The sequence below is a fragment of the Aotus nancymaae genome, unplaced genomic scaffold (genome assembly GCF_030222135.1).
Source record: "Aotus nancymaae isolate 86718 unplaced genomic scaffold, 86718_ANA_hifiasm-v0.15.2.pri h1tg000008l, whole genome shotgun sequence".
Taxonomy (NCBI): domain Eukaryota; kingdom Metazoa; phylum Chordata; class Mammalia; order Primates; family Aotidae; genus Aotus; species Aotus nancymaae.
Window position 1 is genome coordinate 33803400 of NW_026988419.1, and position 72089 is coordinate 33875488.

At 38.6% G+C, this 72089-nt stretch overlaps 1 protein-coding gene across 1 annotated transcript; it reads left to right on the top strand.

Moving 5' to 3' along the window:
- The first annotated feature begins 4430 nt into the window (after nucleotides 1–4430).
- FTCDNL1 (formiminotransferase cyclodeaminase N-terminal like) lies at nucleotides 4431–39640 on the top strand. The gene is given in 5 exon segments (XM_064372831.1): nucleotides 4431–4544; nucleotides 7190–7286; nucleotides 33313–33340; nucleotides 33342–33478; nucleotides 39621–39640. Coding segments are annotated over 5 exon segments (396 nt in total).
- Nucleotides 39641–72089: the final 32449 nt, after the last annotated feature.

Consider the following 72089-nt stretch of genomic DNA (forward strand, 5'->3'; position numbering starts at 1 on the left):
AAGTTCTCCCTGTTTGCAAAAATGAAAACAAAGGGTAAAAAAAGGTGTCCTCTGTCTAACAGGAAACCAATGGGAGTATTAGGGAGTAGCAGTTGTCATAGATAGAACTGACCCCTGGGAGTTTTAGTTGATCTCTATTCCAGGGCTTGTATCTTTCTGGACAGGAACCATAATGAGCAAAAGAACTAATGCCCACAAGTTGAATTTAGCAGAAGAATCAAGGAGTCAGAATAATACATTAATTGAAAAAGTAGGAAGACTCCCTCCAAATCATGCTAAGTTAAATAAAAATGAGAGACTTGAGATGCACATACAAATGTGACATAAGCTCTTTTATGTAATGAAATGGACAGGATTACATGTGGTACACCTAAACTAACCGATGGTAACTTTCCATTCTTGAAGAGAACAAAATAATACTTTCAATCTTATCGCTAAACTTCTCATGGGACAGGTTGGTATGTGTCTCCTTGTATTTTTAAAAAATGCACGCTTACTATCCTCAGGCAGAGGCAGACGCTGCCCCGTCACAAAGAACACTGAGGCCCTGTTTTCTTTCCATTTGTGTTTGAAGTGAGTAGAATGGAGAAAGGGATGCTTTCAGAAATGTTATCTTACTTAATGCCCCCATAGCCTATAGCTCGGTAAGAATAGTGTCCTGGGAAGGGGAGAGAGGATTAGGAGCCGGGGAAAAAGCTTTCCTTCTGGCAGTTGCTACAGCTAGAACCATGAAGCCCCCAGGATTCACACTGTTTTCTCTGGAGGGATATGATAAGACTCGATGTAATGTTATTACGCTGTCTTATTTAGCAAGTAGTATCATCATCCAATTGTTTGGAAAGGTGAAATACAGGAGCTTCCTATCTTTGCCCTACCATAGAAGGAACATTTGGACACCACAATATATATATATATATATATATATATATTTTTTTTTTTTTGGAAAACGGAAGCTATAGCTAGAGGCCAAAAAGGGAAGATGAAGAAAGGAATATCGATCTGGTTAAAAAGCTCTCAAAATTATCTAACGAATGCTGACATCAGATAGGTATTGTTCTTTAGGTAATAACATGGGTATGTATCTACTTTATGCATTTCTATGCAGATTTAGTAGAAAAAATACCTAAATATATATTTAATTCCATAGGATCCCAATGCATTTTGAGGATTTAAACAGATAAGCCAACCTCAAAGGGACTGATTCTTGCAACTAAAACACAGACACCTCTGGGGTGAAATGTGGCAACAGTTTGACAGGCATAGCAGTAGCTTAGGCCAGAAAGGATTTATCCAATTAAAATTATGGGATGAATTTTGGCTGGCAGAATGTAATTACCAGCCTTGGAATGGATCCAGGATCCTGAGGTTAACACCCCTCCTCTTGCCAACAACCCTCCTACCTGCCAACACTCCGAGATGGAGAAGGCTGGATCTGACATAATCGCACATAATACTGTTGTGACATCTAAGTACAATGATGATGATGTGAGAAGCATCGTGAACCTGATTTTTTTTAACACTCATTATGTTACTTATTTTTATGCCACATTAGGCTAGAAACCAAATGTCCACATAAATGTTAATTTCCTCAAATCTGTGTTTAAAAATTATAATTAGAAAATAAAAAATAGATTTAAAAATTAATTTATTCCGTCAAAGTAGTTATTTAGTGATTATTTCACTACAGGAACAAAATTGGATCAAAATGGTGACATTTAATCCTTGCTACACACACACAAAAAAAAAAAACAAAAAAAACAGGTCCTGATTTTTTGGAAGCGAAATGTGTTCTCAAGGTTGACTGGCCTAGAAAAAAAGGAAATGCAGAAGCCTTGTTCATATTCGTTGTAACTTTGACTAAATGGGTATGTGCAAAGACTGCTTTTGTCCCGGGGTGGGTCCCGTTCACAGTCACGGGGGCACTAATCCTCCAGGAGGGGATTTACCAGAAGGGTTTGTGTGAGTGCATGTGTCCCTTCCAAGGAAACCAGAGAAGAGCCCCCTGCTGGTGCATGATCAATAGGCAAAGATCTGATAATTAGATTCCAATGCCCTTTTAAAGTCATTAATGGACCAGAGAATTGAGGAGGGTTTGGTGACACAGAAGAGCAGATGAAAAAAGCAACACTGAGAAGAATCTGAAGCGTTCAGGGACGCCAGGCACGTGGTGCCGGGTTAGGGAGGGAGAGGCAAAGCCAGCCCGGGTGGTGCGCGGCTGGGTGGGGCGCGACCCGGGCGCCCGGGAGGCGGAGCCAACGGCGGAGGCTGCGCGCGGGATACGCGCGGCGACTCGGGCTACGCGCGGGATACGCGCGGCGACTCGGGCTAGATGGCTGAGCTGCCTCACCGCCCTTCGGCGCGCGCTAGTCGGCTGCCCTTCCAAACCGCGGAGTGGCAGGCGTGGCCGCTGATTCGAGAGCCTGGCAGGGGCGCGCAGCCACCGGCTTCGCCTCACTCCCAGGCGCAACAACCTTGCGCCCTCGCCGCCATTGCGTCCCGCGAGACCTGTGTGGAGGCCAGGAGTCACTTCGCTTTCCCCTTCAGCCCACGTGGCCCTGGGACACTCCACCCAGGAACCCAAGCGGGACTGCGCTGGGAGTCCCAGCAGCGGGGTTCTCGTCCCTGCACGCGTTGCCGCAGCCTGGCGAGCCTCCTTGTGGGGTGCGTGCGCCGGGGGCAGGTGAACTGCTGTACTTTGCACTTGCTGGTCTAGGTCACCGGGGATGGGGAAGAGCGGGGGCGGGGGGCGGCAGGGTGTTTGATCTGTCACCGGAGGTCATCCAATGGTAATTGAAGGGATGGGCTGGGAGGACTAGGATCTCCCTGTCCCACCAAACACAGAGTGTTTTGGGGGCTTGCGTTTGGGTCACTTTCTGAGTCTGGTACTGCCGCTCATTTCAGTTTCGCTGTGAAGGAGAATTTTTCTAACACCATCTTTGTGTGATTTAGCTGTCCACAGGGAATCAAAATGTGGAATGAGAGGATGAAACTAATCCTTTCTTTTGCACTGTTAGGGGTTGCCATAAACACCATTTGTTAAAAAGCATAATTATGTTGGGAAAGTGCCTGATGAGACAATTAAGCTGCATAAACACACTGAAAACAAATGAAAACCAGAAGACGCCCACACCCCTTGTGTAAAGCAATTTTTTGTTTACATAGAAACGAGAGGTCTGGGTTGCTTTATTACAACAATGTTATTAATACCTAGAAAAACCTAATGATAGAATTTTTATGAATTTTCAGTGATGAGATGATGGTCATATTATGAAAACCTGCCTGCAAACCTGAGGTAGCTAGGAAGCCTGAACTCTCTCTAGGTTAAGATGATTAGGCCAATGAACGGTCCTAGTGAATAAGCCAGCAGATTTATTCCGGGAGAGCACCATTATTTGCACCAGAGCACTTTAGCTTAAACTCTGAAGTTTATAAAGTGTGTCTCAGAGTTAGACCACTGTGGTTGGTATCCCTCACACAGGGAACATTACCTGTCAGAAAACGACCTTCATCAAATGTTTGTTAAATGAATTCATGAGGGCCTCATTCATTTTTAGTTATGATATTTAAAAGAGACCAACATTATATGGTCCTGAACTTGAAGAGGGGAATTTTTTTTTTATTATTTTAAGATGTTTTAATTCCTTTAGATCATGAATATCATTTGAAGTATGGAAAAATCAGTCAAAAATGCCATTCTAGTGTATTAAAAAGAATCAAAGCAAGCTCTAAAACCTGTATAATCTATTTTCAACAAAAATTACATTTCTGGAATTATCAGAATATGTGTCATTTTTCAATTCAAGTTACTGAATTCTGTAAAAAGACTTTAAACTGATTTAGAAACTTTGTTGAAACAAGGAGGAATAATTGACATGTAAAACACCCAAATGGCTTCCTTATTTGTTTGTATAATGTCCATGGCTGGCCTGTAGATACTTTTTTTTTTTTGCCACAAGAATTGCTTTTATAAGCAATTAAAGAATAGTAAAGAATCTTCCTCGTTTCCTTTTTCTGCATTTTTCCAGAGAGTCTAGTTTAACAACAAAAAAAAATCATACCTATTTATAAAATAGTACAGACCTTGAAAACAGGGATAGGTCTAAGGAAGACCATGCTTGAAATGGGATAACATACTTTAATGAAAAACTTCCACTTACATGATAGAATTCAGGCTGAGGACCCTGCCAGGTATTTTCCAATGTCGTTACAATGTTCATATGTTCATATGTACATGACCATGTACACATGGTTTCTTATTTGAGTCAATCTGGGGATTTTATGCTTTAGAATTTTTCTAAGAATGAAATAGTAAAGTGCTTATATTATGACTGCCTAGTTTCTAAAAAGTTATGATTTTTTATAGTTAAAACATGAAACTATGAATCAACTCTGGAGATACATAATTATTTTTCTCCTATTCCAGAAAAATCATGTCTTCCTCCAGAGTGGGGCTTCGTTTGCCTGCCTGTTTACTAAACATTTCAGAAGCCAGAAGAAAATACATTGTTGAGAACACAGCAAAAGTAACTCTTCTTGACAAAAATGTTAGGAAAACCAGACAACTGAAGCTGAATGATGTAGTGTTTTACTGTGCACACCTCATCTACAGAACACTTTTCTTTCTTTCTTCCTGAATTTTCCTCCTTGTTCTTGAGCTGTTACAGCTCTGCACAACTCCAGGATCCTGAGATAGCTCAGCTACTCAGATGTGCACATGTGCTCTTTTCCAAATGTCTGCATACGTTCAGCAGCGCAGCTCTACACATTTGTATGAGTCTCTGAGATACGCGTTGTTCAGGTTATTGACAGGCTCCTGGGGAGGATGTATTTACATAAAAGTATAATGTTTCCCTCATGGGTTGTTTATTTGATCATTAATAGAAAGAGCATAATCGTACCTTATACTTTTTATTGAGCAGGTTAAATGAAAAATAAACTTGCCAAATACCAACTACTTTTCAAAGCATTCCTGCCACCAAAGCCCATGCAATCATTATAGTATTATTATTTCTACTCTCTTTTCTCTGTATAAAGACTGTTAGGCAAGTGCATTTAAATGATGTGCATAGATCACTCAGCAATTTGATGACAGAAGACTGGAACTCCTTATTCCCTTGGCCAGTATTACTATGAAAGATACTACTCTTTTTCATCCTTCTTAAAATATTCCTGTGATGACATATGGTTAGATATTATTTGTCTTTACTTTCACACACACACCAACACACACAACAGTGTATACAGTCATTTAAATAGAATGCTTGTTATTATATTAGTAACTTTTTGGCAACAGGTGAAACCAGCCCTAAAGCATTTCAGACATTAAATTTTAATTTCCGATTATCATGTCTAATGTGGTTACCGCTTTTCATAAGAAAGACATGTTTTCCCCTAATCCATCTCAACTATGAGCGCATTTAAGTTACTGTCTTGCAACTTTGCTGAAACTAGGAATGTCTATGAAAATTCCTGATAATTGCTGATAAGAAAACTCCTTTGGAGTTGGTATGCAGCTGTGATTTTGCATGCTTTTTGTGGAAGAAGCCAGCTTGGGCTCTTCATTGTCAAACAGTACATCTAATGGGATTGGGTTGCCTGTCTCTGTGATTAAGTGAATGTGCAGAGACATTTATGGAAGATACACACTGATGGATGCCTGGGTCTCAACTCACAGTTTTTATCAGCTTATTAGTGGCAGCAGCTCAAATGGAATTATAGCTATTATACTCCATTACAAATACCAAACAATTTACTTCTGCTGAGATTCACACTGACAGCTCCTCTTGCCAGCAGTAATTTTTTTTCTATATGCATGCTTAAGAAATTGCAGGAGAGAGTGTTTTATTCTTTCAGCATTTGATTCAATTGAATCATATGAAACTGAGAATAAAAGCTTTTCAGGAGAAGATTTAAGATGAAAAAAATTAAATCATATCTCTTTTCTTCCAGGTGTTAGAGTATGTTGAAAAACTACATAAAATAGGAGGTTGAGTGATCTTGTTCTTACTTCATCTTTTATGGTTTTCAAAATGCAAGGAAGGTAGCACTAGTTAAGAAAATGAACCTGTTTCTTTTTTTAACAAATATTTTAAAAGCATTTATTTTTAAATGAGTGGAATAAAGCTATATAAACTGTGTAGTTTTTTCTAATTAGGGAATGTGAGCACATTTAAATGGCCTAGAAAGGTCTTAGGTAAAGGAATCTGAGTTATAAATTTTAGACCTACACCAGGGCAGGACTCTATAGATGCTTGTTTGACCATGAGTGAGTGACATATGTTTATCTTCTCACATTATTAAAATTAATAGTGCAGGGCCTTTGTAAGCTCTGTAGTTCCTGGGTGTAACTTGTTTTTCCTTTCCTCTGAAAAGATTAATTGTTGAGCTGCCAGGGGTCAGGGAAACAAGGTATAATAGCATAACCAAAGGTTTAATTACCGCCTGAAAACTTTTGTCCTTCACTTTGAATTTGCTTTTGTAGGCATAAGAGGGGCTTTTAAGGAGCCTGGACCATGCTTGTAAACTTCAAAAATAACTCTGGGGTTATGTATGGCTGCCATACAAGGGAATGGCAGCTTTCTCCTCCAGGTTACACATATTCAAGAGAGTCACAAACCACCAAAAGCTGGAAGTTGTTAACATCCGAAGGCTGTTGGTGGCCTCCGAAAAGGAGATGGTGGACTCAGAACAGTTTCTAATGGACAGGTGCATTCATCTCAAAAACCTCTGCTCTGGGCACTAATTGGTCTATTTTGGTTTTACCAGATGTCAGATCTTGACCCAAACAGTTTAGTTTCTGGATTTTGGAAGGAAATATTGACAAGGCCTAGGTGATGAGATTGATAAGGAACAGGATTTAAAGCAATATGATTTGGCCATTGAAGAAAGGGGCTACTGTCTTAGACTGAGTTAAGGGAATTCTGGCAAATTCAGTAGTAAGTCCAAGAGAGGATCTCTTATAGATATCAAAAGCTTGTGTCTGAGCTGAGCCATCTGGTTATACAATAAGATGCTGTAAGAGAAGTGGACATTGCTACTCATGAATTTCATGTTTATTCAATGTCACTTCCAAAAGTCACATCCCAGAATTTTTCCACTAAGCTAAATTTAATTACATCAGAAGAAATAAAGTATTAAGGTTTTATCACAGAAAAAACATTCTTACACTTCTGTCTTGTTTCCTTTACAGGGAAGAAACATCCTTTAAGTGTCAGTGCTCAATATATTTTCTGATCAAGACTACAATAGATCAGTCATTACAATAGCAGCTTCTGTTGATAAGTTGGGTAAGATTTCAGTTTCTTTCTTTACATATATGTCTTTTTTTGGTGAAGGGTAGGCTTCAGGTAGACCTGAACATTATCTGTAATCATTGATTTCCTGTGTAAATCTGAATACTCCTCTCCATTAATAAAGAGTCTACCACAAAACTACATTTAATCATTTTCTGAACATGTACATCTCAAACATTCTCCATTTCCTCTTTGTTACGGTAAACCTTGTGGTCCAAGATTTAATAATTTTTTTTTTTTTTTTTTCTGAAGATGATCACATATGCTTTGTGGTTAAGAAAAGACATCTTCAGGTTTTAGCCTGGAAGTAATAGTGTTGAAGTCAGCTTTCATTTCACCGCGAAGCTGGCATGGAATGAAACTTGCTAAGCAGTGCATTCTGGGTTGGGAGTTTGAGATCTGGGATTGGGCCGTGAATGGACATGAAATGGACTCCATGTCTCATAGGGACATTGTAAGGGTTAGTAGGACAACTTAAATTTGAAGAAGCACAATTGTTTAAGTGAAAACCTGTGTTATCTTAACATTGCTTAGTAAAGGTTTCAATTAATTTCAAATAAACTTGTTTTCCACTTGGCAGATTGTCCTCGTTCAAAAGGTATGTTTACTTGCATAAGAGAGGGAAGAGCTTACTGATAACTTACAGCAAGCAGAGGACAGATTATCTGTCTGGCTAATTTTTTGTATTTTTTTCAGTAGAAATAGGGATTTGCCATGTTGGCTAGGCTGGACTGGAACTCCTGACCTCAAGTGATTTGCCTGCCTCGGCCTCCCAAAGTACTGGGATTATAGTAGAGAGCCACTGCACCCAGCCTGGACAGATTATCTTGAATGTTAATCTTAATACAGGGTTAAAAATCTACTTTTTCCTCTATTGCTAAAACGGTCATATCGTATTACTAATGAAAACTCAGAGTAATATCTAAAACTCTTAGTATCTGTAATATACATTTAGCTATAATAATTCAATGAAAAATATAATTAGTGGATAAGACCGAAACTAAAATAAGTATTTATGCTTTAAAATATTTATGTGGAAAAACAAATGATGTGGCTGGGCACAGTGGCTCACACCTATAGTCTCAGTGCTTTGGGAGGCCAAGGTGGGAGGATTCCTTGACACCAGGAGTTTGAGACCAGCCTGGGCAACGTAGCAAGACCCAGTCTCTAAAAAGAAAACATAAAAAAATTATGTCTGTGTATCTATTTTAATATAATTACTCCTAAGGCATTCTGAAAATAAGGAATTTGATTCCATTAATTGGAGAAAATTGAAAAAATTTAACAAGTTGTAAAAAAATAATTAAATAGTATAAGACCAACAAATCTTATATAATTCTCCCACTTTGGGGAGGAAAAACCTGGAAGAAATATGTTTTATGAGTGTTGGGAGGTGGGGTGAGGGGAAAGATTGAATTTTATATTTTTCATTATTTTGGACAAAAAAGAAATCTATACAGTTTACAAAAGAAATGCATCTAGTGGAGCAACAAAATCATAGCTTTTTCTTTAGATGCAGTTGAAAGCTTAATGATTGTTTTTCACAATTTTGCATTTTTAGGCACTTCTGTTCTGGCTGCCTGCCTAGAGGCCTTCCAGGCTATAGATAGGGAATTTCAAGAAGGAATCCATCCTTGCCTGGGAGCAGTGGACCTGATTCCAGTTTACCTTCTCTCTGGTGTCACAGTGGAAGAGTGTGGAGTGGTGGCCAGAAGTAAGAGAAAGTTTGGGGTTATATGTTCTTCCTTACTGGAAACACACAAACCGAAATAGCTTGTGAAAATCCAATCACTCCTCAACCCCCTGGGAGAAATTGATTGTGAAAACTGTATCAGTTTTCACTGTATCAGTTTTCAACCCAAAAAGCGTTCTTGGGTTGCTGTGGCCCACTCTGTGTTTGTGACTCCTCCACTTCCTACTCCATGACATTATGGAATACTAAATGCTGTGGGATATGGCAAAAAAGAAAAATCAATAATTTTATCCCTTACAAATTCGCGATAGATCATGAGGAAACAATAGTAGTCTCTAGTAAGTCCTTTAGACTCTTCAGGGCAGAACGGTGGTATGTTTTGCCTATCTGTGTCGTATTTTCTTGAGCAAGGGTAATGATGAGGTTGAAAAACCACTTATATGTTAATTTTTACCCTTTTTCCTCTGACATTTTTTTTTCTTTTTTCCCTGTGTACAACTCTCTGTAAGATTTTCTTTAGAGCTCAACTGTCACTTGCATGATTTCAGCCCCAGGGGTAAGGTTTGTTTGGAAAATTTGAGCTATATCACTTGAGGTGTTGTTGAATTAGGCAAATTGGGGGAAAAGAAAGACCTTTTGCCTGGACTGTCTAACTGTACCATGGTTAATTACAAGATACAGAGGCTTATAATCTTCGGGGAAAAATCTGCCTTAGGATAATTGCATTCTTTTCCGTATGACCTCAGAAATCCTTCTATTATGTTGCCTCATTTTTAATTAATGGTGAATTGTCTAACATTTGGGATGTAGATTTGGACTTTAGCTGAGCTACATCGAGCACCAGATAGGAAATGAGACTTGCCTCCAAAGGACTACCTCACTACTTACACTGCATTTTAATATGACCTGACAGTTGAAAGATTATTTCCGAGGGAATCTTGGCCCCAGACTTGCTTGACGTTATCCAAGAAAGAGTTAAAATTCAGCAAGGGGGGAAAATATGTTCCACACAAAAATGAAGAGTTTAGAATTGTCCAGACCAGAATAATGATTCTAATTGTCTTCAAAACAATTATGGACAATTACATTAAATCTCAAATTAGCTAGTACATGAAGTTCTTCATTACATCAGGACTGGTCCACCCCAGATGTTCGTCTTGCATAGGAGACAGTTGAGAATCAGTGAGTCTGGACACAGGATTCCTCCCTTCCCTTGCTCTTTGCTTCATTGGCAGCTACTGTACCTCATGATTTAAACATGGACATTTCTAATTAAATGAGAGCTCAGCTGCATTCTTGAACTAATTTATAACATTTGATTTGAAATGTAGTAACTTCAATCTTCATCTGATTAGAAACAGTCCTATACTGTACATGGTTACTATTTTGATGCTCCAACATGCAGTTTTTATTTTTACATTCCCTTTTCTACACAGCTGTTCATCTAATATCATCCAAATTTTTTAAAATTTTTTTCTTTTCTTTTTTTTTTTTGTAACAGCATGCTCAGGCATTATTATGAAGCAGAAATATTCACATTCTAGGATCCCGCTGTTCTCAGAACAGTGAAAGGATGTTTTTTCCTAAAATAAGGCTTTCCCAGGGAAGCCAACTTTAAGATAATAATCAGCTAACTTTCTCTGGACAAAGGGCAATGAATAGCATCCCAGTGACATAAAAGAGTTCATACCAATATGCGTAATTTATGTATACTTTGTATGCAAAAATGCTGAATAATATATTTCAGAACTTTTTAAATATCAGCTGTAAGTTTGCTTATAGCTTCAGGAAGAGGTTCTTAAGGTGGGTCCAAAGTTGGTATTCAGGGAATTTATAAATAACTGTCAACAGTTTTTGCAAGTTTTTATGCGTGCGCATTGTGTATATGTACATAGAGACATACACTCACGTAATTTTGCGTATCATTTTAGTTTGAGGACTTTTAGAATAAAGGGAACAGTGATGCAGAGGCCCAGAGGTAAGGGCAGCTTGAACTTGAGCACCTGCAAAGGATTTCAGTATGGCTGCATGGAACTTAAAGGTGGGGTGGAATGGGAAAGGTGTTCCTGGGAGTGTTATGAAATGAGGCTCAAGAGGTAATCAGAGGCCATTATTATTAAGTTTTAATTTTTTAAAATTTTTAAATTGTTTGAGATGGAGTCTTGCTCTGTCACCCAGGCAGGAGTGCAGTGGTGCGATCTCAGCTAACTGCAACCTCCACCTCCTAGCCTCAAGTGATTCTCATGCCTTAGCCTCTCAAGTAACTGGGCCTACAGGTGTGCACTACTATAATCGCCTAATTTTTTTTTTGTATTAGAAATGGGGTTTCACCATGTTGGTCAGGCTGGTCTAAAACTCCTGACCTCAAGCAATCTGCCAGCCTCAGCCTCCCAAAGTGCTGGGATTACAGGCATAAGCCAGTGCACTTGGCTATATTATTAAGTTTTAGATGTCAGGTTGAAAGTTTCAAATCTTATGCTAAAAGCAGTGGTAACCAGTGTTTTAAGCAAGAAATTTCTATGATAGGCTTTCAGTTTTAGAAAGATCACTATGCCTGCATGGTAGAAAATGGACAGGAAGCAGGCTGACCAGTTTGGAAAGATGATAGTGGCCTAAGAGAATAGAGAATGGACAGATTCCATGGGATCTTACAGGTGAGGGACAGAGCAGTGGTGTGATAGTGTCATAACTTAAAATGACAGAAGAAAGGGGATATGGGGAAAAGAGCATGAATACATTTTTTTACATGCTGTCATTTGACAGTTAGTTATACACAGAGCTCAGGTAAGATGTAGATCTAATCTATATTTATTTAAAACTTATAGGTTTTCCTCCAACATTTTGGATGTTGGTTTTTGTTGTTGTTTTTGTTTATTTGTTTGTTTTGGGACAGAGTCTTGCTATGTCACCCAGGCTGGAGTGTACTGCACGGTCTCAGCTCACTGCAACCCTCACCTCTCAGGTTCAAGTGATTCTCCTGCCTCAACCTCCCCAGTAGCTGGAGTTACAGATGTGAGCCACCATGCCCAGCTGGTTTTCATTTTCTGTAAAAACTCACAATCGATTTATTAGGCTACATCTCATTTTTATCAGTATTAGGTCTCTACATTTTTTTTTTTTGAGACAGTGTCTCGCAGTGTTGCTCAGGCTGGAGTGCAGTGGCATGATCTTGGCTCACTGCAACCTCTGTCTCTCTGGTTCAAGCAATCCTCCCACCTCAGCCTCCCGAATAGCTGCGACCACAGGTGTATGCTACCACACTTGGCTGATTTTTGTATTTTTTTGTAGAGACAAGGTCTTGTCATGTTGCCCAGGTAGGTCTTGAATTCTTGGGTTCAAATGATCCTCCTGCTTCAGCCTCTCAAGTGCTGGGATTACAGGCATGAGCCACTGCACCCAGCTAGGTCTCTAAAATCTTTCCTTTCCTTGTTCTCTCTCTCTTTTTTTCTTCCTTCCTTCTCTCCCTTTCTTTATTTTTGTTTTTATCAAAATGATAGAGGCATGTAGCTAAAAATCACGTACTGTACAGGGTTTATTAAAAAAATTCTAAGTACCTGTCTAACCCCCTTTACCTTCCACCATACACACACTTCAATTTCCTTCTCCTCAGAGCCAGCCAAGTACTTTCCACTGTTTTACTTTATTATTTAGGATTTAACTCTAGATATCAAAATATCACACTTACACTGGTACGTCATGGTATTTCAGTTTTAGGCATTATCTATCGACTTCTCACTGCAGAAGATGAAAATTTAGCTTCCCCTTACCCCATCTCTCATCTCTAACACACACACATACATACACACACACACACACACACACTCTCACACTTCCAATCTTCTATCCTCTCAATATATTTATATCAAAATTTGGGTCAATATATTTATATCAAAATTTGGGTCAATATATTTATATCAAAATTTGGGTCAATAGTTAGTGGTTACCTTATTATAACTATGTAAACCTTGTTCACAATGAATCATTTAGAACATCATTATTATTTTACCTTTTCTGCATAACTTTCTTTTTACTGGAGTTGGTCATTATCTTTTTGATAATTTGTTTGCTTAGTGTTTTATATAGTTACCACTGGTTTAGCTCTGAATTCTCTGTCAATAGTTACATCTCTCCATGCATTCTGATAGAACACTTCATTCATTCATTGAGGATTCTATCAATTCTGTATTCTTAAAGAAGTATCTTCTAGAATTCTCTGACCTGTTCTAGTTAGGACCAGCTGCCCTCAGTGTGTTGAGGATAACTGCCTTCGTAGGATCTCCCTTGGCCATCGTCATGACTTTCATCTTTCTCCATGTTGGATGCCCTGGTCCTCAACCTGAATCCCATGTCTTCTCTTTCTTTTTTTTTGCTTTCTTGGTTTATGGCGTTGTTTGGGTGGAACACATCCTTTCTAGCTTTCTGAAAAAAAAAGGAGTACATTGTTGACCCTTTGTGTGTCAGAAAGTGCCATTATTCTACCTTCACACTGAATTGTTAGTTTAGCTTGCTATAGAATTCCAGCTTAGAAATAACTTTTCTTTAAGATTTTGTGTCATTGAGTTCTTATTTCCACATTGCTATTGAGACTTCTAAAATCATTATGACTCCTTATCTTCTGTAGGTGACCTTTCATTTCTCTCTGGAGGCTTGTGAGGTCTTTGCTTGGTTCCCAGTGTTCTGAAATTTCTTTGAAGTGCCTTTGAATGGGTCTGTTTTTATCCATTATGCTGGATAATTGGTGAGTCCTTTTATTCCTTGAAACTGTTGTCTATCAGTCCTGGGCAGTTCTTTTGGATTATTCCATTGATGATTTCTTCCATTTCCTCACTTCTTTCTAAAAGCCCCATTATTTGGAGATAGAATTCTTTTACTGGTCCTTTACATTTACTTTCTTTCTTATTTTCCATTACTCTATTTTTATAATGCTTTCTAGCAAATTTCTTCTATTTCTATCCCAGCCTTCCGTAAGTTTTTTATGGCTTCTCTATTAATTTCCAAGTGCTTTTATTTACTCTGTAAATGTTCCTTTTATTTTATGTTTCAAGAGAAGATCCTGATTTTATTTCATGAATGTATCATCAATGGATCATTTCAGTTTTTTCTTCCTGAATAGTCTCCTCTTACCTTGCCCACTTCACCCTGTTGCTTTTGCCTGTTTTTTTTTTTGTTTGTTTGTTTGTTTTAAGGCTTTCCTTAGATATCTGATGATGCCTGGTTGACTGCCTCTTCTGTGTGGATGCTAGAAGACTGAATGGACACTCTGAGTATGCAGGTGGGGTTTGTTAGCTGTAGGCTGACATGGCTGGGTCATTTCTTTGGGGAAATCATACTTCGGTATTTTTTTGGTCTTTCCTCAAGTTCCCCAAAGAAGGATCTTCCAGTGTCTAGCCTGGAATGGAGACACCACTACCAGTGTTTTAGAAGCTGAGTTGCAGAAAAGGGCTGAAAAAAATCTCAACATTTAGTTTGTCAATATAAATGTTCTTTTAATTCCTCTCTTTTCATCACTTACCCTGCCCTCAGCTGTGTCGATATTCCCCAACCCAGGCACCTTGTATTTTACCTCTTGCATATTCTGCTAGGGTGCGGCAGGCAGGTGCCTGTCTGTGTAGAGGAGGGATGGGCTCTGACCACTGCTGAAGCTGACTTCCCACCTGTCTTCTGGTTTTGATCTTCCCCTTTACTTTCCCTTCCAAAGTGGGGCTGCCGGTTCTGCCCACTGTCAGGCTCTCATGGGATGCCTGAGGCACTTCTCTGCTGCTCTACTTGCTGCCTTGGGTCTGTCGAATAACCTCCCCCTCACACATTTTCTCTGCAGCTTCCAGTGCGACATCCTCCTCTTTATTTCTGTTTGAGTTAATGCTTGGGAAAAAAATATTTCTTTATCATTTTTTTCCTTGAGGTTTTTGGAAGAAATGAAAGTAAACATATGGATCCACATTCTCATGTTTTCCTAGAAGTCCTTACTTCTCTTATTCTTGGTGATTTTAAATCATCTTGGATCTTTCAAGAATAATGCATTCACTCACTTGGAATCACTGGTAAATTTTCAGGAGCATCCTTCTTTTGTCTGACTGCTACTCAGTATTGAAGATATTTAGTTTGATTTTCTGGACTTCTGTCAAGTTTCTATAGACAATTTCTCTGCAAGATACTGTGGACCCTAATGCTTCTTGTGTGTGTTCCACGCCTTCCTTACTCCGTGTCTTCATGTGCTGGACCCAGTGTCTCTGTAACATGACCCTGTTGTCTGTTTAAACACTGTTGCCTGTTTACACTTTCACAAAAAGGATTGAGTGATGATAGAGGGGAGGGGTCAGGGCAGAAGGTTCTTAGGCAAATCCTCTCAATGCCTTGACAGTGAAAATAGGCTTACCTAACACGTAGGCTCATAATATTCAGCTTTAAGAGTCTAGACCATAGTTCATGAATTTCATAAATGATATGGAAACTTGCTTTTTGTTTCATGTCATTGATCAAATGAAGGTTTGTACAATGCCATATCAACTAAGGTCGTTATTTAGAGAGTTGTAAAGATAGATGCTAGCCACGTAACTTACATGAATAAAGAAATAGCTCTGGCATGATTTATATTGATTTTTTTGAGTTAAAAAAATATATAAAACATTAAGGACTTTGATCAGAATTATCAGCCTTGTAGATGTTTTTTTCAATTATTCTTATGACTTGGAGGATGTGTGCCATGACACATTCACACAGCGTCAACACTCGCACGGTAGTCTTGAGACCCTTTGATTACCTTATTACAGATTGTCAAAACATGGGCTGATCTGGCAAATCAGGAACAACTTTTCACTTTAAGAATTTCTACTCTGATTCTCCAGTTGCTATGGAGATTGTCTCATAAAACAGTGTTGGATTTGGTTGAAATCAGTCAGTTTAGATGCTGGGTTCTGATATAGTTCTCACCACCATCAACACTACCCTCATTGCCATAGAATAAAAACAATAGTCAATTTTACAAGTGTGTGTAAACATATGTAGGGCATAGCATTTAGTTGGAGAATTATAGGAATACTGCTACCATAGAAAAATCTGAGAAAACAAGGGATTGTGCTTTGGGAAGGTACTTAAAATAGTAAGATTGATTTCCAGTGACTTTAGTACATTTTAACTATGAGAGAGAGTTACCAGGTTGCTCATAAATGCATATTGGCACAGGCTGAATAAATGCAAGAGGATTCTACCAACCACTGTAAAGCAGAGGTAACTAATGAGGAAGGAAAGGCCAAATGGGAGAACTGGGATAAACTAACTTAATTTTCCATGACCAGCAGTTATGGATGAACCCAGCCATACTTGAAACTCTTTCTCTCACTGTGGCTCTGCTACAGCCTACAATTCAAGTGAGCAAGTAAGTTAACCCCATTGACAACACTTGACCCATGGAGGACCAGAGCTGGTAGATAAATGCTTGCCTCTTTTGCTCCTGAGATGGACAGTTCTGAGGCCCATCTCAGCAGGATTGAGTCCCAGTTGCTCACAGGTTGATAACACATCCTGGTGTTGACTTTTTCTCCTTCCCTGTCTCTCTCTTTCTTCCCTCCCTCCCTCCCTCCTTCCTTCCTTCTTTCCTTCCTTCCTTCCTTCCTTCCTTCCTCCCTCTCTCCCTCTCGCTCTCTCTTTCTTTCTTTATTTGACGAAGTCTCACTCTGTCACCCAGGCTAGAGAACAGTGGTGCAATCTCAGCTCACTGCAACCTCTGCCTCCCAAGTTCAAGCAATTCTCCTGCCTCAGCCTTCTGAGTAGCTGGGAATACAGGCATGCGCCACCATGGCCGGCTAATTTTTTGTATTTTTAGTAGAGACGGGGTCTTTCTTTCTTTTTTTCTAAAACAAGGTCTTACTTTATCGCCCAGGCTGAGTGCAGTGGCACAATTGTGGCTCATTGTAGCCTTGACCTTCTAGCCTCAAGTGATCCTGCCACCTCAGCCTCCCAAATAGCTGGGACTACAGGTGTGTACCACCATGCCTGGCTAATTTTTGTATTTTTTATAGGATGGGATCTCTCTGTGTTGCCCAAGCTGATATCAAACTCCTGGACCCAAGGGATCTGCCCAACAGGACTGGCACCCTGTCTCACTCTTGATATAAAAGCAATAGGGTTTATTGAAATATTGACAAATGGTTGGGAGTGGTGGCTCATGCCTAAATCCCAGCACTTTGAGAGGTTAAGGCGGGACAATTACTTGAACCCAGGAGTTCAGGACCAGCCTGGGCAACATAGGGAGACCTCATCTCTACAAAAAATAAAAATAAAAAACATTAGCTGGGTGTGGTAGTGTGGGCCTGTAGTCTAGTTACTTGGCAGGCTGAGATGAGAGGATCCCTTGAGCCCAGGTTGAAGCTGCAGTGAGCTTCACTGTGCCACTTGTACTCCAGCCTGGGCAACAAAGTGAGATCCTATCTCAAACACAAAACAAACAAACAAACAAAAAAGAAATATCGACAAGAATAAATGTCTTATAAGAATCTCCTTATTGGAAAAAATAGGTGAGTACATGAAAGCCATCCTCCCTGACTGTACACTTCTTGCAATTGTTTCCTAATCTAGAAGCCACAGGTGAGATTTACAGTTAAAAATTGGGAGACCCCCCTCCCCAACCAACCACTTCACGTAGGTAAAAGGTCTCTTAGGACACTCAGTATTAAATCAGGAGTCATTGTGGGAGACATCAAATATTCACTCCTTACTAACAAAGGGAGCCCTGGGGGGGCCTCAAAGTTGAGGCCTTTTAGGTTTTCTGATTTTCAGTAGATATCTGTAACACCCAGAGATTGATGTTTTATATGATTGCTGATGGTGTTTTAGAGACTGCGGATCTAGTAGGGGTTTATAGCAGATAACTACATACTAGGCCCTGGTATTTTTAAGCCCAGGCCCCATAACCTTGGAGATGTTTTTCCTGAATCCCTTTTTCTTTTGTCTTTCCTTCCTGGATTTTATAGTGGCTTCCGGTGTCAAGGCCACTAGGATTAGAAAACTCTGAAGAAATGCTATAATGTTAGTGACGTTGATGGGCTTGTAGATTAAGTGCATAAACCCAAGTCTCTCCACACCCTCATGCACCCACCAACCCATCTACCTGTTCTCTGTTGGAAGAGTAAGAGTGTGCTTCTCAGGAGACTCAGAGCCTGCAATAACAATGACAGCAGTGTATGGTCGTAGTATTATGATATTACAGTAATTATAGCATCACTAATTAGTTATCATTTATTATATGACTATTAAAATTACATAGATTAATTTATCCTCCAATTTTAATTACCTAAAAATAGGTAGTAAGATAGTATTTCGAGATGTTAATTGTTGTGCTTTTCTTTCCCCCATAGCCTGTGTGGGACTATCTGAGTTACCTACCTTGAGGGGATTATAGCATTGTTATAGTGAGAATGTGGAAGTAACAGTGCTCATGTTTTATTTGTTTGTTTATTTATTTATTTACTTATTTATTTTAGAGACAAGAACTTGCTCTGTTGCTCAGGCTGGAGTGCAGTGGTGTGATCCTAGCTCACTGCAGCCTTGATCTCCTGGGCTCAAGCAATTCTTCTGCTTCAGACTCCTGAATAGCTCCCTTGTGGGCAAATGGCGAGATGTAGTGCCAGCTTTGAGACCACTGAGAGATTATTGTGCATTGTCTGTGGCCAGCAGCCAGGGAGAGCCTTGAGAGCTGAACACATGCAAGGAAAGCAAAGCAACTCATGCAAAGCAATTGTTTGCCTTTTTGAGGAGTACCGAATAGGTGGAAGAGCCAAGTTAACTCTTTGTTGCTGTGGGGAGTAGGCTTAATGCTGAAGGCTATTTATACATTGGCTGATATGTTATCCAGCAAAAGAATTCCTGGCCATGACTTTGCCATGACCCATCTGAACTACTCTTTGGGGAACCTTTAGTGTCTCCATAGCCTCTCTGAAAGAGAGTCAGAGATCCTTTACATGCGGGGAGCAGTATATGGAAGCAAAAGGCCAATACCAATTCTACCCACTCAGTATGTGTATGTGTGAATCTGCCTGTCAGTCTCTAATCAGCACGAACTAACCAATAACATTACATCCCACTGTGGTTAGACAGGGAAGCAAGATGTGAAGTGGGCGGGATAAGAATTTGAAACTGGACACACTGGCTCATGCCTGTAATCCCAGCACTTTGGGAGGTCAAGGCAGGTGGATTGCTTGAGTTCAGGAATTCCAGACCAGCTTGGGCAACATTTCATCTTTGCGAAAAAATTTTTTAAAATCACCCAGATGTGGTGGTATGTACCTCTAATCTCAGCTACTTGGGAGGCTAAGGTGGGAGGATCACTTGAGCCTGGTAGGTGAGGCTGCAGTGACTTGTGATGGTGCCACTGGACTCCAGTCTGGGAAACAGAGCAAGACCCTGTCTGAAAAAAAAAAAAAAAAGAGAATTTGGGAGCTGAACAATCTGAATTCAAATCCTACATCTGCTACTTGCTTGCCAACCAGCTTGAGAAAATTTTTTAGTCTCTTCTTTTTCAGTCTCTAAGAGTTTTTGTATCTGTAAAATGGGAGAATAATATCATCCTATGAGGATGGTTATGATAACTGATGACTATGTGTAAAGCCCCAGGTCGTCTGCCTCCCAACAGCTATCATTATTTTTAGTGATTCTCCATTGCCTTGTGGAGGGAGTGCTGAGCAGTTGGAGCCCAGGAGAGTCCCTTTCACCATAAAGAGAGTGGATTCCCCTTTTCTGTTTTATGTATAAAGATTCCAAATAAGATACCTTCTGAGCAAAGGGATGGCACAGCAAGATGTTAGAAAATCACTTGAGCAAGAGATGTCTGAAGTGCTTTTAGCTCTGGAATTTAAGTTCTATAGCAAACAGCTTCTCCTTTATCAGTTCTTCATTTGCAAAATGATATTCAGTTATCTATTTCAGAGAAATATCATGAAAACAAATGGAGAGGGGTTTGTGAACATCCAAACAGTCTTGGAGTGCCTGTTGTGTTTCCATTTCCTATGGTAAACGCTATTATGACTTTCAGAGAAGTATAATAAAGTACCTTCCCCCACAAAACTAAGGCCATGAAATCTGTATATAAAGCCATTAGAGAGTACCATAGGACACAATAAAATGAGTTACAGAGTACAGTATAAGTTAAATAGGCCACTCAGGACAGAATAATTCTTTAAATGATTAATATCACATCTGCACAAAGTGGTAAATATATCAGCATATGCCCTACAAAGGAATAATAAGCTTCTTTATACATATCTCTATGAAACTATATGTTGTATGCAAGGAAATAACAACCTTCTTGGATTACTGGTTATGAAATACATAAGTAAAATATCCCCCAAACTCCTGATATACTATATACTTTCATGAATACCTATATCTGTATCTCCATGAAACTGCGTGGTATTTTAAGAGTTTGAGGGCACATTATTTTTCTGTTTGTAATGAGGAGAGTAGATAGGTTCAATTTTTTCACTCATAGCTGGAATACAGACCTGGACACATTAAGAAACTCACTTGTAGTTTTTTCTATCAAGATGGTAACAGAACTAAGAATCCTCACAACTATTTATTTATTAGACCTTGACTGGTTTTTTTTTTTTTTTGAGATGGAGTTTTGCTCTTGTTTCCCAGGCTGGAGTGCAATGGTGCAATCTCAGCTCAATGCAACCTTTGCCTCCTGGGTTCAAGCAATTCTCCTGCCTCAGCCTCCTCAGTAGCTGGGATTACAAGTGCCTGCCACCATGCTCAGCTAATTTTTGTATTTATGGTAGAGATGGGGTTTCACCACATTGGCCAGGCTGGTCTCAAACTCCTGACCTCAGGTGATCCATCTGCCTCAGCCTCCAAAAGTGCTGGGATGACAGGTGTGAGCCACCATACCTGGCCAACCTTGCCTGATTTTTAAAAATTAATTCTCTCTTTCAAAATTTTGAATACTACAGTTAAGATTAAAATTCCTTGTTCAACACCCTCCTATGAGTGAGAACATGTGGTGTTTGGTTTTGTGTTCTTGTGTCAGTTTGCTGAGAATGATGGTTTCCAGGTTCATCCATGTCCCTACAAAGGACGCGAACTCCTCATTTTTAATGGCTGCATAATATTCCATGGTGTATATGTGCCAGGGGAGCACTATACACGGGGGTCTGTTGGGGGGGAGGGGGGACAGCGGGGGGGTGGGGAGTTGGGGAGGGATAGCATGGGGAGAAATGCCAGATATGGGTGAGGGGGAGGGAGGCAGCAAATCACACTGCCATGAATGCACCTATGCAACAACTTTGCATGTTTTTCACATGTACCCCAAAACCTAAAATGCAATAAAAAAAAAAAAAAAAGATTAAAATTCACCTCTGATCACTGCTGTCATTCCTGGTTCTCTGAATGTTTCTCTGCCAAGTTATGGTAAGAGTATAGCATGCTCCAAATCCAGAATTTTCTACATGCTTTACTTATATACATGTATATACCAATAAATCCAATATAATTTTGCTTGTATATGTTTGTATTAGAAATGCTCTTATACTATAATTTTTTCATTCAGCAAGATAGGTTAGAAATATATCCATGGTATTACATTCTATTTCATTCAGTTCTATTTCATTCTAACTGCTTTGTAATTATCATAGTATGAGTGTAACACATTTTGTCCATTCTCCTGTTTGTGGCTGTTCAGATTGTTTCCTGTTTTTCCTAATGCAAATAACGCAATGATGAACATTCCTGGATAGTCTCTCTTGTGCACAAATGCAAGGCTTTCCTAGAGCAAATACAAAGGAATGGAATTGTTAGGTTAAAATATTTAAAAATGTCTTTTTCACATTAATTTTACATGCAAATCAATTAAGTGCTTTTCTTGACCTCTTTTCCATAATAGATAAATTTTTTCTTTGCATTTTATTTTTTACTGTCATGCCAATAATAAACTGACAGTCAGAGATGTAAGTGAATTTACTTTTTCTTAGCAAGGCCTGTTTATTTGGAAGCATAGATGTTGTTATCAGCCTATCGTGGTTTGTAAGTTTGTCCTTTTGAAGTGAAACATGATGGAATAAACAGTAGCATCCAGTGATATGCAGTAGAGTTTTGTTTCTTCCCTTAAATTGTTTTCTGCTACCTCAAGAAAAAAAACAGGCAACAGAACGTGTCAGTCGAAATGCAATTTAGGAATTGCACTTGATCTCATTTTTCAGCCTGATGTTTCTGCTCTTTCATCATAAAGATCAGCTGCATTTTATTTTTTTTCAGTCCCTTAGAATAACATCCAGTTCTAGTCAGCATGTTTAATGTGCTTCTCAATGATGTTCTAGCACAATAAATTTTTGTATCTCGTGCATGTGTACATATGGTAAAAATTTCTTCAAGTTCTAGCCATGTGGGGGAGGAATATTGCGGTCGCTTTGTTAATGCAGTGTTTGTGTTGGAGCGGTTAGGGCCCCGCGCTTTAACTCTCAGCACTGGGCGTAATGAGACGGCTTTGATGGTGGTGTAAGAGTCTAGTGGGATGGTCACAGCTTCACACTTCAAAGCCGAGCATATGGGATGAATACTGGTTAGCTTTGTACTCTTTGGGGATGGTTAGGAGACAATTCTTAACAGCTCTGTTTAATGAAGACATTGGAAAAGAAATGTTCTATCTTTAAAATAATTTTGAATTGCAAAGAGAGAAATTTCCACCACCCCCCTTTCATAGACTAAACTAAGAATAATTTTTCCTAGTCTGCACTTAATTAGAGGCAGTGCTGCATCGCACTGCTATACTGTATTTTCAAATGCCACTCTTTTTATACATACTGTAGCAAGATTAATCGGCCAGTTTTAGTTTATGTGCATGAGTTTAGGCAAAAACTTTTAGGGCTATCTGTTTTATCATCTGAAATTTTTATGACTTCTGGTACAGAATTTTACCACCTTCTCATTAAAAAATATGTAAGTAAAAATCAACTAAATAAAAAAAACTTGGCTGTATTAAGAGCTATACTAAAACTAGAGGATGGTTGTAAGATTTTAAGTCTAGCACACAGTTTAATTTTTAGATTTTGTGCTTTTTTTTTTTTCCTACTTGATTTGAGTCTCAGGTGATAGGGGTTGGAAAATGCTCTTTTGACTGGTTTGTGCTCAGGGAAAGATTTGATATTCTTTTGAGTATCATTTGGATCCAGGTTTAAGAATAACAATGAACCATGCATTTATGTAGTAGGTTACAGAAAAGATAATTTAACTTTTCCTAGAGGAAAGGGAATGACAGGCTTGAGGTCTTTTTTCTAAGTTGGGCATTTTGGCTGGCATCAAAAATATAACAAAATGAATGAATTACATTTCTTGAGCTGCTGAAATGCAGTTCTGTTTAACAATTCAATTTCAAGTCCATTTATATCAGTAGTCCTAAATTGCTCCTGAAAGAAAGAAAAGCAGAAGGGAACAGAATGATATTAAATACCACTGTAGACAGGTACATTTAATTAAGCAGATTCTTAAGTTCTGTCTTCATGTACTACTTTTACTGTTGTATATTCTTAATAAAATACTACATTTCAGCCACAATTATGTCTGTTATAGGCTTAGAAAAGATATTTGTGTTACGAATATGAAGCTTAAACTTCTCATTGCACTGAGAAACATTTAATTGTGTCGATTCTCCTGCAAATGGAAATCTAACCAAACTCACAGAAGTCTCGAAAGTTATGCCTGAAAAGAAAGTGCTAGATATTCATCTATAGAAATGACTAAAAATTATTTTTTAGCAAATAAGGTCAGCCAAACGTGAAGGTTAAAATATATATATTTCAAAAAGCATTTCAGTATTTCTTTAAATCAGCCTTTTAAGACTATGACCAGAGAAAATGGAAAGGGCAGAAACACTGACAACAGTGGTGGGAAAAGCTTCTTAAAATGAAAAAAAATCTAAAACAATTGGTCTTTTAATAAAGAGTGATTTTTGGAAGCTGCAGTTTTGTTTTGCCTCTTTCAAAACTGCATTATACTCTTTCTGAACAGGTGATTCAGATATATGCCTTGTCTAACAAAGCTGATCAGCGTGGATATCCCACAGGTATATGTGGTTTTGACTGCTGTGGATATGACCACTATTCTAAGGACAGAACATAAAACGTTAACACAACTGTGGAAAATTGGTCCCATGGTTTCTCACTAGGAATACAGTATGTTCTCCCTTGTGTTGAACTCTGTTCTCATTTTGTTAGCAGAGTGACTCTTTACTCCCATTTGTAAGTTTAGAATGGACACTGATATTCCAGGTTTGCAGCACCAACGTCAGCAAAGTGCTTAGGAAGCAGAGTCAGTTCATTCAATTTAATAAACCTTTATTGAGTAACTAAAAGGCACTGCCTTTTGGGATTTTGAAACCCAGAATGGAAAACAAAGCAAAAGCTCAAGATTAACTATTTAATACAAGTCTATTAGATTTGATGCTATCAATAAAAGCAAACACAAGCTGTAGAATATTCTAACACAAGAAGGGGAGAAATGAATTCCGGGGGAGGGAGGGCACAAATATGAAGCTGGTGTTAATTCAGGAGTTTGGGTTTCTTGGGACTCATTCACAAAGCTACAAGTCCCCGCTTTGGAAATGTTTGGTTCCACTGTAGAGGGAAGTGGAACAAGCAGCTAAGAGAGCTACAGTGAGCAGTGGCTTTACAGCAAATCTGCACAAAACTATTGCTTTAAATGATAATATCACTTACTTGAAAACCGGTGAGACATTTTCCACAGACTTGAGCTTGAAGTATTCAGAATTATCATCTTCTTTAAGAGGGTCTATTGGATTTGCTTGATGTGGACATTTGAAGTTACAGAGGATGATTTTTATGCACATTAATTGAGAAAACCAAAATACAAAATTAAAACTAGCTCTTTTGAATATACAATTTATATCACAAATAAATTAGCTTGGTAGTAAGTAATTCTCTGACTAAATATCAGACTTTTCTTTGAAACACAGGCTAAGTTTGTTTTCCAACAAAACTACAAATACCTACTTACTATAGGCCCTTGGGCTGCAGTCATTAGAAACAAATGTTGTTTCCTTGAGTATGAAGAAGGTGTTGTACTATCTTTATTACTAAATATTATTTTGGCCTTGGTTGTGTCTTCATTGTAATGAGAATAATATTTCGTTTTCTTGCTTCATTAGAGAACAAAAATTAACCTTGATTTCTTCCATGATGAATTTATGTAGCTAACATAATGGTAGAGGAGTTGTTAAAATATAGGGGCATTTCTAGTAAATAGGAACATGCCAGTCTAGGAGAGTATTCAGAACTCAGAATTCAAAATAGTGGCTTAGTCTTGCAAAAGGGAAAGAAGCTAGTATTTATTGAGTTATACTCTGTACCAGGCACTGAGCTACATGGTTTTCTTAATTTATCCAATCTCTATCCATCCTATGGGGTAGTTTCTTTATTCTTTTTTTTTTTGCCTTTGCTTTCTGTTATTTTTTCCCTGCTTGCATCTCCTTTGTTTTCTTTTGTTTTTACTAAATACTTTTAAGGCAAATTCCAAAGATCATGTCACTTCACCCCTTCATAATTAACATACATCTTTAAGCAATTCGAATATTTTCTTACACAACTATAATGCCATTATCACACCCAACAAAATGATAATTTGATGATACCATCTAACACCCAGTATATAATCCAGGCAAATATCTCTTTAGAGGGGCCTGTTTGAATCTAGATTTAACATGGCTCACACATCATACTGATTGTTGTATCTCTGAGTCTCTATTGATCTCGACCAGTCTCCCTGTCCCCCACAATCCCCAGTTTTTTCCCTGCCATTTACTTGTTGCAGAATCTGGGTCAGTTATCCTATAGAATTTCCACATTCTGGACCTGTTTGCTTCCTTATGGTGTCATTTAATTTGTATCTTTATTGCTCACATTTCCTGTAAACTCTGTTAGCTCTAGAGGTCTGATTAGTTTGAAGTTTAATTTTTTGGCAGGAATTCTTCAAAGGTGGGCTGTGTGCTTCTCACTGCATCACACCAGGAGGCTCACTTCTGGTGATGCAAACACCAACTGCCTTTGTCTGACATTGTGAAGTTCCTAACTGACTTTTCGGAAGCATTTCATCCATTCAGAATCTTTGCCTAAATTAATCATATTTTTAGGTGTTGCAAAATTGTGATTTTCTAATTCTGTCATCACTTACACATTTATTAGTTGGATTTTTTTCTATTAAATTTTTTTTCTCATCAGTTTGGACTATCTGGCTACCCTCAAATACTGTTCATGCAGGAAGGGCAGGATAAATGCTTATTATTATTATCTTTTTTTGAGACAGAGTCTTGCTCTGTCACCCAGGCTGGACTGTAGTGGCACAATGTCGGCTCACTGCAACCTCCACCTCCCGCGTTCAAATGATTCTCCTGCCACAGCCTCCCAAGTAGCTGGGATTATAGGTGTGTGCCACCATGCCCAGGTAATTTTTGTATTTTTAGTAGAAAGGGGGTTTCACCATGTTGACCAGGCTGGTCTTGAACTCCTGACCTCAAGTGATCCACCTGCCTCAGCCTCCCAAAGTGCTGGTATTACAGGCATGAGCCACCGTGCCCAACCTATTCTTTTTTTTTTTTTTTTTTTGACTGAAAAGTTTCTAGATAAGAAATTGGTGATTTAGAGAAAGGTTTTTTTATTTTATTTTATTTTCCATTTTACAGATAGAGAGGTTGAGACTCAGAGATGTAAAGTAAATTGTTCAAGATCCCAAATATCTATTAAGGAGCAGAAATGCTATTCAGTCCCATGCTTTCTGGCCTTAAAGGCATACGTTGTTTCCACTAAATTAAAATGCACCCCTGCCCTTGAATCTCCAATTGCAGACAGCTGGGGGTTGCTACCACAAATATCTCTTAATGCTTTGCTCTTTAGGAACCAGATTAAAGACTCTCCTTTATAGGCATTCTGCCTATATAAACTTAGGCAATTCTCCAGAACTGTAGCTCCAAAGGGAGATGCTGGCCTGGGTAGGCAAAGAGCTAGGCAAGGCCAGGAAACATGTCATAGTGTTTAGTAGGACAGGCTTTTGGGCATCACAGTTTGTGCTTTTAGGCTACTGTAGCAGCCAAAGTGTGAGTTACACTAAGTTATGGCTGGAGCACATACATGTGACCAGAACAATTTGGAGAGCTGTCAGAATTTAGTTCTAACCTTTCCTAAGTATCCTCCCATTTCTCATGCTGCCTTCTCAACCATTGTAGATTTGAAGGGAGAATTTAACTCACTGCCTGTGTTAGTCCGTTTTGCATTGCTGTGAATGAACACTTGAGACCAGGTAATCTATAAAGAAAAGAGGTTTATTTGGCTCACGGTTCTGCAAGCTGTACAAGCATGACACCAGCATCTATGAGACTTCTGGTAAAGCTACAGGAAGCTTTTACATAGCAGTAAGGCAAAGGGGGAACAGATGTGTCACATGGTGAGAGAGGGAGCAAGAGAGATGCTGGCTTCTTAAACAACCAGCTCTTGTCAAGTAAGAACTCACTTATTACTATGGAAGGGCACCAAGCCACTCAAGAAGGATCTGCCACTGTGACCTAAACTCCTCCCATCAGGACCCACCTTCAACACTGGGGATCCCATTTCAACATGAGATTCGGAAGGAACAAACATCCCAACTGTATCACTACCTAAACATTATTTTGCAATTCCTAAACTTCAGTTGACTGTATCCCTGGCATCTAGCCCTGCCCCACCCCAGGAGCTGTGGCCATTTAGTACTGGCTTACTTTGATAACTCTGACTTGAAGGCATTTCATGTTTTACGAATTAAAGGTTGTGGCAACCCTGCATCAAGTGAGTCCATTGGTACCATGTTTCCAATAGCATGTGTTCACTTCATGTCTCTGTTACATTTTGGTAATTTTTGCAATATTGCAAACCTTATTATTGCTGTATCTTTTTTTTTTTTTTTTTGAGACAGGTTTTTGCTGTGTCACCCAGGCTAGAGTGCAGAGGCATGATGATGGCTCACTGCAGCCTTGACCTCCCAGGCTGAAGCGATCCTCTCATGTCAGCCTCCTAAGTAGCTGGCACCATGGGTGTGTGCCACCATGCCTGGCTAATTTTTCTATTTCTTGTAAAGACAGGGTTTCACCATGTTGCCCAGGCTGGTCTCTAATGCCTGAGCTCAGGCAGTCTGCCTGCCTCAGTCTCCCAAAGTGCTGGGATTACAGTCATGAGCCATTGTGCGCGGCCACTATTATATCTTTTATGGTGATCTGCAATCAGTCATCTTTGAGGTTTGGGGTGCCACGAACCACAACCATATGGGACAGAGAACTTAAAACTGATAAATGTTATGAATTCCAACTGCTCCATTGACTGGCTGTTCCCCCATTTCTCTTCCTTTTCTTGGATCTCCCTATTTACTGAGACACAATAGTATTGAAATTAGGCCAGTCAATAACCCAACAATGGCCTTTGAGTTTTCAAGTGAAAGGAAGAGTCTCAGATCTTTTATTTTAAATAAAAAGCTAGAAATGATTAAACTTAGTGGAGAAGCCATGTTGAAAGCTGAGATAGTCAGTAGTTAGGCCTCTTGTGCCAGTTAGCCAACTTGTGGTGCAAAGGATAAGTTCTTGAAGGAAAATAAAAGTGCTACTACAGTAAACACATGAATGATAAGAAAGCAACACAGCTTTACTGCTGATATGAATAAAGTTTTAGTGGTCTGGTTCGAAGATCAAACCAGCCACAACATGTTCTTAAGCCAAAGCCTAATCCAAAGAAAGGCTCTAACTCTTCCTCTATTCTGTGAAGGGTGAGAGAGCTGATGAAGCTACAGAAGAAAAGTTGGTTCATGAGGTTGAAGGAAAGAAGCTCTCTCCATGACATAAAAGTGAAAGGTAAAGCAGCAAGTGCTGATGTAGAAGCTGCAGCAAGTTATCCAGGAGCCTGGCGTCTGTAGCTAAGATAAAGGATGAAGGTGGGCTGGCTGCAGTGGTTCATGCCTGTCATCCCAGCACTTTGGAAGACCAAGATGGGAGGATTGCTTCAGCCCAGGAGTTCAAGACCAGCCTGGGCAACATAGTGAGACTCTGTCTCTACAAAAAAATTTTTTAAAAAGGATGAAGGTGGCTGCACTATACAGATTTTCAGTATTGATGAAACAGCATTCTGTTGGAAGAAGAGGCCATCTAGGACTTTCATAGCTAGAGAGAAGTCAATGCCTGACTTCAAAAAACAAGCTGATTCTCTTCTTAGGGGCTAATGCAACTGATGACCTTAAGTTGAAGCCAATCCTTATTTACCTTTCTGAAAATCCAGTGGTCTTTAGAAATTATGCTAAATCTACTCCGCCTGTGCTCTATAAATGCAACAACAAATCCTGGATGACAGCACATCTGTTTACAGCATGGTTTACTGAATATCTTAAGCCCACTGTTGATACCTACTGCTCAGAAAAAAACATTCCTTTCAAAATATTCCTGCCCATTGACAATGCACCTTGTCACCCAAGAGCTTTGATGGAGATGTACAAGGCGATTAATGTTGTTTTCATGCCTGCTAACACAGCATCCATTCTGCAGCCCATGGATCAAGGAGTGATTTTGACTTTCACATCTTATCACTTAGGAAATGCATTTTGTAAGGCTATTGAGGCCATAGATAATGATTCCTCTGATGGATCTGGAAAAAGTAAATTGAAAACCTTGTGGAAAGGATTTACCATTCTAGATGCCATTAAGAACATTCCTGATTCTTGGGAGGAAGTCAAAGTATCAACATTAACAGGAGTTTGGAAGAAGTTGATTCCAACCCTCCTGGGTGACTTTAAGGAGTTTAAGACTTCAGTGGAGGAAGTCACTGCAGATGTGGTAGAAACAGTAAGAAAACTAAAATTAGAAGTGAAACCTGAAGATGTGACTGAATTGCTGAAATCTCATGATAAAACTTGAATGGGACTTAGTATGGTGGCTCACACCTGTAATCCCAGCACTTTAGGAAGCTGCAGCTGGTGGATCACTTGAGAGACCAGGAGTTAAAGACCAATCTGGCCAACATAGTGAAACCCCATCTCTGCTAAAAATAAAAAAATTAGCCGGGAGCGGTGGCGCACACCTGTAATCCCAGCTACTCAAGAGGCTGAGGCACGAGAATCACTTGAACCCAGGAGGCAGAGGTTGCAGTGAGCCAAGATTATGCCAGTGCACTCCAGCCTGGGTGACAGAGCAAGACTCTGTCTCCAAAACAAACAAACCAAAAACACACAAACAAACAAAACAAACAAACAAACAAACAAAAAACCAACAACTAGAATGGATGAGGAGTTGCTTCTTATGGATGAAGCAACGAAAGAAGTTTCTTGATATAGAATCTGCTCTGGTGATGATGCTATGGACATTGTTGAAATGGCAATACAAGATTTGGAATATGACATAAACTGAATTCATAAAGCAGAATCAGGGTTTGAGAGTATTGTTTCCAATATTGAAAGAAGTTTTACTGTGGGTAAAATACTATCAAACGGCATCACAGGCTATGGGGAAATTTTCATGAAAGAAAGAGCCAATTGATGCAGTAAACTGCACTGTGGCGTCATTTTAATGAATTACCACAGCCACTGTAACCTTCAGCAGCCATCAGCCTGATCAGTCAGCAGCCATCAAGATCAAGACAAGAATGTCTGCTAGCAAAAAGATGACGACTTGCTGAAGCCTTAGCATTTTTTAGCAATAAAGTTTTTGGGTTTTTTTGAGACAGGGTCTAGCTCTGTTATCCAGGCTGGAGTACAGTGGCATGATCTCAGCTCATTGCAGCCTTGACCTTTCAGGCTCTAGGGATCCTCTCACCTCAGCCTCCTGAGTAGCTGGGACTATAAGCATATGCCACCACATCCAGCTACTTTCGTTTATTTTTTGTAGAGATGGTATCTCACTATGTTGCTTAGGCTGATCTCAAACTCCTAGTCTCAAGCAATCCTCCCTCCTCAGTCTCCCTAAGTGTTAGGATTACAGGTGTGAGCCACTGCACCTGGCCAATAAAGTATTTTTAAACTAAGGTATATATGTTGGTTTCTGCAGACATAATGCTATTACACATTTAATAGATTACAGTATAATATAAACATAACTTTTATATGCATTGGGAAACCAAAAACTTTGTATGACTTGCTTTATTGTGATATTTGCCTTATTGTGATATTAGCATCATTGTTGTGGTCTGGAATCAAATTCTCAATATCTCTGAGGTGTGTTTGTATCTTAAAGTAGTGTTCATGAAGCAGAAGTCACTTAGGGCTAAAATAAACTTAGGAGATTTTCTTGGCTTTATGTGTCTACAGTGCCAGTGACTTCTCATGCTGGAGTCCCTACCTGACTCAGAGAAAGAACGTTTTCCAGGCTGGGTGTGGTGGCTAACACTTGTAATCCCAGCACTTTGGGAGGCTGAGTCAGGCAGATCACTTGAAGTCATAAGTTTGAGACCACTCTGGCCAATATAGTGAAATTCTGTCTGCTTAAAAATGTAAAAATTAACCAGGCATGGTGGCAGGTTTCTGTAACCCCAGCTACTTAGGAGGCTGAGGCAGGAGAATCCTTTGAACCTGGGAGGGTGAGGTTGCAGTGAGCCAAGATCATGCCACTGCACTCCAGCCTGGGTGACAGCATGAAACTCCTTTTCAAAAAAAATTTAAAAACCCCCAAACCAAAACATTTCCCAAGACTTTTTACACTCCAGTGGTAGTGTCTTCCATATTTCACTTCTTCTATTAACATGGCAGCCTGCATTAGAATTAAGCAAACAATAAACCCTGAAATTGCAGTTGGGAAGGTCTCCTATGCTTATTGTGGCCAGAGGTATCATTGCAGCCCTGATTGATGATCTATGATATGGAACAAATAAAGAAGGGTCCCACTTCTGCCATCCCAGGCCAGCACCAAAATTCCCTAAGCACCTACATTTTGTATATCAGACAAAAATGTATGCCATCTCTATGCTTGCTTACAGGGGACTATAATTAGCTCCTTGAAAACAAGCAGAGGTCCTGTGAAGACGTAATCTAGAAAAGCCCAGCAATTCTATATTTTGCCTTGAGAAGATAAAATCAGATCCAGAGAATCCAGATATGAAGAATGGCAGAGGAAGATGAAAAAATGTTCTTTAATTTAGAGTAATCTCCAATTGTGTTTAAATATTAGGCTTTCTTATAGAGCATCTGGCCCGGAGCTGTCCAATAGAAATTTCTATGGCGATGGAGATGTTCTTTATCTGTGCCGTCCAGTATGGAGACCACTAGCCATGTGTGGTTGTTAAGTACTTGAAATGTGACTAGTGCAACTAAAAGACTTAATTTTTCTTTTTTTTAGTTTTTGTAGAGATAGGGGTCTCATTATACTGCTCAGGCTGTTCTTGAACTCCTGGCATCAAGCTATCCTCCTGCCCCAGCCTCCCAAAGTACTGGAATTATAGGCGTGAGTCACTGTACCTGGCCCATTTTATTTAATTTTAATCAATTAAAACTTTAGTTCTAAAGATAAATCCTAATTAAAGTTTTAATTGATTAGAATTAAATTTTAATAGCACACATAGCTAGAGGTTACTATATTAGACAATGTGGTTACTGTCTCTTGCCCTCTTAACTTTTTATACCTTCTAACAATATTTACAAGTTGGGGCTATTATAAAATTGTTCAAAAATTGAAGGTACCAATTTCATTAATCTTAGAGATAAATTTCCTCTGTGAAATTAGATTTGTAATGGGTTAGCAACTCAAGCCTCTGGCTGGGCATGGTGGCTCACGCCTGTAATCCCAACACTTTGGGAGGCTGAGGTGGGCAGATCATCTGAAGTCAGAAGTTCGAGATCAGCCTGGCCAACATGGTGAAACCTCATCTCTACTAAAAATACAAAAATTAGCTGGGCGTGGTGGTGGGTGCCTGTAATCCTAGCTGCTCTGGAGGCTGAGGCAGGAGAATTGCTCGAATCCAGGAGGTGGAGGCTGTGGTGAGCGAGATCGCACTATTGCACTCCAGCCTCAGCAACAAGAGTGAAAATCCATCTCAAAAAAAAAAGAAAGAAATTTAAGCCTCCTTGTATCAAGGCAAGCTTTTATGGTGAGACTAACTTTAATGGAACATTAATTATGTTTAAGCTTTGATTTTTAAAATTTGTATAAATCATGTGCTTTAGTGGTGATGGTTGTACAACGGTGCTCAAGTTCATGCCACTGGACTGTACATGTAGAAACGGCTAAAATGATGAGTTCTATGTTAAATGTGTTTTACAACACAGCCAAAAAATTATATGCTTTGGTTTAAATTTGGCTTGATTGTGATTGACTGGTTAAAATTCCCTCTGCCATAGGCCTTGCTGAGGATCTGGTGCTGCATGTTCTTTGGTGAAGCTGACCTGCCTGAGAAGCACAGTCTTGTCCAGAGAAGGAAGCAGCTGGGCTGGTTCCTGAGGAGGGATTCCAGTGCTCTTCAGCCTGACCTGGGAGCTGTCCCTGCCTGAAGATGTGGTTTAACAGGTTCTAAGCATGGTTTTTGCTTTGCTCTGTTTTGTTTTTTAAACTTGATGGTGAATCCTGAAGTCCCCTTTATGGTTCACATCTTCTTAATGCAGGAAGAGTTACAGGAGTGGCTACTTCTTGAAATAGGTGAGGCTCTCCTCTCTCTGCTGTTACTCTCACCCAGGCCCTTTTCAGCTAACCTGTGAGCCTAGAAGCTCCCATCAGGTATTTGATGAGGGCCCCCAAAAGTGATATTTAAGATGTATCATTAGTCCTGCAGTGTGATCACTGATGAATGGTGTGAGGTGTGTCCTGGGGTGTGATGGAGACACTTGGGGTGGGAGAACATAGGGAGAGATTACTTCTAGCTGGTAGGAAGGTCTTTCAATACTTAAACATCAGTGTAGCCAAGTTGGTGCTTACAGCTGGAAATCAGTTCTAGAGGAACCCTGGAAAAAAAGCTTTTCTAGATAATGGACTTCTAGAATACAGAGACCAAAGACTGGGAAAAGAAACCATTCCTTCCCTTGGCTCTCATCAACTTTTCCCTCTCTCTGCCTCTCCTGCCATCATTCCCTGTCCCACTTTGAAGGGGTTGTGTCAGGGAAAGGTGGAACTCCTCCCTGTTGCCTGTACTTCCACCATCCTATTGTCACTTATTTGAGTCTTAATTTTTTCATTCTCACTGTCTATTGGGGCCACAAATTTCACATTTTGATAGTCAGTTGATAACTTAATCAGTTACTAAAATACTAGATACCCAAGGAGTGAAAGGTAGGTGAGCATAAGAAACACATTTCTCATGGCACAGCTCTGCCAAAGCCCTACAGAATCATTTACACATAGGTCTTTGGTTACTAGCCCCTGGCACAGAGTTCTGATCTTAAACAAATAATATCTATAATCAAATAGAGCAATGCAATAAAAAATAAATAAAAGCACAGGTTTTGAGGCTATGCTGAAATCCTGGCCTTGCTATTTGCTGACTGTGTGACCTTGGTTCCTTGGTCTCATTATGCTGCAGTTCCCCTGTATATAAAATGGACATAATAATGTCTCCCTCTCATTATTGTGAAGTTGAAATGATGTCTCTAAAGTGCCCAGCCAGTACTTAAGGGCCATTTTTTTTCTTCCCAATGAAGAGGAGATTTAATAAAAGTGATGTTATAAATGCATTTCATTCAACATTTTGTTATAGAAAAAAGGAAGAGACTGATTGCTCTCTGCCAATTTGAACTTCACATATTTTCCCATGATTTGTCTCACAAATGGAGAAGTGTAAAGTTTTATGACTAAATTTTCAGAAATCTATTTCCTGGTTTCTAATTTGAGCCTCCTCAAAGACTGAAGGGATTATACCACAGATGTAGTCAATTTAGTGCCAGGTGGACTGGTATTGCAGTCAGGTGGATGGGAATTAGACACAGGTATACTGCTATGAGAGCATTAGGTTAAGCAAACACTGGAATAAATTAATTCTCATTTTTAAATAAAAATTAATTGACACATTTTATTCTGACAGCAGTGCTGTCAGAATAAATGTGTCGATATTTGGGGAAAACCTTAACCCGTTATAAACAGCATATGTGAGTTAAAGACCAAATGCTAATATTATCACTAATTATGTTTAGTTTCCTAAGAACAAACTCAATATGTAGTTGTTTAAACTAAAGGGAGCATTGCTTCCCAGTCTCATCTATCAGCTGCCTGTGGTTGGATAATCTATGCCTTTGCTGCATTATTATCTATTTTATATTGTTTGACTTGAATCGAAATGGCCAACACATTGGGATTTTTGATTTTTCCTTTTGTTTTTTTTGAGACAGGGTCTTATGCTGTTTGTCCAGGCGGGACTGCAGTGGTGCAATCTCAGCTTACTGCAGCCTCAACCTCCTGGGCTCAGGTGATTCCCTCACCTCATTCTCCCAAGTATATTTTGTAGAGACAGGGTTTCACCATGTTGCCCAGGCTGGTCTTGAATTCCTGGACTCAAGCAATCTACCTGCTTTGGCCTTCCAAAGTCCTGGGATTACAGGCATGAGCCACCATGCCTGGCCCCTGATTTTGTCTCTATTTTTACTCACATGGAAATCTGTAATTTACATAAAAAAATTCATAAAAATATGCAAATTCCAAGTCAAAACATTAAGATGCCAAAATTGGCACAATGAATGTTTAAAGATGATATTTTAAAGGTAATATTTAATACTGGGGAAGAGGTAGAGACATTTACACTGTTAATGGTAATGTAAATTGGTATAAACTTCTTAGAAGTAAGCTTGTGATATATACAAAAATGTATATAACTGCCTTACAGGAATTCTAGATCTAGAGATAAATCCTAAGGAAATAGTAAAAGGTACATGTACAAGTATGTTTATTAAAGCATTATTTATGATAGTAAATACTGAAAATAGTGGAAATGTTTGCTATTTGGGAATGTTTACATGAACAATGGCATACTCAAATATATTTTAGAAGAACTTTTAGATACATGGAAAATGTAATCTAATGTAGACAGAACTTGCAGTTAAATTAGTTAACAAAACAGATATTACCTACTATGTGCTAAGTAGTATCACCAGTAGGCAAAGTAAAATTTTATGTCTTCAGAGAACTTATATTGTAGTTGGGGAGGGGCAAAGAGACAGACCATAAATAAAAGCCTTAATAAATAAATGAATTATATCATACATTAGAAAATAACAAGTGCTATAGACAAAAGAAATACTGAACAGGGCAAGGGCATTAAGAGTTCTAAAATGGGGCAGTACTGTGATTTTAAGTGGAATAATCCAAATTAGCCCTCATTATAAAGGCAATATTAGAGCAAAGACTTGAAGGAGTGAGGCCACTAGCCACGTGGAGATGTGGAGGAGAGTTTTAGGCAAAGGGAATAGCCAGTGGAAGGGATACCAGGTAGTATAGGTAGCACGATCTCAATATTGTAAAACATATATGTACATATTTTGTTTGTATTATATATTTATGAGAAAAACATTTTTAAATTCGTAAAGCTTCCAACATATTTTCATAATCTCTCTAAATCCATCCTGTGATTATTTCCATCATCTTCCCTGAAGGGTAATTATTAAGATTTATTAGTGGTAAATTTTATAAAAGCTAAGTAAGTTTCAGTGCCTGTATTCAGATTATATTTGACGGCAGATTTATAATAAGAAGGGAAGAGAAGCACAGCTTTTCCCCTATATGCCTTTTTCACCAGTACCTACTGACCACTGGTAGAAACCTTCGTTTTTGGAAGAAACAAGATTACAGTTTGCCAGTTTGGGCAGGTCTGTTTGTCTGTCATTTAGTAGGCTCAAAGCAGGTGCTAATAGCAGAAAAGTAAAGTATTTCAAGGAGGATCGGTGAGTAAGTGATGTGAATAAACAGTTTCTAATATTCCTCACACCAGACAGTAGAGTTTAAGACTATTTACTTAAATATTAGCTTACCTTAATTGCACCTATTCTTCCTTAAAAAGTTGTCTAGAAAGAAGTAAATCGCTTTCATTTTTTGAAGTAATATCTACTCAAGTAGAATTTATAACACTTCTTGCTTTAGGCTAGAAATGTTATTCATCTAATATTTCAATGAATTTGGTTCCTAACAATAGCAATTTCCCCCTTGTTTAAATTTAATTGGTTTTATATATTTTTCTAACATTTTTTTGATTATGTCAGCATTTCCCAACATATTTTTCCCTTCCACCAAAACAGAAAAACCTCAATACATTGTGGCTATGTTTATTTTTTTCCTACAAAAATTAAATAGAAATGATTGGCGCTATCAACTGAACAGTATAGTCAACAATCCAGGAGAAATTAATTTGCACAGTACCAGAGAGGAAGCAGAATCTATAAGGAAACAGGTTTCTGTTTTGAAGTTCCCAAAGAATATTATAAACAGAAGAGAAAAAGAAGTGAGCTCAGAAATGATTAACACCCATAGTCTGTGCCAAACACACAAAATCTTTTAAGCCAAATTCCTTTTAAAAGTTTGTAGTTGGCCAGCTTGTGGGGAACATAAATAAGGGCAAAGCAGTAATAGTTGATACTTTTAGATCTATAAATAAATACTTTATACATATATATTTAAAACCCTAAACATTTATGGGGTAATTTAAACACTGCTGTCTGATATGTTGTATGAATGGTCTGCATGTATGCATCATTGTTTAAAAATGCAGGGAAAATTCTTTGAACTGTAGTTTCATGTGATGCCCTAGGAGTCAGAGATGGAGGTAATTGGTACATCTTGGAATCAGGGGCTTCTGTTTAGTTATTTAAATGGGTTACTGAGCACTTTCCTGCTTACTTCTTTCTACTATAAATAAGAAATGTATCATCAGGCACTTTTCTTGACTTTGAATAATCCAGTTTACTCCACATCAAAACTTTATCTGGTCTTTGAAAAATAATTTCTAGTTTTTAGAATGAGTCTTGTTTTAAGGAGCCTCTTTTTAAAAATTATCTTCTGATGCTGGCTAGGAAGCTTAGTTGGGATGATGAAAAATGAAAGTCTCAATGTGTCATTAAGCACGTAACCTACAATTGGATATGAAGGACTTAGACTTTGCCTGAACTCAGGAAGGGCACTGTTCTATTATTGACAAACCTGAGAGCAGGCTAGACACTTGAGTTTCCCTCTTACCTGTACTGGCTTCATTACAGAGGTTAATTTGTACCTATGTCTGTAATTTCTTATGAATTAGTTCAACTCTGAAAGATTCATAGGCAGTAGAATGAGGTTCACAATGCCTTGCAGAGCAAGGAAATGTCATAGCCATTTTGCAGAAAGACAACTGAGCAGAGGCAGTGTCTTATTGGGTTGGAACTTGAATTCGGACCCATGGGAGTACTTCCTAGCCTTGCGCCACATGGTTCTCACTTTTTTTTTCCTGTGGATTCAGCCACATGGACACGAGTCCTGCATTCTTCCCTCCATGGGAGCACTGGACTTAGCAATTATGTTTGAGTACTACGGTTTTAGTCATCAAATGTCCTGTTTCAGCTGTGGTTTCTCTTTAGTGCATGGTCTAAAAAATTTAAAATACCAATATATAATGATAACTAATTGCTTTTAGTATAAAAACTGTTTATGTTTTTGAACCTGAGTTCCGAGTCTGGTGGCCTTGCTCTGTTTGTTACTCTGAAGCAAAGTCCACATTTCGGCTAGGGTTTTACCTTATTTTAACCTTCTTCTTTTTATACTCAGCAACCTGCATGGTTCCTGGCACTCACCAGGTTTTCAGTAACAAAGTGTTTAATGAGGGAGTTGAATTGGTTGAAAAGAATCTATTTATTCAAACTGTAATGCAATCCACAAATTTGAAGTTTTCTCTTTAGATATAAAAATGCTAAATATCCTACAACACCACCCCAGCTCTGTCCTCATGCATGTTTTAATACTGGCCACCAAAGAGGAGTGTAATTTATGAATGGAACTTCTGAAGACATCCCTAAGTAACTTTGGACCTCCTAAAGTGAAACTCTTTTCTGTAGAGTTAAAATATATAGAATCTTTTCACCTTTAATTGATTGAAAATGATGGTTGCCTGGAACTATTTTTGAGAATAATTTTGATCTAAAGGGAAAAAATACATGTGTTTCTTCTAAGAGCTGCTTTTCCATTTTCCTAATGGGCTCTTCACTATTGTTTTGTCTGAATGCAGTTTTTTATTTGTGTTATTCCAGACATGGTCCTACCACAAGCATCTTTAAACCAGACATTAATAGCATAGTTCACAGTCATTACTGCCAGTGCTCAAACACAAATATTGCATTTGTGTTTGGGAAAGCTACACATCAGATGTTAATTAAGTGCATTTGGTTTTTTCTTTCTGCTTAAACAATCTGGCATAAAGAATTTACATCCATATCAGTTCACCATAAGGTCTCAACAATATCTAAATCACCAGCCGTACAGTGTATGATAAATACAGTGTTTCCCCACAAGAAAATAACAGAATTGTCAGGAAAACATCAGGCTTGTTATATTTCTCTGTGAAATAATAGCAATGGAATCTCAGTTTCTTTTTCTTTTTGATAAAAAGTATTTAACTAGGAGTAAACACCAATATTTAGAATGATAAATTTTTCATTAAAGAACACACGGAAAGTGAAATCATACCAAAGATTTTTTTCCTTGTTTTTAGCTTGCTTCAGGGCGTTGTGACAGTTGTGTTGGAATAAAATTGGAATTTCAGCCTTGCAGTGAGGGGATTCGTGCTGCCACCAGAGCAGCTGAGTGCCAATCTGCGGGAGGTGGGAGTGGAGCGAAACCGCAAACTGAGAAACAAACTTTCACATCAGGTTTCTAATTTTAGAGCAAAAAGTGGAATTACTTTAATTATATGACATTTAACTAGAAATACGATTTGCTGGGATTAATTATCTCTCTCATTTAAGATACCTTCTTAGTAGGTTTAAATTAACATAAAAAATCAAATTCAGCATTTAAATAAGGTCAATGGGACTGCTGGATTTAAACACAGAATTTGATTCAGTATAATTGGATCACTGTATTGGTTTTGACTTGGAAGGATTAAATGGAGGAAATTGGAAAAGTGTGAATTTGGGTAAAAAGAGAAATTTTCTCTTCTTTCTTTCTTCTTTCACCCCCCGAGGGAGAGAAGTTTCCCCGCCTTGGAGAGGAAACTACTACCCTGATTAGGTCAGAAACATCTCAGATTCATTAACTGTCTCTGTTTATTCACTACTTGAATAAGAAATAGTAATAAAATGAAAATATTGTGTGACTAAAGCTTACTAGAAGGATTTAAAATACATATAACAAAGGCCTATTTGAAAAATGATTATTCTGTGTTAAGTGATTACTTCTTATTTTATTTAAAAGCATATAAAAGTTATTTCTTTTGTATAATTTTATTTTACTAGGAAAAATTAACTTTATGCTTTTGAAGGAATTTTAAAAATAGGAGTTTCATTTTAATCAAGTACGTCAGTGTTGGTACACTGAACCGTATACATGTAGTATTCTTTATTGACCTCTTGTCCTTAGGGCTTTACATCTAAACTTACTTTATCTTTAATAATTTAAATCAGGCAGTGAATTCATTTATAGCAAGAATGATCAACTTTGGAAATTCTACTAACAAGGGGAAGTTATTAGGCATGTGACAGTAAAGGATACCTTGGAATTTGCTGGGTGAGGGATTCGGGAAAAGTCCCAGGGCTACAGGGATGGAATGACCTATGTCCTGGGGAGAGCCCCAGGTTCATATGTAGGAACTTCCTCTGAAAGAGCTTACTCCCCTGGCTGATGAATTGCATGTGAATATCTGAATGTAACTGGGCATATCAAAGGTGTGGGGCAGCAAAGCATAATAGTGAAGCACTAAGGGCCTGGTAAGGATTTTGAATAGTTGTGCTGATGTAATCCCCAGTGTTACATACTCTTCAGCAAAACCTAAGTGTAATCCAAATATTTGTTGGAATGATGGTAAAGATATTACCATTCCTTGAGTCAAAATAGGATATGTACACTAGATTTTAGGACATAAGACTATTTGTAACATTACTTGTTGGGGGGTAGATGAGAGAAAAATGTTTGGATATTTTCTGTTAATGAATGGCAACATTAGCATTGACAAAAAATTCTAGTTATACTCTGCAATGTTAAAACTGATATAATTCTCAAAGATATTTAGGGTAAGTGATTGGGACATGAGATGATGAGAGAGAGATGTATTGACTGTTAGGAAATTTAATTTTTATGAAATCAGCATATCAGGAAATACTGTAATCTGATTCATTCCTGCAGAATTCCCAGTAGGAAGAGGCCCAGCCTCGGGAGTTGAAATGTTTCATTATGTACATGTGTGGGAAAAAGATGAAATGTGGTTTCCGTGTGCTGATTTTCTGTAAAACATCTATTAGTATGAGAGTAGCCAGGCTAGGCAACAAAGCCCCCAAACCATCGTGGTCTAGGGAAAAGTGAACCCAGAAGGCACTTCGCTGATGGATACTGACATCAGGAGCAATAAGTTTGAAAGTAGCAAGAAAAAGCAATGACAGTAAAATAATGTTGAAATAGTAGCTAAGGAATGATCACATGTTGAAGATGAGGTCAGCCCTTTATCCCCCATCAATCCCTGCTTAACTTTGCTTTTAGAAATGTAAGGTTCCCCCAAAATGAGGAAACTGCAAATGTAGGCTTTTTATACCAATGCTAATTTAACCAAGTTGTCCATCTTATAATGTAAACTATAATTAGAGCCATATTATTTATGTAATGTGAGCTGCACCGTCCCCAAAGCAGGGAAAAGTGGGACATTTGCCCCTGAGCTCTAGAGTAACAGGGCTCTAGAGTGACAATGGCCGTCTCAGTCTCTTGTGAAGCTGGGGATGGAAGAAAGAGGTGCCTCCAACAGGATGTACAAAGAGAAAGGAATGAGGTTTATAAGTATGTGTGAAGGGACTCTTGTGTCTTGTTTGTCTCCAAACCCTGCCAAACTCACATCATCACAAGACACATGAGTCCCTTTGCTCTTCCCAGTTCCAAGGCTGTTTGTTAGTTTTTAGTGACCTTTTCCCTAATCAAGATTAGTTTTGAGATTCATTTTAATCTAATATTAACCTAATTCAATAATGACAGGTATTTGTTTGGGGGAGAGGGACTGGTGGGTACAGAGATATGATTTACTCTTGTCTCTGAGATTCTTAGGCCTGGCACTGAATTCCAACCCCCATGGAGATGGCCTTGGAAATGAATGAAGGTCCAAGGCCTGTTGCTGCTGATGACACTTAGTTCTTAACTGTGCTTTCCTTTCTCTGTTGGTATTTTGGAAAGTTTGAGCTCTTTTAGGAAAAAAAAAAACCCTTCAGATACTTTTAGAGTAGATAAAGTTATCTGATTATAGCCTAAATACTTCTATTATGGAAAAAAAATCTTTAGAAAATTCTGGAGTTGACAATGAGAAATATTTGTATTGTTATTAAATAAAACCAAGTAAAGGAAATGCCTCCAATTAAAACTGGCTGACAAATAGAATCTTCAAAACAAGACTTTTGTTCTGCCTGATTAATATGCTTTTCTAATGATTTAGGTGTTGGTACCAGCCCATATGTGATGAACTGCAACATTACCATAGATTCTCAAGACATGTCTGTGGGAAGAGAGATTGCTAGTGCCATTCGGGGCTCAAATGCAAAGGGACTGAAGGCTGTCCAAGTGATGGCTTTTCCCTACAAGGGAAAGATTGAAATAGCCTGCAATGTGGAGAGTTTTGATGACCAAGAAGCTGCAGAAATCTCAGAAGAGTTCCGATATGTGTCTTACAGTGTCCTTGGTGACCAATTTTCTTACGTGTCTCCTCATTACATAGAAGCTCAAGTTAAAAAGTTGGCAAGCGATTGTGGAATTGGTACTAAAGGGAGAGCATTAGTTGGATTTACACCCCAAGAGTGCAAGAACTGTGCTGAATATGCTATAAAGGAAAATACTGGGGAATTCTGGAAGATTTGGGGAGGTGTTTTCATGTGATCCAATCTAAGCCTTCACTGAAATTTTAAGGAAAATTATTAGTCATTACGAGATTTTCTTTTGGGCAGTGACGATGTGGATAAACTACAAAGAGCTTAGTTGCAGCCGTGTATTGAAAAACTGGAAGCATTCTTTGCTCAACAACAAATGTTCATAGGTTATCCGTAATTGCCTTATATTTCCAGTCATCCTTACAACAGAGAGAATCTACTTTGTATTATGTGCTAGTAACTTGGGAGAATTAGAAGCTCTTCTGAATCAGCTGGGTAAATGGCCATGGTTTCTGAACCATCTTTCATTATTATGAGAAAAAAAGATAAAATGAACTTGATTGGATTTTCCTGAATGAACTCTAAAGTTCCATATTCAACTCTCATTTTTTGAGCAATTACTATTTTATTGTTTTTGCTTATTTTTTTGAGACAGGGTCTCACTCTGTCACCCAAGCTGGTGTGCAGTGGTGCAATCATGGATCACTGCAGCCTCTTAACTCCTGGGCTTAGACAGTCCTCCAACCTCAGCTTCCCAAGTAGCGGAGACTACAGGCACACACCACCATGCCCAGCTAAGTTGTGTATTTTTTGTAGAGACACGATTTGACTGTGTTGCTCAGGCTGGTCTCGAACTTCTGGCTAATCATTTTTTAATATGCACATTAAAAAAAATCAAGACTGGCTACAGTGGTTCATACCCATAATCCCAACACTTTGGGAAGCCAAGGCGGGCAGATCACTTGAGCCTAGCAGTTTGAGACCAAACTCAAACTGGGCAACATGACAAAACCCCATCTCTAAAATAACTACAAAAATTAGCCAGGCATGGGTGTGCACACTTGTAGTAGCTACTTGGAAGAGTGAGGTCGGGGGATGACCTGAGCTTGGGAGGTCAAGGCCAGATCATGCAGTGAGCCATGATTGTGCCACTGCACTCCAGCCTAGGCAACAGAATGAGACTCTGTCTCAGGAAAAAAAAAAAAAAAAAGGTACTAAGTGACTAAAAAATGGGAGGGTTATAAAATCTCTCTTTCAAAGCATGATTGTTCATTCTTGCCTTGCTACTTTTAGGATGATCTGCTATTCATAAACCAGATACAGAATTTTGAAATGTTTATATAGGGAGATGGCATGACGGTGTTGGGCATGACTTCAAGGATGTACTTATTCTTTTGGAATTTAGATGGAAAGTCTAAAGGTTTAGAGAATATATTGTTTTTGAGCAAAGAGAAGGATATTGGTAGAAGAACTTTTATTTGAAAGAAATTGAAATTTGTAGCCTTTTTGTGAACTAAAAGAAGCTGTCTGTCAATGATGGCAATTTTAATTAAATCCTTAGTATTTACATTGTTCTAGTATCAGATGCTTTCCATAAGGCACAGAGAAATGAATTTTTCCACAAATTGTATTTAGCAAGAAAGACTAAAACCTTCTTTAATAAGAGCACAAAATGTGAATTTATTTTAAGGAATTAGAAAAAAGGGTTTGGTTGGGTGTGGTGGCTCATACCTATAATCCCAGCACTGGGAGGCCAAGGCAAGAGGATCACTTGAACCCAGGAGTTTGAGATCAGCTTGGTCAAGGTAGTGACGCTGTCTCTATTTAAAAAAAAAAGTTTTTTAAAAAAGGTTGAACTCAATCTTTTTAAAGGATCCAGTGATCTAATATATTTTTTTAACTTACATTTGATTCTTGAATCTGATTGCATTTATATTATTCTGGAATTCCAATACTCTGTGTGTTTTCTCTGTCAATATGATTACAACAAAGATAGAAAAGATGATGGACTAGGTATGGTTTTTAGTTGTAAGGAATTTTAGTTGCTCTGGTGAAGAGAGAAAATGCTGTTCAACTAGACCTGATGGGTCAGTTTCTCAGTCTCTGAGATCTGGGAAGCAGCAGTGCCTAGATCTTGCCCTGCTTTGTCAGAGGCTGCGTGGCCTGGTAGAAAGAACACCAGGTAGTGGATTGGAGGGCTTGAGTTCAGTCCTTGCTCTTATTTTTTATGTAGCCATAATTTCATTAGCTATGAAATAAGAAAAATAATTCCCACCCTAACTGGGGGAATAAATATCTATAAGCTGTAATGTACAAATGAAATGTATTATTAATAGTTTTTCCAGATCTATTCTAGATCTATTCTATTCTTGCTTCAGTTTTGAGCATTAGTATGAAACAGAGGAGAGGGGAATAAAAGCACCTGGTGCCGCTGATTCATATTGGCTTGTAGGAGGGGTTGATTCATTTGCCAGTTACCTGAAGTAACCTCTCCAGGTTCCTGTCACTGCATTACAGGCTGCTAGTTTTGAGCAAGGCCTGTTTAAAACCAAATATCCCTTTAATGTGTATAGTGTTTCAGTTTGTGAAGATTAAAAAAATTCTGGAGATGGATGGTGGTGATTGGTTGCACAACAGTGTGAATGTACTTAATTCCACTGAATTATACACTTAAAAATGGTTAAAGTAATAAATTATATGTTATGTATATTATGCTTTATAATTTAAAAAGAACAAAAAATATGTATTTATTCCATAAAAGTTAAGAAAAAAATTCAAAAATCCCCTCATATCTGAATAAGATAACTTTACTAAGTCCATTATATTAGTCCATTCTTGTATTGCTATAAAGAAATACCTGAGACTGGGTAATTTATAAAGAAAAGAGATGTAATTGGCTCATAGTTCTGCAGGCTGTACAGGAAGTATGTTGCTGACATATGCTTGGCCTCTGGGGAGGCCTCAGGAAACTTACAGTCATAGTGGAAGGGGGAACAGTTATGTCACATGGCCGGAGAAGGAACAAGAGAGCCTGGTGGGGAAGTGCTTACAGACTTTTAAACAACCAGATCTCACGAGAACTCACTTACTCTCATGAGGAGAGGATGGTCCTAAACTATTCATAAGAAATGTACCCCCATGATTCAATCACCTTTCACCCGGCCCCACGTCCAACACTGGGTATTACAATTGAACATGAGATTTGGGTGGAGACAATGATCCAAACCAGATCATCCATATGTTCAAAATAAAATGTTGGCAAATTTCTAATGTCTATTAATAGATATAAATAGGACCTATTTTTCCCTTTTAAAATCTATTATGATAGACTCTGGGGATCCAGATGAGGTTTAGTTAATGGTTTAAAATAAAGTTGATTTAATGTGGCCTTTGATCCAGCTATCTATTTAAAAATAATAATTTACCATGTTTATTATAAATAAATAATTTTCTTTTTTCTTTTTTTGAGATAGAGTCTCATTCTGTTACTCAGGCTGGAGTGCAGTAGTGCAATCTCAGCTCACTGCAACCTCCACCTCCCAGGTTCAAGGGATTCTCCTGCCTCAGCCTCCTGAGTTGCTGGGATTACAGGTGCACATCACCACACTCAGCTAATTTTTTCTTTTTTTCAGTAGAAACAGAGTTTCACCATGTTGCCCAGGCTGGTTTTGAACTCCTGAGCTCAGGTGATTTGCACACCTTGGCCTCCCAAAGTGCTAGGATTACAGGTACCACACCTGGTCAATGAATAGTTTTTAAAACAAGCACAGACATACCTCTTACTTCTCATTCATATTTGAATTTGCCTTTTCTTTCTGTGTTTCCCTTCTGCCTTTTAGAAAATAGGAACCAGCTGTAAATTGCTGAAGGTGTTCTGGTGGATGGGTACAGTATCATCGGCTCTTCCTCTGCAGGAACTGGCAGAAGCCACTGGGATGCATCTATCATAACTAAGAAGATGATCCCATTGGCTTGAGAAAACCTGACAAAATGAACTAACAAATACCCCGACTCACATGCATCTTTTCTCAGATTGGCTTCTTAGAAGCAGACCCACAGTTTGTGCCAATGTTACGTCAGTATTTGTTTTTTAAATCTTACCACAAGGTGGACATTGTATGGAATATTGCTTCATAGCTCGTATTTACCCTTAGTCCTTTTACCAACAATGAAGAGGCCAAAATTTATGTGAACAAGTAGACTACTTTCTATCAACCCCTTTGTGTTTTTATTCTGCCCAACTTTAAACTTTAACTGTTAGTTTCTTAAAAAAGGGATAAGGAAAGCAACAAGCTTAGGCTATGAGGTGATAAGGTTTTGTGTATGGAGTGGTTGGGAGAGGGGGAGTTGTCATTGGTTTCCAGCCTAAATTGGGGTTTGACTCACGATAAATTAAAACTATTTAAACACTGGGAGAGGGTTGAGTAAGTAAAATGTAACTGTGAAATAAAACAAAAGGGGGGTAATATTTTCATTTCTTGACATAATGAAAAGCCTTGCTCTGTAATTGGTTTGTACTGTCTTGGAAGTGGCGTCCGTGGTCAACAAAGGACCACTCTGTGAGAGATCTGCAAGGAATTTATCATTCCCCCTGGCTGAGCCAAAGCAGTCTTGATATACAGTTTTGTTTCGTATAAATATTCTCATGTTACTGTTTACTCTGTGGGAATATGAGGATCTCACTGACAGGGTACGTGCTCCACTGCCTTGCTTTTAAAGGCATTTATTTGACTCTGTTGTTTGTACTTGCCCAGAAACTTCAGAGAACAGCCCAGGAACTTGTTTGATAAGCATCCAGACCATGCTCCTGGAGTATGTTGTGCTTGGGGGGTTAGGAAAGCTTATTGTTTTAAGCGAGCCTGCACATGGCCTCCAAAGAGCCCATTTTTCATAGATAAAACAATTAGGACACCCTCAACAATCTCTTAGAATACTTCTCCAATGTGCAAGAAAATGTTGTGGTGGGTAGGGCTCTGGTTGAACTCGGACTGCCTTTGGATTACTCTGCCACTTCTTTTGTTCCTATTCACAGTATAATGTATCGTGAATTAAGATATGAGATACAGACCTAAACATGGAACTAATTTCTTTCTACACTTTTAGTGTGGGTGTTGACTTATTATCTCTCAGCTCCACATTCACCCTTCCATATGCTTTGTTATTTTCGAGGTAAGGTCTTGGCTTTGTCACCCAGGCTGGAGTGCAGTGATCATGGCTTGCTGCAGGCCCAAGTGATCCTCCCACCTCAAACACCCAAGTAGCTGGGACTACAGGTGCACACCACTACACTTGGCTAATTATATTTATTTTATTATTTTATTTTATTTTTTTAAGACAGAGTTTCACTCTTTGTTGCCCAGGCTGGAGTGCAGTGGCATGATCTCAGCTTACTGCAACCTCTACCTCCTGGATTCAAGCAATTCTCCTGCCTCAGCCTCCTAAGTAGCTGGGATTACAGGCACACGCCACCATACCCAGTTAATTTTTTGTATTTTTAGTAGAGACAGGGTTTTACCATGTTGGTCAGGCTGATCTCAAACTCCTGACCTCAAATGATCTGCCCACCCCAGCCTCCCAAAGTGCTGGGATTACAGGGATGAGCCATCGTGCCCGGCCAATTTTTAAAATTGTTATGTTTGGTAGACACAGGGTTTTGCTGTGTTGCCCAGCTGGTCTTGAACTGAGCTCAAGCAGTCCTCCTGCCTTGGCCTCCCAAAGTGCTGGGATTACAAGCATGAACCACTGTACATGGCCCCATTCTTTGCTTTCTGATACTGGGACTCTGTAAACCACATTTCTTCTTTGCCAGTCAGTTCCCGATTAGGCTCTGCCAATATGGGGTGCTGGACTGGGGAGGCTGCAGGGGTGGAGGATGGCGAGAGATTGCTTCTTCCTCTTGACCTCCTGTTTCTAGCAGCCCCACCTCAGCAGTGACTTTTCACCTTGATGGTGGCTGTTAGTTCCAGGCTCCAGCTGTTCTTCCTCCCACGTCCCCTGCCGATACTTCTCAGAGCTTGCCCCATTGCACTCTTCAGAAGTCCCAGCAGCTGGGCAGCACCACCTCCTCAGATGCCTGAGCCCCAGCTCTGCAGGGCTCTCCTTTTAGCTTCTAGGCTCTGAGAACCCCTGCCTTAGTGAGTGGTGCTTCCTGCAGTTACAGCTCTGTGATCTCATGTTCTCTGTTTTGCTTTTAAAGTTCAACAACTATTGACAATTTTTTTTGTGATCTCTTTTGAAATACTTGGTGTGGTTTGTTTTCCTGATTGGATTTGGACTGGATTCTGTCAGAAACAAACCAATCAGCAGACCAAATGCGACTGGGGGAAAGGAGAAGGCAGAAAAATTTCATTGAGAACGTAGCTCCTTACAAAAACAGCCCACACGTGGTTACTTTCCTTTTCTTCTTTTTCGCATGTTATTCTCTTATTTCACTGTCTTCTTATTGTCAAATTTGCAGTTCCCCTTGGCATTCTTGCTTTTTTCCACGAGTAGGGAGTCTGAGTGTTGACGTGAGGTGCGGGGTGGGAACTGCCAGGGAAAGCCATTGGGCCAAGTTTTCCAAAGAATGTCTTTTGTGTAGTAGCTGATTCTATCATTTAAAATGTAAACTAATGTAATGTAATAATTTAAACAATTAAAGTCTTTTCAATCTTATAATAGTTATTTGTCTTTTCTTGTAAAGCCATTTTTACCTGCCATGTAGATGATGATGCTTTTTATCTGGCGGTAGGCCCCCAGCCAAACACCTTTCCCAAACCTCTAGGTACCATGCTATCAACTTTTTCTCAGGAAGCCCCATATGCAGCCAGTCAGTTTCCTAACTTCTTAGGTACCTGTATCTCCGTGAAGACTAACTGCTTTGGAAAAAGTAATAATGTGGATGCAGTTTAGCGAGGACCCATTGTTACAAAACTATATTGTTTCTAGTAAGGATAAAGGATTTTTGGTAACTGATTAATATTAATCTGTGTCTATCCCAAAATTCTTTTTAGTAGTTCATCTTCATGATAGCCACTCTATTATTTCACAAAGATAAAAGGAAGATAAAATAGCAAGATGTAGGAAAAGTCTTGGGTGAACCCTTTGGCATCATTATTTGTAGCTATCTTTTACTGAGTATCAAGTAAGTGTTAGTTATTACATGATTTTCCCTCTGACATATGTGACTAAAGTAATAAAATTCCCTAAGTTCTCTTAGCCTATTGGGTCAACCAGGAACCTCCTCCTATCCTATCCCATACCTGTAGGTTTATACCACTGCCCTAACCCTAAACAATACCCCTTGGACTGGGTATGGTGGCTCATACTTGTAATCCCAGCAATTTGGGAGGCTGACATGGGAAGATCACTTGAGCTCAGGAATTCAAGACAAGCCTGGGCAGCATCGTGAGCCTTTGTCTCTACTAAAAATAAAAAATTAGCCCGGAGTGGTGATACACGCTTGTAGTCCCAACTACTCAGGAGGCTGAGGAGCAAGGATCGCTTGAACCTGAGAGATCAAGGCTGCAGTGAGTCATAATTGTGCCATTCTAGCCTTGGTGACAGAGTGAGACCCTATCTCAACAAACAAACAAAATACAGTAACAATAACCTTGGACCCACATCCTCAGGTCTCCAGGTATCTCCTCCTAGACCTGATGGGCCTTCACCTCTAGTCTGTTGTGTTCCAGTTAGAGATTGTACATCCAGTTAGTTGACCCACCCCGCTGTGGCAGTTTTATAAGATGGTCCATGCAGGATCCTGAGACTTCTTCCAGATCTTAGGCCTCTCTCCAGTGCTTCTGTACTCTTTCCTCATTTAAAATTTCTTCTAGAACTTTTTTTTTTTGAGACAATCTTGCTCTTCATGTAGGCTAGAGTACAGTGGTGTGACCATGGCTCACTGTACTCTTTTGAGCCTCAATCTCCCAGGCTCAAAAGATCCTTGCACCTCAGCCTCCTGAGTAGCTGGGGTTACAGGTGCACCACCACAGCTGATAATTTATATTTATATTTATATTTTTATTAGGGATGAAGTCTTGCTATGTTGCCTAGGCTGGTCTTGAATTCCTGAGCTCAAGCGATCCTCCTACCTCGGCCTCCCAAAGTCTGTCTTTTACTCTGTTATCACATTTTGAGTGCTTGCCCACTTATTCCTTTTTGTACTTGAAAGACCTATTAGCTTCTAGTTTGGTAACTTCCTCCCCTGGACTGTCAGCGCCTCCTCTGTAGGATAGTGCATTTTGTGCTACTAGGCACAACTGACTTTCATCAAGTGGGAAAGTGGAGGATGAACTGCATATCCCCAGATTTCTCCCAGATGAATTTCTCTGAGTTGGGCCACAAACTTCCTCTGACTCATTGGGAGATGCCTGGAATCACTCCCACTATCTTGAAATAGCCAAGTCAGCCATAGGACCCAGAGTAGTCTCCATCAATATTTAAATCAGGGAGGAAAATTGCCATCAGGTGTGGTCAACACTGCTGCTAGAAACCAGGATGGATGTGGATTGTGCAGCCAATGCTCCAGAACTCCTGGCTGGCTAACCATGCGGTCACTTGGTCATTTCTTTTACTTTTAAGTCACATCCCTACATTTTATGCAATTTTAGTTTATAGATGTGACACATTGACTTGTTGCAGGGTTTTATTGATGTTGTTTGTTTTGCTGGCTAGACTGTAAAGTCCCTGAGGATGAAGATTCATTCACAAATATTTCTTGAGCTCCTACTGCATTTCAGCAGGAGCAGATTTATCATTATCTTAGTGATACATAAGACATAGGTGCCCTCACTTGCATGGAGCCCTCGTTAAGGCCTGGGTAATATGTTCACAGGCCCTAGTAACATGGTTGTATGATTTTGAAAAATGTGCACAAGTTAGATATTTTAGGCACAATCTGTTGAAATTGCTGTCTCTTCCCACCTCTATTTCTTTGTTATACTTCCTCTCATGGTGAGTGGTAGTGGAGCAGCTAGCACTGGCTTCACGAGTTTGCAACCTGTGCAACAGCACAGGGTCCTATGCTTGGTTTAATGTTCTGTTGTTACTGTCAGGAAATTCTTTTTTTTTTTGAGACGGAGTTTCGCTCTTGTTACCCAGGCTGGAGTTCGATGGCGCGATCTCGGCTCACCGCAACCTCCGCCTCCTGGGTTCAGGCAATTCTCCTGCCTCAGCCTCCCGAGTAGATGGGATTACAGGCACGCACCACCATGCCCAGCTAATTTTTTGTATCTTTAGTAGAGACGGCGTTTCACCTTGTTGACCAGGATGGTCTCGATCTCTTGACCTCGTGATCCACCTGCCTCGGCCTCCCAAAGTGCTGGGAACTGTCAGGAAATTCTAAATAATTTTTTTCTTATTCCTTTTTCTTTTAGAGACACAGTCTTGCTCTGTTACCCAGGCTGGTCAGTGGCATGATCATGGCTCACTACAATCTCTGCCTCCTGGGTTCAAGTGATCCTCCTACCTCAGCCTCCAGAGTAGCTGGGACTGCAGACACACCTGGATATATATATATATATTTTGTATTTTTTTGTATTTTTGATAGAGATAATCTTACCATGTTGCCCAAGCTGGTCTTGAACTCCTGAACTCATGAAATCTGCCCACTTGGGCCTCCTGAAGTGCTGGGATTACAGGTGTGAGCCACTGCACCTGGCAGGGACCCATATTTTTTTTTGTACTGGGCCCCATGAGTTATATGGCTGGTTCTGGGAGTTTATCTGGGTTCGGAACATTTTTGGACCCAGATAAAGGGGAAGTTGAGTTGGGAATATTCATGTGGTTCATAGTCACATCCATGTGTAATGAAGTCATTACCAGCTCTTCCAGTGTAGGAACGGTTCCCAGGAGGAGTACTCTTGCCCTCTGTGATGGCTCACTCAGTGCTGTGACTCACAAAGCAGGGCCAGAGGGCCATCACGGATGAGTGTGTCCCCTGGTGCTCAGCATCAGAAGTATGTAAGAACTGGAGGAGAAACAAAGGTAAAGAGGTATGGAGCCAGAAGCTAATCTGTACAAAATCTTTCTAGTTATCGGCAGCATAAGGTTGTAAACAAACAATGTGGCTTTTAATAATGTTTATCCAAGACAGAAGCTATACTGCAGTTATGTATATGTTGATGTAGTATATACAATTATAAGGATACCAGATTATTTCATTTTTACGATTATCATAGGAAACAGAATTGATCAGAATTTCTGTTTCTGGAGGAACACATCTGTGGTATAACTATAAAGAACAAGTATGTCCCGTGGGAAGTTGCATGTTGGGAAAGTTGTATCCCAAACATTAATGATTAAAAACACATTTCTATCAACCATTCCAAAAAAAGAATGTATTTGTTTTATATTCTGTTTATATAAAATGACAGATTACTATCATTTGCATAGGTGACAAAAGAGTATGTAGCCATAAAAATTTGGAAAACATGTACACATAATAAGAATATGTTATTTTTCTGGAATTCACAATAATTATAGTACTTCTGTGTTTTAAAAAATGTACAGTTTGTTGTAATTTATTTTCTCATTCTTAATTCACTTACAAGCCTATTTTTGGGTTATTTTTAAACATGATACTCAAAATAGTGTAAGCTTTAGGCTTTGCAGAACCTGGACTTGGCCTTGTGCTGAATACATGCTGAGCACTTTCCACATCGTTACTTTATTTAATTCTCACAACATCCCTCTGAGAGCAATACTATTCCCATTCTACAGGTACAGAAGCGGAGGCTCACAGAGGTTAAGTAACTTCCTTGAGGTCACACATCTCATAAGTTGCAGGACCAGGTTTCTGTATAGGTTTGTCCTTTTTGAAGTCGATTCTTTTACCCTTTGCTCTCCAGTTCCTAAAGCAACAATGTCATTTCCTCAGAAAAGTCTCCTGAGAGCTCCAGGGTAGGTTATATGCTCTGTTATGCCTGTCCTTTCTTTCCTAGCTCACATCACAATTAATTACTAAAGTGATTATACTGTGATTATTATATAATCACAGTGTATTATTACACTATGATTAGAAAGTGATTATCCAGTAACCTCCATGGAGGAAGCCGTCTGTTTTACCTACAGTGTGGAGACTGTGTATTCAATGAATAATACCTTTAGGTCGACTAATTTTTGGAGGCACCTTAGAGCAGCTTCTTGCTTCAAGCACTTCTTTCTCACCTTTCCTTCTTCTCAGCAAAGGAAGGATGTGGGAATGGCAAAACATTCAGGCTCAGAATTAACACCCAAGAGCATCAGGGTTATGCAGTTGATAATGTAGAGATGTTATCATTTATACAGTCATACCTTCATATGGATTGCCTGGTACCAATTTCAGGTACCAGATATCCATGGGGGTGGGACATTCAAGCCTAAAGAGCATCTGTTTAATAGTTTTATATTTTTGTAAACTGAGTCATCTTAAAATGGGGGAGCACCTGTATTCAATTTTCTCTGGAATGAGCTGCTAAATTCTCTTTTACTCTATTTCAGATGAGGTTTTCTGGATGACACCATCTGGGAAATGTCACTTTGATTAAAGTAAATATGCAGCATAGTTAACACTGGGAGCCTATTTGAATTTCTCTAAGTAGCCACATCTACAGAAGCAGAAGGCAGCCGGCTCTCTGGGCTGGGAGAACTTGAGAGAGATGCGTTCCATGGTTTGGTGTCAGTCGAGTGGCAGTGTGCGGCCAACTAATCTCTGAAGGATTTTGTGTATTTTCCTTTTCTTACCATTGGGCTATTTTTTTTTTCTCTTCCAGTTTATTTTGACACGAAGAAGAAAATATATAAAAATAAAAAACTCAGCTTTACGATTGCCAAGTTTTTCTTTCAAACTAAGAAAAGAAACCAGTTGTTGAAAAATATGATGAATGGCATCCTTTGTTTTATTTTCAGTGTAGCACATGAGGGCACTGCCACTGGAATGGGGCCAAATTCCCCAGGCAGGAGGGAACCTTGGGCTGAAAGGCGGCCTAGTGATTTTGGAGGCTGGTGTGTCAGGATTTCCTCTCAGCTGTTACAAATATCTCTCTTCTTTCCACAAGATTTCCTCACAGACTCACCCCCTCCCATCCTTCAGGCATTCCTTGTGTTTTCAACACTTGCTACTGATGAGGATGTCATCTATTTGTAAGAAAACGCCATGGGTACAATGTGGGCCTTTCAGCATTTACGTTGTGGTTTTCCCGACTTCCACAGCTGCTGACTTGTTTGGCTGTGGGATTGTGTATGGTTGAGGGCAACAGTCAGTAGTTAATGTGTAAGCAATCCTTAAGATTGTTAGCATTATTCTCCTTATTGTTGTCTTGTCACCAAGTGGTTTGGGAGAACCAACGGGAGAGAAAGTCTAAGTTTCCTGTTCTGAAAGTCAACCTCAGGGCAGTTCCCTTCTGATCTCTGTCTGCCACTCACACAGTGAAATGAAGAGGAAGGAGTGGATGAGAAGAGTCATGCCACTCTTTCAAGGAAGTGAAGGAAATGTCTCAGATGCCTTGAGATCATCCACATGTGTCCCAAGAAGTGAAATCTAAAGCTGCTCTGAGGACATAGGAGAACTATACCTCCACAAACCTGTAGCACTTTTCCAATTTGGAAGCTTCTTCTGAAAACTTTATGCACTTTGGCTGGGGTATTTAACTTATTTATTATAAATTTTGTTTGCAAGGGTATTTTTCTCACTAGACTGTGAGATCTTTGAGGACAGGGCTGTTTTATTCCACTTGGTCATTCCAATACCTTATCTCAGAAAATCTTTCCTAAATAAATTAATGTACCAATAGTTGAATTCTAAGCCCTGGTGTTGAGTCAGAAATAGACAACCCTCTAGGTATAGATGGTTTAATCATTTATTGACTGGCTTCAGGTTTTGTTGCATGAAGTTGAGTTACATTTATGAGGTACGGTTAAAGGAAATAGCTGTTTAGAGCTTTTAGGGAATAGAAAGTCTGGCTCAACTTATGTATGAGGCTGGGGTAAGAGGGTAGAGACACCAGAATCTCTCATACAGACAGACATAAAATGACTCAAGAATGCAAACACCTGACTTACTTCCTGTGGAAACACCAGTGAGAAAAAGTGTGCGTTGGAACTCCTCACGCCTCTTCCTGTTGTCTTTACTCTGAAATTCAGGCTGTCTTTTAAATGCCCCATGATCGACTTGTAAATTCTTTAAGCAAAAACGATGCCAGGTTCTGTTCTGTGGCTACCAGATTGGAGCTTTTCTCTCTCGGCTTCATTCAGTTAATTGAGCTGTGCTGTAAGGTTCAGTAATTTATTCTGTGGAGTCTTTCTGTGCAAACAATTCCAGGCTGAGGGAAAGAGACTTAGCTGAATCTCTCAAACACTTGAAATGCAGAATTTATGTTTTGGAAAACACCAGTGAGTCAGTGTCCTCAAATGTAATCAATAAAAGACAGTCTCCATCATCAGCTTTTCATTAACTGAGCTTCAAGTGCCTCCTTTTATTGCTTTTTACATGTTTACAGTATCTCATTCTTTCCTTGACTCTGGATTTTCACACCATATGGCCACATCTTTAAGTCATTTTTCAGCTGCTCTATTAAATAGTAAAATGAGATTCAGAACAGATTTCTTTGATTTTAAAATAGCATTTTGGGGTGTGGACTTTTTTGTAAATAAAAAAAGAATTAAGGCACTCAAAAGCATGAAATTTCAGGTATTTCAACCCAGACAGTATAATATGTAGCTTTCTGCTTACTTAGAATAAATATATGTTTATCTCATGGAATTTCACCTGCTGCATAAATGGATTCATTCATTCTGCATATTGAAATTCATTTCTACTTAAATAAGATTTAGCCTCCACTGTTGCTAATGAACATAGATTGAAAATGAAATTGAAAGTGTATCTTTAAAACAATTCAATATTATACTGTATTTCTCATTAGAAATGATTGCTGTTGCTTATAAGCATCCATATTACATGTCAATAATACTCTATTGCTGTAATTGTGGTGGTGATTCTACTATTTGGGATTCTTTTATGTTTTACTTTTTTTCTGGGTTATTTAGTGGTTATTTGCTTGAGAAGTTGCAAAGGAAAGATTGTGACTGCCAACATTTGGATCTCACAGTTTAGAGTTGGTCAATGAGGGCTTAAGGCATATAGTCCTACAACGTAACACAGTTTACTTTGTAAAGGGTTAGACATATTTAAAAGACTATTAAATATTTACTACTTGTTTTCTGAGCCAGAAAGGACACTTTGGTGTAGGTTGAATGGGATTTTTTTTTAAAGGAAACTACTTAACAAAAGGAAACCACTGCACGAGCAAATTTTGTAATATGAGCAAATTTGCCATTGATCCAGACTTTAGCAGCAGGGACTGTGTCAGTCACAATTAATCAGCTTATGAGTATATGATTCAGAATCTTCAATTATCCTTTAAAATCTGGACATCGACTTGAAAAAACGACTGACCTACAGTGGATTGTTTAATGTTAAAACCAAGTGCACTCAACATCCGAAGGTCAATAGTCTCTTAATTGTAATTCAATAAAGTCAATTTAAAGTGGTATACAATTTGTGAGTGTTATAAACACAGTTCACATATTTTTGACTTCAGTGGCAGTATTATTTGCTAGAGAAATATGCTTCAGTTGAGGATAAGTTCATTGGATGTTTGTATTTTGATGACTATCCATATTTTAAAGTTCATTACTTAGTATGATACATAGGAAGATAGCAATTTAGAGCAACTATTCGAAATAACTCAGGTAAAATTCTGCTTTTACTTGAATTACTTTGGTATTATTCGTTGTTTTATTTTCACCATGATGAACTTGCACAAAATTTTTAAGCAACAGTAACAAAAAAGTAAAACCTTGTTTTTAATTTTGTTTAAAATTTTAAAATCAGAATCACTTCTCCATGTTCTATTGTGTTTGTTCAATGACATATATCTCTAGAAGACATAGTTGATATCTCCCAGTCTGTTATATATCATTTCTAGAATGTAAAGATTGTCTCTGAGGCCAAAATTAAGAGGCTGCATCCTTTCCACATAGCAAAAATCATCATCCCTCAGCATTTACTAAGTATCTAACACTTAGTGGTGGCAGAAAATTTTATAGACATGGCACTTTTACCTAAGAATTGAACTTAAGAGAGATAGACAGCACTTACTGAAACAAGAAAGGGAAATATGAATGACAATGAGATATAGACAGTACATTGACAGATCAGAAAGACAAACATTTCTCAAAATATCCATTGTCATTTTCAACTTTAAGGTCAGCACAGAGGGTCAACTCATTCAGAAGTTTTGGAAGAAGTGCCAGCCTTCTGGTGTTTTCAGATCACTGTCTGGCAGGAAACAGTTTATTATTTTGAGAAAATCACTTATTTAAAAAATATTTGTTGATCTACTGTGTGCCAGTCAGGTTTATAAGAAACAGAGCTGTGAATAAGACAAAGTCCCTGCCCTTAGGGAGCTTGCTTTCTAGTGGCAGGATACAGGCAGTTTACAAATCAAAAGAAATAGAAAAATGTTCATGTGATGGAAGTACCATGTAGAAATATAAAGTAGAATAAGGAGGATGTTTTTGTAAGGTATTCAGAAAAGCCCTTGTTAATAAGATGCCTTCTGAGCAGAGACAAAGATAGAAAGAATCACATGTGTTTGTATTGGGAGAAAAGTGAGGCATCGCAGGCAGCTGGAAGAAACTTGCGATAACTCTTCTCTCTATAGCCACTCTGTATTCAGCCATCATTTCTGACCTAGCCTAACAAGTGGGTAAGAGACAAATTACAAGATTACTCAGGTCAAAGGGTCTCTTATTCTCCAGTCACTACTATACTGGAAAAGTAATTTTATCAGCTACCACTTATTGAGTGCCTTGTATGTCAGGCATTGGGTTGGGCATTTTGCAGCAGTCCAAGTCAAATTTTTATTATTTCCTTTTCTCTAATACGGAAACTGATGCTTAACTGAAGTTAAATGACTTTCTCAGGCTCACATGGCTTTGAATGGCAAAGCCAGAATCTGACCTTGGGTCAGTCTGACTCCAAAGTCCCTACATGTTGTTGCCTTTCCAAGAGGGTGAGGTGTCTGGGAGGACAACAACATGAATGCATTGTTATTATTATTATCATTTAAGACAGGGTCTCACTCTGTCACCCAGCCTGGAGTGCAGTGGTGTGATCTTGGGTCACTGCAACCTCTGCTTTACTGACTCAAGCAATTCTCCCATGTCAGCCTCCCAAGTAGCTGGGACTTTAGTTGCATGACACCATGCCCAGCTAATTTTTTGTATTTTTTGTAGAGATGAGGTTTCACTATGTTGCCCAGGCTGGTCTCCAACTCCTGGACTCAAGTGATCTGCTTGCCTTAGCCCCCCAAAGTGTTGGGATTATAGGCATGAACCACTGCTCCTGGCCATGAATGCACTATTATTAAAATATCCTCAAAATGTGACAAATGTTAATGTTCTTAGTTTAATGAGAATGACTGAATTTTCTCCAGAAAAAGTCAGAATAACAAATGGCTACCAACCTCTGATTGGATTAATTGAAGGCTGCAAGCTTTTGTACCATAGAGAAGTAGAAACGTGGTTATTATCTAGTACATTTGGAATCTTTGGGCCACTTATCCACATCATCCATCACTCCTTTCTTCCTTCAAGTGAGAAATATTTGCTTTGGCCACAGTGCTTTTTTATTTTTAAACTTTTGTGTAGGAATGCTGGTTCTTCTATGCAAATATTGCCAGCCCACTATTATGAATAAAAACCACCCAGTTTCTTTCAGAAGCATTGGAAATATATTAAAAATTTTCTGGCTCTTAAATTTTCCACCAGTCTGTACTCAAATAGATAGTATTAATAAGATTAATATCCATTACTATTCATCCAGAATTATAAAATTTCAAGGTATCTGTGTTTTCAATGATGAAATTTAGAGTATTTCTATTCATCTAAGACACATCAGAGTCCACTAAGGTGCTGACTCATTTGAACATCAACATATGGAAAAGTGATCTTCAGCTGGGATAATTAGAAATGCAGCTTTTACTCTTTATGCCACTCCTTTCTATAATGTTTTGGTCCTACACTTTGAACTAACCTTGTGGAGAAAAAAATGATAATGAAGTGAAGTACACATATAATGAGTATCTGTTAAAATAATGACTCTGGAAAGAAACTAAAGTTTAATGCAGCACAGGAATTTTCCCTGCTTTTTGGCGGATTCACATTACAGCTGGTCTTAGGTCATGGCCTAGGTGATTGTGAGTTCTTGATGTCAATGCCATATGTTTAAGGGAGAATATCAATTTGATACTCATTTTCTTAACTCATGTGTGCTATGCATTTATTGTTACACTGGGACTCAGCTTTTTTAAAAAATGAAAATGTCTATATCAAAAAGTAGTCTTAGATTTTTCATTGTCTAGATCAAATCATGGTTAGCTTTGAAGAATGGATGATTTTGTGGTGAAAATTCATAAGGGAAAAATGTCTATATGAATACACTGCACCAAACTTCAAAATACTCTTATTCCTTTTTTGTTCTCCAGTTCAGTTTTGGTAGCTTTATTATGACTCTTTATTGATGATGGGTAGTCATATATATTTTATGTTTCTTTCATTTGCTTCTCAAGTAATGCCGCCCTCCTCCGTCTATTCTCAGGAAATTTGAAACTAACCCTCAGAGGGGTTCTGTTGAGGACTAGACAAGAATTATGCCTTGGATTATTTATCCTTTATTCACATATCACCTACTTTATTATTTTTCTGATCTCATATATTATTTCCATTTCCACTGTTCTCATTATGTTTCTAAGGGAACTTTGGGTATAAAGATACTTGCAGGCAGTTAGAGATGTTAATTCCATATGTATAAGAGCAGCAATTAGCATCAAGAGCTGTTTCTAGTAGGAGGAAGGAACTTGGGTCCTTGTGGGGAGATGAAGAGAGTCTCATATCACTAGTTTCCCAGAAGCATTTTGAGGTCCTTTTTGTGTGTATGCTCCCTAATCTATCCATTAAGTACAAATCAGAAAATTATACATTTAATAACATATTTGATAAATCAATGAGAGTCTAGAGGGAAAAAAAGAAATGTTCCTCAATTTAACCAGTATTGATGGTTAAATTGCTTCTGTTTGGTACTAGGATATTTGGAAATTATAAAAATAGCACCCACAGTTTCTGTTTAAGATCTTGCTTTGGATACAAAGGGTGCACATATGGAGTCATTAGAAAGCAATTGGAAGCAGTGCAGAGACGTGAGGAGATAAATCTCTACATTGGGCGTAAGTGGACTGTACAGATAAGAAGTCATCAGAGGGAAATACAGTCAGTTTTGCAGGAAACAGATTAGTGAGATGGATGAGAATATTAAAGAGTGAGGTAACATGGGCAAGAGCACAGAATGGGAAATAAATGATGCCTGAGTGGGTAGTTGGGAGGCATGTATGTAGTCAGGCACGAAAGGTATATAAATGACTGGGCTTTGGTTTTGTCCTGTTTACTCACGACCAAGCAGGGAGAAGAATATACAACTTCCTTAGTACCAGTGATAAGGACAGAAGGTAAGAGCAAAAAGTCCTTTGTTGGAGGGAGTCAGGGAAGGCTCCTCAGAGGAGGATGTAACATTTGCAGGATGATGCAGGGACTTTGGAAGGGGATAGCAGATTCGATTGGATAGTGTCATCTCTGGTGAGAAGTAATCTTCAATATACTTTAAAATCTAGTGTCAATTATTTTTAAATTTACCAAAAGATCTGCTACTTTAGGAGACTTGATTGCACAATTGCTTTTGGGCTTCATATTTCAAATATTTGTGAAATTAGAATCATTAAGAGTGATAGAAAAATTATAATTTTTCCAAAATTTTATCTGCCACCATTTGTTTTTTCTTTTCAATGACTTTTACCGTGAATTTTTTTACACATAAAATTGAATGGTAAAGGCAAAACGGAGGAAAAGTCAAAATTCATAGTGGAAAATACTCTATATTATTCGTTTACATATTATTTTCTTCTAAAGTGGGTAACGTAGCTAATTCTTTTAGTACTGTTGTGAAAATTAGCTCAAATAAGTGATGTAATTTATAAAAGGTGATACTATATACAAATGTAGTATATACTATAGCAGTAGTATATACAAATAGGTATATACACATATGCCTATATATTTTTGAGTGGGGCACATTATATTTTCTCGTAGTCTCTCTCATCACTTTGTACTGCACCATCAACAATTTTTCTTTATGCTATTAGTCCTTTGGAAACACAGTTATCAAAGTAAACAAAAATAGATGGCCTTGACTGCATAACATTATATGGATTTAACATAAATTTTATATTATGTACAATGACACTATTAAATGTGTTAATACAACACATAAAATGACCAATTCTCTTTAAATTTTAGTGTTTAGCATATTTGTTTTGATTGTACGTGTGGGAGCTGTGAGAACAGCTCTGCAAAAATACTTTGCAAGTTACCATAGTGACTAAATTGTAGTGCTTTATGATGTTGTCTTTCCCCTGGGTCTTAATTCAGTTGCATGCTTTTTAAATCATAATCCAATAGTTGACGTTTAAATTTTTCTATTTTAAAAAAACTGTATACACACATACAGGTTTATAACTTTATTTAAATGTATAATTTGATTACATTACACATTCTTCAAGTAAAATCTTCATTTTTCCTTTCTTTTCTTCTTTTTCTGGGTTCTCATATCTCTTTTTTCTCCTTCCCCCCAACACCCCCCCACACATTGATCCATGTTGGTATCTTTTTATTTTTTCCTCTATTTTCATACAATTATATACAATCTACGTACGCATGTACAAAAAGAAAGCAGGATTTTTATAAGCAGGATTTCATGGAAATAGTTCTGAATTAATTGATATGTAGTAGTTTCTATTTTTTAATGGCTTCTTAATGTTTCATGTTGTAAATGGGCCATAATTTAATCACTTTGCTTCCATTTTTGTAGTATGAATAATGCTTTAATAAATATCGAGATACCTATGTCTTCACTTGCCAGTGGTGTTTTTATGTCTGTGGGATAGGTTTGAAGAAGCTGAGACTGAAGGGTCAAAGAGTATATATTTTAAATTTTTATAGAAATTGAAATTACTTTTTGAAAGAATTGTAACACATCACATTTATACCCAGCAGTATTTGTATCTTTATCCCATGTGCCTGCCAGCAGTAGTAAATAAATACAATTCTCTTTAATTTTTGCCACTCGATTAGGTGTAAAGTAAATTTTTATCGTTACTTTAATTTGCAGTTTCCCAACTATTAGTGAATTTGCTGGTTGACAATTTGGATATGTTTAAAGAATATGTTTGTTGAAAAAATGTATTTATTTAAGAGTTGCCTCTATTCATATCCGTGTCCACTTATTTTTATCCTTTTCTTATCAAATTGTGAGATGTTTGTATATTACGAAGATACCCCTTCGTGTATCAACTCTGATGCATTTTTTTTTTTTTATAGCCACTGTGTCTCTTTTGCCTTTCAAGTGTCTTATGGTATACAGATTTTTTTTTACAGTCTTTCAAAAGTGTTTTAGTATAAAATTATCTAATTCTTTTTGAGAGGGAGTTTTGCTCTTGTTGCCCAGGCTAGAGTGCAATGGCGCGATCTCGGCTTACCGCAACCTCTGCCTCCCAGGTTCAAGCGATTCTCCTGCCTCGGCCTCCCAAGTAGCTGGGATTACAGGTTCTGCTAATTTTGTATTTTTAATAAAGACAGGTTTCTCCGTGTTGGTCAAGCTGGTCTTGAACTGCTGACCTCAGGTGATCCGCCCACCTCGACCTCCCAAAGTGCTGGGATTACAGGCGTGAGCCACCACGCCCACCAAAATTATCTAATTCTTTCTCTTCCCATCCTCATAAAAACAAAACTTTGCCAAAATTCTAATCGAAATGACATTACACTTACATAACTGATATTTTAAATGAAATTAAGCACTCCCAACGAAGAACCTTGTATATCCTTCCACCTGCCGGACCTTATTTCATGCCTTTGGTAGACTTATGATACTCTTTATGCAGGTCCTTTATCTTTTTTGGAAAATTTATTCCAAGTATTTTATTTGTTGTTAGTGTAAACATAATATTTTCCTGTTTTCCATCTCTAAGTACTTCTATGGAGAAAATATATTGATATTTAGGTGTTTATCTTATATCTAGTTACCTTGTCAATTTTATTTATTCTGAAGGTTTTTGTTTTCATTTTTTAAACTTGAATTTCTTGTGGGCTTCTTGGGCATGGATTAATGTTACCCATGAAAAGAAGTAATTTTACATTAAATCTTCATTTCCAATTCTTATGCAAGCTATTTAATTTTCTTAAAAAATCAGAGATAATATTAAATAATAATGAAGATACTGGGTCTACTTGCTAAGTTCCTAATTTTAATTAAGATGGTTGTGATGGTTTACCATTTAGGAAAATATATGTGCTTGCTTTTTCACAAATATCCTGTGTTGTAAGTTGTGTTCTTCTACTACTATTTGATTTTTTTTTGGAGATGGAGTCTTGCTCTGTTGCCAGGCTGAAGTGCAGTGGCACGATCTTGGCTTATTGCAACCTCCACCTCCTGGGTTCAAGTGATTCTCCTGCCTCAGCCTCCCAAGTAGCTGGGGTTACAGGCATGAGCCACCACGCCCAGCTAATTTTTGCATTTTTTTAGTAGAGATGGGTTTCACCATGTTGGCCAGGATGGTCTCTATCTCTTGACCTTGTGATCTGCCTGCCTTACCCTCCCAAAGTGCTGGGATTACAGGTATGAATAGAGATGACTACTGAACTATATCAAATAACATATTAGCATTTATTAACATTTTCAATAATTCTTTTCCCTTAATGTATTGAAACAAGGTGTTATGTTGATGTATTTCTTACCGTTAAACCATGTTACATTCCTGAAATAAAAAACTTTTGATCATATAATATTACTCCTTTGGCATTTTGCTGATGTTTTGCTTAGTATATGTAGTATATTCATAGTAAGATTAATCTATGGCTTTTTTTTTCTTATTTTTGTGTTACCATCTTTCATAGGGTTTGGTATAATTACTGTAATATGAAATAAATTCAAGAATATTCACTTTTTTTTAGAGTCTGGAATAATTTAAATAAGTTTCCAACTACAACAGTTTAAAGATTGGATAAAATTGCCCTAGTGACTTCTTTTTTTTCAAAATTATAGCTTTCTTCTATGGTAATTTTCATATTCAAATTTTTATTTGGCTAGTTTTGGTGACATATTCAGCCATGAAGTTATCCATTTATGCTAGATTTTTAAATTGTTTTCCATAGTGTTACACATAGAATTCTCATAATTTTTAATCTCTTCTGTGACTGTTATACATCCTTTTGCTCTTATTTTTAGGATCTCTTCTTTATTTTTAATCAGGCTGTTGAGTCTTTTTTTTTTTTAAAACATCATTTTATAATCTTTTCAAAGAAGGAACTTTTTATAATTTATTTATTCTTTTTGATTTGGGGGCCTATTTTATTAATTTCACCTTTTAATATTATTAATTCTTACTTCCTAGTTTAAGTTTATTTTGTGTTTATTTTCCTAATTTTAAAAGAGGGAATATTTAATTATTTAATTTTTAAACCTTTTTCTGTAATAGCAAACGATTTAAGGGAGCAAATTTTTCTCTGCAAAGATCTTGATACATCTTATAGGTTTTGTTATCCAAACAGTTCCTAATTTCTCTTTTTATTTTATCCTCAGGATTTACTTCAGGTGTATTTAAGAGACTGTTTTTAAATTTCCAAGTTGTTAAGATTATTTTGGTGAACTTTTATTATTTATTTTAAATTTTATTCTACTGTGATCATAGAGGATGCTGTGCTAAAATATCTACTAAAAAAATCTTTCCCTAGAATTTCTCTTCTTTCCTCTCTTTCAGCTAGAATGCAGATATGCCAGCCCCTTGCTTCATGCCAAGGGCACAGATGCCTTTGGGGAGGGCAGAGCAACAAGATAGAAAGGACCTGGACCCTGAATAGCCATATGGAAAAAATTGCATCTCTATCAGGACTGCTCACTTAAGCACTATTTTGTGTAAGAAAAATAAGCTTAATCTTCTAATATTGTTTGTGTCCTTTTGTTTATAGCCTCTTAGCCCTTAAGTCTACTCTTATCTGCACGCTCATATTCACATTGCCTTTTCATGTTTTGGTTATTATTTTCAATGCAGAAATCCAGTTTCTGTATGGAATACAAATCTGCCATGCTTACAATTCCAAGTTTGCATTTAGTGCTAATGACACCATCACCACAGGGATGCAAAACAAAATTAGGTCCTTGGAAAAGTATGTGTTCATATACATTTATATATTTTATATTTTTACTTAAATATAAAATATTAAAATTGATTGTGAATTTATACTCTGTTTTCTTCAATCTAAGATGCATTGACTCTAGGATTACAGTCAAAAGATTGCAAATACATAAAGTTGACATTTGTATTTTTTTCCTACATAATGTCACATCGTCTGTGACATCAAGAGCCATGGCAATGTAGAATATTTTAAAGGAATTCTTCTCTCTTGTCTCTGAGATTTTCTTTCAAACCTCTGACACCAGTTCTGCAAGTTTGAATATGCATGTATGTGGTAGGCTGAATATTGCCCCTCCCCCAAAAGTGTCAATATCTTAATCCCTGGAACCTGTGAATATATTAGGCTATGTGGGATAGATAATTAAGGTTGCCAAGGCCTGGAGTGGTGGCTCACGCCTGTAATCCAGCACTTTGGGAGGCCGAGGCAAGCGAATTAGTTGAGCCCAGGAGTTTGAGACCAGTCTGGCCAACATGGTGAAACCCCGTCTCCACTAAAAATACAGAAAATTAGCTGAGCATGGTGTGCACCTGTAATCCCAGGTACTCAGGAAACTGAGGCAGGAGAATCACATGAACCTGGAAGGTGATGGTTGCAGTGAGCTGAGATCATGCCACTGCACTCCAGCCTGGGTGACAGAGCTCACCAAAAAAAAAAAAAAAAAAAAAGAAAAGAAAAGAAAAATTGAGGTTGCCGATCAGCCAACCTTAAAATATTAAGATTATCCTTGATTATCTGAGTGGGCCAAAGGAATCACAAAGTCCTTAAATGCAGAAGAGGGAGATAGTAAAGGAGGTCAGAGTGATGCAGTGTGAGAAGAATCCGGACAGCTGCTGCCGACTTTGAAGCTAGCAGAGGCCATGAGCCAGGGGAAGAGGGCAGCCTCTAACAGCTGGAAAAGGCAAGGAAACAGATTCTCCCCTGGAACTCCCACAGAGAAATGCAGCCCTGCCGCACCTTGATTTTAGTCCAGTGAGACCCACTTCAGACTTTTGAACCCGAGAATTGTCAGATAACAAATTTGTGGTGTTTCAGGCACTAAGTTGGTGGCAACTTGCAGTTGCCATAGAAAACTAATACAATGTGCAGCCAGTGCTAGTATTTCAACACTGACTGCCGGCTGACAGCAATTTGAAGACTCACCCTGATCTCAGAGGCATTAAAATATGAAAAAATATGTACTGTAAATTTGATGAAATGTAGTAAATGTATGTTAAATAGGTGTCATAGGAGGACCATTTAGAAATTTTAACTATGGACACAGATAGTCTTTTGTGATACTCAGAATCCAGTTAGACATCATTTTAATATCCGAAGTAATTGTGAAAGTATGAAAGATATGAAAAGAAAGTGGAATTAGATCAAGTTCAAAGGTCCTTAGTAAAGGCTAGGCAGGAAAAACTTGCAAATACCTTAAAAGCCAAATAAATGTAAACCTCAATCAAATAATGTGACAACCTGGGCTAAGTGACACCCCCTTTTAAGGTTGTGAAGTGCTCATTATATATATAAACAGGGCTAAGTGACACCCCCTTTTAAAGTTCTGAAGTCCCCATTATATATAAACAGGTCTGGAGGCGGCCCATACTGTCCAAGACAGTGTTCATGCCTGTGGTTACTGCACAACTCCACAATCAGGGGTGAACACAAAATTGTTTAGGATGAGGATTCTCAACTGCCAGGCCACAGACAGGTACTGGTCCATGGCCTGTTAGGAACTGGGCCGCACAGCAGGAGGTGAGCAGCCAACAGGCAAGCTGAGCATTACTGCCTTGAGCTCCACTTTCTGTCAGAGCAGTGGCAGCACTGGATTTTCACAGGAGCACGAACTCTATTGTGAACTGCACATGTAGGGGATATAGGTGGTGTGAGAATCTAATAGTTTCATCCTGAAACCATTCCCCCGCCACCTGCCATCCATGGAAAAATTGTCTACCATGAAATTGGTCCCTGGTGCCAAAAAGTTTGGGGACCACTGGTTTAGGACATCATTGTTCTATTGGTGACTAAACAACATTAAATTCAGTCAAGTGAGCCAGGCATGGTGGTGCACACCTGTAGTCTCAGGGAGGACCTGTACTTGGGAGGCTGACGTGAGAGGATCACTTGAGCTCTGGAGTTTGTGACTAAACTGGGCAACAGTGAGACCCTGTCTCTAAAAAACAAATTATAATAGTAATAATAATCATGTGAATTGCTGCCAATAATTAAAATTTAATAAAATGTATTTCAAAATAATATCTACAGGTTACAAGTAAAAAGGACCACAACTTAAGAATTTGGAAGAGTTCAGAGACCCTTAGGGATAGAAAGGTATATGATGCTTTATGACATTTCATATACCCCGTGTATGAGATCGTGAAAACACACAGGAATATGCTCCAACCAAACAGTGAATGAAGCAGAACAGATAAGTTAGGGAAGATGAAAGAGCAAACAGGACAAGCAGCAAACCTTGTCACTTCATTATATAGTTGGGAAATCCTAATTTTTAGTTTCAGGGGAATAGGATCAAATACTCTTATTATTTTTGTTCAAATGAATCTCAAACTTCTCCAGCAATTTGAGTTAACTGAGCATGTGTTCTGTGTGTTTTAAGTGTTCTCAGGCTATAAATCTCACTCTGATGGAGTCAGGAATGCCATGAGGTAACCTTAGGTCCCTTTTCCAGAAGCTCCTGTTTCCCCAACTCCTGGAAGAGTTAGTTGCTAACAACTCGCAGATGAGTTTTTCCCCAGGAATTGCCCGCAGCCAGACAGCTGCCTTACTCAGGCCACACTTCCTCCCTGGGGAGAGCCCACACCAATGACTGGCTGATGTATGGTACAAAGTCCTGCCTCAACTGGGGCAAGTCGGAGGGAGTATCCCAGCTCCAACAGCTCCCAATGAGACTGACTGAGGCCTCTATTGCAAATACATGGCACTGAAACTTTTCCCTCTGCCCAATCCTGCTTCCCTCACCCCTGCCAGGTATTGTTTCTGAGAGTCCTCCCCAATAAACCTCTAGCATGAAAATCTCGAAGCCTCAGAGTTTGTTTTCCAAGGAACACTATCTACAATAGGGATTTTAGAGCTGAATCCCATGTCACAGGTTGGCAGTAAGGACCCCCATCACTGGTGTGAGATAGAGCACTGATAGCCCCTGGCATAGGGTCTTGGTGCAATTCCTAATCTTTACCTGGTGCTGAGGAGGGACTGCACGTAGGTAGACCAGAATGCACTGCTGGAGGAGTATCTCAGGCATTTAAGAGTAGTCATTACAAGGACTTTTGCATCAGATTGCTGTTGCTGGGAGCCTTTAACACATTGGAGCGAGACACGTTTGGGGATAATTAATCACCAAGAAGTCCGACTTGGTAGCATATAAAGACTCTTTCATCTCCTGTAAATGGAGGGTAGAAAAAGCTGAGGTTCAGGTCCCAAAATTAATGATAAAGGCAGTGAGCCATCAAGGAAGATTAAATTTTCAACCCTAAGAGGTTTGCTTCCCTGAGGTTAGGGCCTCAATCAGGAATGAGAACCTGAGACTTGAAATAGGGACATGTGGAATGATGTACCTGTCATCTTGAATCTTGAATCCCCAAATTAATCTCAACTCTCTGGGCCTGCAAAAGTGGCTCACTCCTCCCCGTCAAAAGCTAGCATTCCCTTATTGGTTGAACATGATACAAAAATCCTTTTTTTTTTTTTTTTTTTTTTTTTTTTGGTAGCACAGAAAGACCCAACTCAGAAGGTACCATACCTGGCTGCATGGCTTTAGACCAGTAACTCACATGATGAACAATGTAATATGTCTACAGAAGTGCTGGGCCTGCTGAGGGAGGAGGAGAATTGTATCCTGAAGGTACTGCTGGACCCAGCTAACGTGGCTAGGCACGAGCCAGGAGAGGCTGTACGGAACAGGAGCCTGAAAAGTGCTGGTGCGATGAAGGTGTAACATAAATCTGGATAAGGGAGAATTTATTGATATGGGCACTCTTCTGATATGTAGGATTTAAAACCCTGACAGGGTCCCAGAAGATAGTGCTCATACCTAACTAAGTTTACTCTAGGAAGCTTGGAGATAATGATGGCCCATACCATGTAATATTGAAATATTAGAATTATGATGGCCAATAATTAAAGGGTGAATCAAAAGACCTGGAGATGTATATGAGAACTTATTAACATTGGTGTCATTAAAGTTGGTATGCAACCCCTCGCTGCTAAATCTGACTGGCTTGAAAAAAAAAAGACCCAGAGATGTAGGCATACTAGATATTCTACACAGGGCCAGAAAACTCACCATCCAACTATGTTATGTGGGCTTGGAGAATACTTGTTTATTGTGCAATGACAAAAGTACTGGTACCAGAGGCCATGGCTTTGCAGTAAAGCTCGGTGGCATCTTCTGTTGTCTAGGGCTGACTGTAGGCAATGCTGCTTCAGAACCTGGCTCCCTGATGGCCCTGTATGATAGAATGCAGAGCAGGCACAATTATCATCATGAGTGCAAGTCTAAGTGATGTCCAAGAGTGCCGACCTACAGAAATTTTTAGAGATGGGCAGTGAGCAAGGGGGCTGCTTATTCTATACAATCAAAATAAGTCAAGGATGGATGATTCTATATTAAGGATGACCACCCCCAAAAAAGTCATAGTCCTTGGTCTAATTTATAGAACCAAGTTTTTAGACATGGAAGCCAGTGACTGAAGGAGAGGCTGGGTTTAAAGGACGAACGACCCTGCAAAACCATGAGTGACTGTAGTACACAGTTATGAAACAATGACAGAAGAGGAAGTCCCAGGCATTTTGAGAACTGTTGAATAAAGCTATGGGCTGGAAACTGGGATAGAAACTTGCTGTTCTAACACGGCCCCTTCTTAGGAGGCTATGTGGAGGCCAGGTAAGAAGTGGAAGCGTTCTGGTTCAGGTTCACTGGTCCCACAAACCCACTGGGTAAGCATCTCCCTAATCCCTCAATGCATATTGGAACGGACGTAACTGCCAGTTGGTAGAACCCCCACATTGAATCTCAGGACTGTAGGTTAAGAACCATCACAGTAGAGAGGCTATGTGGAATCCTTTGAAACTTTCCCCCTCAATCAAAATAGTAAATTGAAAAGGGTCACAAAAGAACATAGTGGGGTGATGGAAATTTTCTGTATTTTGATTGCCGTGGTAGTGATTACATTGATTCATGCATTTGTCATGAAATAGTTTGATGTCAAAAAGTCATCAAGCTGTGCACTCAAAATGAGTGCATTTTATTGTATGTAAATTATTCCTCAATAAAGTTGATTAAAAATATCATTTTGCCAGAGAGTGACAGGCAGTGAAGATGTAAAGAAATCATATCTCCATTTAATTCAATAGTCAGCCTCCTGAAAAATCCAAATGGATCTTGGAGTATGAGAGTGAACTATCGCAAATTCACAAACAGTGGTCCCAGTTGTAGCTCTTGTGCCAGTTGTGCTGCCTTTGATAGAGCAGATTAACACAACCTCACAAACATGGTATGTGGCCATTTATCTACCGAATGTATTCTATTCTATCTCCTTCCACAGGAAAGAGAATCAGACATAGCTCACAAGCTTCGGAGTGAACAAGAGTATGTATGGTTTTTCCCTAGGGCTAAATTAACTTTCTTACCCTCTGCCATTCTGTAGTCTGAAGAGATATGAACTGCCTCGATAGTCTACAGAATATCTTTCTGGTGTATTGTGTCAATCTATTGTGACATTGTGCTTATTGGATTGGATGAAAGAGAAGCACCAAGTAGGTTTAAAGCTCCAGAAAGTGGGAAATAATGCCTATAGACGATTCAGGAGCCCATTAGATTAGTACATTTTATAGGGCTTCTGTGGTCTGGGAGGTGACCTCCTAGTAAAGGAAATGTTATTACGTCACATATCTCCTGTCGGTAGGAAGGAGGCACAGTGCCTGAGGAAACGCTTCAGATTTCGGTGGTAACATATTCCACCAAATCACTCTTAGAGAATATCACTCTTAGAAAAGAATAAATATGTACATATAGGCGATCGTTTATATAT